Source organism: Akebia trifoliata, chromosome 11, assembly GCF_017979445.1.
Source record: "Akebia trifoliata isolate Shusen 1 chromosome 11, ASM1797944v1, whole genome shotgun sequence".
Classification (NCBI taxonomy): domain Eukaryota; kingdom Viridiplantae; phylum Streptophyta; class Magnoliopsida; order Ranunculales; family Lardizabalaceae; genus Akebia; species Akebia trifoliata.
In genome coordinates this window covers 14,004,464-14,076,552 of record NC_141385.1, presented here as the reverse complement: position 1 = coordinate 14,076,552, position 72,089 = coordinate 14,004,464, and the positions used below count along the sequence as shown (strand labels likewise).

The following is a 72,089-nucleotide window of genomic DNA, read 5'->3' as shown; positions in this document are numbered from 1 at the left end:
TGGATGATATTTTTTTGCATTTTTTTTTTTAGATTTTTTCTTCATCAGGGAATCTATTTTTTATTTTGATGTGGTCGGGCCTGAAGTAACTTCTCAGGTTGCCTACGTACCCCAAATTTTTGGGATCAGACCAAAATGTAGTTTAGATCTTCCCTCCCCTAGGTTAGGTGATCAGGCTAAGAAATAAAAGCACAATTTTTTTTTTGAAAAGACTGCAAAGGGCTGAGAAAGGAGATAATGAACTGGGTAGCAGGAAAATTGATTCGGCCAAAGATGGCCTCATTAAATGTAGTACCATTTGATCCGGTCAAGGTTAGTTGACTCTGGTAGTTCACTTCCATCATGATCTTGAAGTCTGACGACTTTTCCAGACAGTATTTCCTTAATGAATGAATTTCTCCAATTGGTTCAGACTTTCTCCTATAAGAGCGAGGAGGAGTGTTCAATTTTCTTTGAAGTCTGATAGTTAAATCCTTGACCTGTAAATGATGAGCTTTGACCTTTTTGTCAAATGCACGGGTGACTCTACTTAGATAAGCTTGCACATGGTACAGGGCTTTAACTCGTTTTCTTCGATCAAGTTTAATTCTTCATACTGCTGACGAACCTAATCTGTTTCTAGCAAATGATTTTTCAACAAGACCCTAAGAGACAAAATTTCCATTTCAACTGGAAAGACTGCTTCCATGCCATACACTAAAGAGTAGGGAGTAGCTCTAGTAGAGGATTGAATTGAAACTCGATATGTCCATAGCGTGAATGATAATTTTTCTGACCAATCTCGATGTGATTGACACAATTTTCCTGATGATAGTCTTGAGACTCTTACTAACTGCTTCAATCGTTCCATTGATCTGAGGACGGTATGGGATGATTTGTGCTTCCGGATCTTCAACTTTAAACATAGAGTAATGATTTATGCTTTGAAGTACGACCCATTATCAGAGATCAGTTCAAAAGGTACCCCTATATCGACTGATAATATGTGATTTGAAACTCAAGATGTAGTAAGGATAGTGCTGATACTTTTATAACATCTTCATCTTCTTTGATTCCATCGATATAGACGAGTATTTATTCCGTGTTGAACAACACCCAAGATTGTACCAAACATACCCTCATATGATCACACGAACAAGTCTTTTGAAATTTCTGAGTAAATTCATTATCCCCTCGTGTTCCTTTAGGGATAAGATGATTTCTATTTGAATCTCTTTAGGAATTATTTTTTGTTCGAGGTCAAACCTTTCCTTTCTCGATTAAAGGTTGAGCCCGACTCTTATCTTCTTGTTCAGAAACGAAATCTATCAAATTATTAGTTAATTCGTTAATGCGCTCGAGGTATTCAAAAATTTCTTTTATCCGATCAATTTCAGATGGGGCAACAGACACCTCTATAGACTCGATGAACTAACTTGACTCAATAGGAAATAGTAGACTCAATTTAAGGAAGACATGACCTTGTTGAAAAAAAGGACTCGAGCTAACCCAAATGACTCACGAAAACTCAAGACAAGTATCCACACGAGTTTGATTAGGACTGAGGACTTAGATATTGCTTACAACCGGTAGGATTGAAGCACTATAATCTTCAAAGAACAACTGGACGATGTTGAGAAATTTTGAGGTCATTTCTGACTGTTGACTTGATATTGACGTTTACTACTAACTGACCGGATTTACAACCCTAGATAGACAATGGACGATTGAGCTTAGATACAATGATAACCCTTAAACCTCTTTGAAGGTGAATTAATTTCCAATTCAGTGTCACCCCCTTGATAACATTTTAAATGAACCCTGAGATTTTATTGAATTTTGTGCACCAATCCATTAAAAAATTCGTCCATTCAATGATTATTCAGAAGAAAAATAATTATGTTGCACTCTTGAAAAATATTGGAAAATAATGTTTTTATTTCACAAATCTGATTATTTTTTGCAACATTTTTTGGTAGTTTTCCAAGGTCCATAAAAACTTTTCATGCAAAAATAGATCTTTTGCAAATTATTTTTCATTCTTTTTCTTTCTTTTGGAAAACATTTTCTTCTGGAAAATATTTTTTCTCTGAAAAATAGTTTTTTCTTTGGAAAGTATCTTCTCTTGGAAAATCTTGTTTTTATGGAAAATATTTTTTGGAAAACGTTTTTTCTTAGAAAATATTTTTTTTAAAGAATAACACTTTTTTGGAAAACACTTCTTTTGGAAAATATTTTCTTCTAGAAAATACTTTCCCTTTGTAAACTATTTTTCTTCTTTGAAAATTTGATTTCTATTTCGATTTAAATGGCCCGGTCCATCAGGATTGTTGGATCGAGTTGGGCTGGGTCATTTGCAAGAGATGGATTTTTTATTGGGTCGGTGCACCCATTTTGATTTTCAAAAACAACATTTTTTTATCCTTGAGAACAATCATATACTCTGATCTCATCATTCACATACATCTATTTTATCATTCACATGCATTTTGATCTCATCATTCACAACAATCACAAGATCTCATAATATTCCATTCACTAAACAACCCGGGAACACTCACGATAAGTTCGAGTCGTGACCTACTAGGAAGGTTTCTAAACTCTAAGCTTACTACGTGCAATGCATTTTTATCTGGCCACCCTTGTCCAAGCACACCTATATACATTTCGATACGTGGTGACTTGGTTTGATATACCGTATAGGTGATAATCTAAAATCTCAATTCACTTCTCTGAAGTCAAAAACAGCCAGTTTGATCTCCAGTTGAGAGGTGGTGCACAATGCTGAGCAAGGGCCCACTTAAATACCTCTCGTCTAGAATAGACGTAGTCTATCCCCCTCGTATAGTAGGGTACAGCGGGGCAAGATCTTACTTAGGCACCGATTTTGACCAAGAAGTGCAATTGATATACTTGGATTATCTTTTATACCTACGGGTACGAGTCAAGAGTTGTAGCTTTCATAAATGGTTTGGCATCCCACGAGAGGACCGACCACGTACTAGTACTACATTGGCAATCGGGACATGTGACTGTGTGGCTCACAATAGGTCAAAGGCTCAGGTCGCTCCAGCCTAAGTGCATCAATATACCTTTCAGAATCACCTGATCAGACGGTATTGATGCCCCCAGTTTGATATACCCTAAGGTACGTGACTGGAGTTGTGGTTTTCATGAATGACGTCGCATCTCCGAAGAGACCGGGTCACGCACTAGTGCCACGTTGGCTATATGGGACGTGTAAGTGGGTAAAACAGTAAACGTGCTTGTGGTGTGTGCAAAACAGGGTGGGGTGTGCCCGGGGCCTTTTTCAAACACGTGGGCCCATGGGCCAGATTATGTCATCACATATGGATATCAAATGAATATTGATCAAGAAAATAATCCAAAACCCATCACATCGAAATTAAGATGAAATCAAACACATCACAAATATATCTGTCAAGATCATGGTAAATCAATTAATGAGCATGGCATATAATAATTGATCAAACAAACATTACAATAGGCATAATTTTTATAATTTTTAAGGTCCAATCAATGATCACTTTTGGGTGATCCAAAATAAATCGAGATTCCAATAGGTGTTACATTGATGATAGAATGACAATGGTTGAGATGAGCTCACTCTCAAGAATATTAATTGTGCCAACATTAGATAAATTCAGATTTTCTGTGAATTAGGAAAATACAATCTGAACTTGCATCGATGATATCTAAGGCTCCCAGTAACGAAATCGAGTGAACTCAAGTTCTAAATTAATCTACTCGATGAGATCTACATTTTATTAATAGGTGTCCAGACTTAGTTCTCACCAGAATGTCCTGTAGAAACGTTTTAACGTTGCTGTCCCAACTTTCATTCAGAAATAATTCCAGATTTACAGATTGAACTTGCATCGACGATATCTAAGGCTTCCGATAACGAAATTGAGTGAACTCAAGTTCTAAATTAATCTACTCGATGAGATCTACGTTTTATTAAGAGGTTCCCAGACTTACTTCTCACTAGAATATTCTGTAAAAAAGTTTTAACGTTGCTGTCCCAACTTTCATTCAGAAATAATTCCAGATTTACAGATTGAACTTGCATCGATGATATCTAAGGCTTCCGATAACGAAATTGAGTGAACTCAGATTCTAAATTAATCTACTCGACGAGATCTATGTTTTATTAAGAGGTTCCCAGACTTAATTCTCATTAGAATATTCTCTAAAAATATTTTAATATTTCTGTCCAACCTTCATCATTCCATCATTTTCATAGGTCAATTTGAATCTTTCATTATTTAGGGGTCATCAAAAAGTGATCCTTAATTGGAGAAAAAAAATGCAATACCCAAAATCATTTACAATCAAGATAAAAAATAAATAAACAGAAAAACTAAATAAAATAAATCCAACTAAATAAAAAAAAAATTAGGTCATCTTGGCAATGCTCCCATACTTGGGGTTTTTCAAGTTTGATCCTCAATAGTCCCCAGTGGAGTCGCCACTGAAAGCGCCCTCGATCCGCGGGGTGCGCAGATCCGCTTTTAACCCTTGAGGTTTGGGAGTCGCCACCTAGTTATTACGGTCTAGGAACCAAATGTACCCTACAATGGATAAAAAGAACTAATCTACTATAGAAATCTGAATCTGGGAATCATGTTACGAGGTTGGAAGGTGTTATGCACCAACCCCGCCCGACCAATGCCGGTCTCTACTTATCCCAAATAGATCTACATTGCTAATGATAAACCTAGATTAAAAAAATAAAAAAAAAATTTACCTTTGATCTGCAAAAGTGTTATTCCCTCAGATCTGGTTAGAATGGCTCCTTGTACCGTATTCCTTACTTCGTTCTATCTCCGGATCTGATTCCTAATCTCCGAGGTAAGGTATCTCCTTCTTAGATCTGAGTGCTTCAAATTTGTTGTAGATTTTTGGGATGTTTTTAAGAGATTTTTGGGTGTTTTTTAGGCTAAAATCGGAGTAGGGGTGTTAGGGAAGGAGTTGGGGCTCCAAAATTAGGGTTTTGGGGAGGCTATGGAGGCTTCTTTACCTACTTTTCCTAGGGTTTTTTCTTTGATACGAAAATAGGGTGTGGAGGCTCCTATTTATAAGTTTTTTAGGAGAATTAGGGTTTCTTTTAGGGTTTCAATTAGGGTTTAGACTTTGGTCTCATGAGATGGATTTAGTCTTTAGGGTTTTAATTTAGGGTTTTGACTTTTAGTCTTATGAAATTGACTTGGTTAGTTTAGATTAGGATTTTGATTTAGGGTTTTGACTTTTAGTCTTATGAGATTGACTTGATTAGTGTTTTGATTTAGGGTTTTGACTTTAGTCTTATGATATTGACTTTAATACTTTGACTTTAGTCTTTCTTGGTTGACTTTAATGTTTTGACTTTAGCCTTACTTGACTTTAGTCTTACTTGATTGACTTTAATGTTTCTTTTTACATTTTTTAATGATTTATTTATTAATTTCGAAATTTTTAATTATTAAAGTTGTAAAATTACCGTTTTGCCCTCGGAGAGGATTTTTTACGTTTTAAGTCATTTTTCAATATTTCAGGATGTTTTGGAATTAGTTTTTCGTAAGGAATTCAATGGGAATGTTGGTTTTTTTCGTTTATAAAATTTTTTGTGTGAAATGATCGTGAATTTTATGAGGGGTATTTTCGTAATTTTGTCAAATTTTGTGAAAATTGGTGAAATGATTTATTTGGTTTCGATTTGTTGTTTTATGTGTTTGAATAGGTTTTCCTAAGCGTAATGTAGGCTTTAGGGTTGTTTTGATGTTAGGGGCATTTTGGTAATTTGGTCATTTTTAGTGATTTTTATCGTGAAGCTTCTTTTTGGTCTGCAAGATGATGATTTCTATGTTTCTGGGGTCGTATTTTCCTAGCGTAGCGTGGTTTCTAAGTTTTGTCAGTTCGAGATACCTCATCCGAATTTCTGAAACACATCTGGTAACAAAATAAAGCATTGGAATAGACATCCATCATTGGGAACTTTTGCGATCAGGTTGACGAGTTGATTAATCAGGCGGATGCAAAAATGGGGTGTCTACAGAAAGAGCCCTCGATCTGCGGGGTGCGCGGATTCGCTTTTGACCTTTGAGGTTTGGGAGTTGCCACCTAGTTATTACAGTCTAAGAACCGAACATTGACTCTAAAAGGAAAAAAAACTAATCTACGAAAAATAAGAAACTAAGTCCAGGGATCACATTACTAAGTTGGAAGGTGTTAGGCACCAACCCCGCCCGGCAAACGTCGGTCTCTACTAATTCCCAAATAGGACTACGTTGCTAAAAAGACCTAATCAATAATAAAAAATTTAATATTTACCTTTACGAAGACAACGGTTTTGTTCCCTCAGATCTAGTAGAATAATTCTTCGTACAACACTCATCGCTTCATTTTGTCATCGGATTTGTTTCGGATCTCCAAAAAAAAATATCTCCTTCTGAATTTTTCTAATTTTTTTTATGGATTTCTGAGGTGTTTTGGAAGGGTTTCTAGGTGTTTTTTGAGCTAAAGTTGGGATATGCATGTTAGGTAACAAGTTGGGGCTTCAAAATCAAATTTATGGGAGGTTAGGGAAGTTTTTTGACCTACCTTTTCTAGGATTTTCTCTTGGATAATAAAATAGGTTGTAGGGACCCTTATTTATAGATTTTTTTTTAGTGCTTGTTTGGATAGAGTTATTATTTAATTATAATTCTTTTAGAGAGAGTTATTGTTTATTTAGAATTGTTTTAGGTAGAGTTATATTTCAATTAGAATTGTTTTAGGTAGAGTTATTATTTAATTATGATTATTTTAAATAGAGTTATTATTTAATTAGAATTCTATTAGGATTTTGACTTTTAGTCTCACTTGATTGACTTTAAGATTGAATTTAGTCTTACTTGATTGACTTTAAGATTAACTTTAGTCTTACTTGATTGACTTTAGTCTTATTTGATTGACTTTAGTCTTACTTGATTGACTCTAAGATTAACTTTAGTCTTACTTTATTGACTTTAAGAATATATTTGTGGAGAACCCCCCTTTAGTATATCTTTAATTCTTTGGGCCCCTAGATGGAGGAGTCCTTTAATAAATATCTAGGCAACCATCAACAATTTTGTCCGAGAGCCTAATTGAACGATTTTTTGATTTAAAATTTAAAATTAATTTTATTAATATTTCACTTTACATTATTTAATATTTTATTTAGTAATTTTGAAATTTTTAATTATTAAAATTATAAAATTATCGTTTTACCCTCGGAGATGACTTTTTACTTTTTTCAGTCGATTTTCAATGTTCCTGAATGTTTTGGAATCAGTTTTTCGTAAGGAATTTAATGGGAATATTGGTTTTTATCATTTATGAAATTTTTTGTACGAAATGATCATGAACTTTATGAGGGGCATTTTCGTAATTTTGTCAAATTTTGTGAAAATTGGGAAAATAATTTATTTGGTTTTATTTTTTGTTTTATGCATTTGAATAGGTTTTCCTAAGCGTAATGTAGGCTTTAGGGTTGTTTTGATGTTAGGGGCATTTTGGTAATTTGGTCATTTTTAGTGATTTTTATCGTAAAGTTTGTTTTTGTCTGAAAAATGATGGTTTCTATGTTTTTGAAGTTATATTTTCCTAGAGTAGTGTGGTTTCTATAGTTTTATCAGTTTGAGATACCTCATCTGGATTTCTAAAACATATCTGGTAACAAAATAAAGCATTGGAATAAATATCTATCATTGGGAACCGTTGCAATCGGGTTGACGAGTTGATTAATCAGGCGAATGCAAAAATGGGGTGTCTACACAATAGTAGCTCTAAAAAAATTCAAAAATGATAGAGAGGGTTGGGGTTGGGGTTTCGATCATATTTGAGTTAGGGTTTAAAGGATAATACGAGAAGGAGAGACTTAGGGGAATGCTAGAAAGATACTTGTACAATGGAAAGCACAAGGGTTTCTCTAGAGCTTCGCACGAAGGAAATGCTTGCGAGAAAGACAGAGGTCCGACGTCGACCAGGTTTCGTTTGAGTGAGAGAGGGTAAAGAAGATGAAGGTTTTGTTCGAGATAAGGAGGGTGGAGAAGACGACGATTTCGTTCGAAAATCTTGACAAGACTTTAGTAGGGTGGTGAAAACAACGATTTTGTTCGAACCCCTGATTTTTTGCTGTAACTTGAGAAAGTGAGAGTGAGAGAGAGAGAGAGAGAGAGAGAATGTGTGTGTGTGTGTGTGTTAAGAGAAGGATATCTTAAAGAAAAAAAAGTTAACAAGGCCTCATCTTTTATTATGTAAAATTTATTCATGTTTTGAGACCATTGAATCTTGCAAGATCCAATGTCCCTAAAAACTTGGCAAAGGGCTTGGATCTCTTTAGGGCTTCCGAGCAGCTCCCTATATATATTGCAAAACTTTTTATTTTAAGAATTTTTTTGCAATATTTTACAAATTAGTGTTGTTTTATTGTAGGCAAAGCATTTGGTAAAGGATCATCCAGGAATGGAGGTGGTGGGGGCAATTGCCCCCACAGAACTTTGAGACACCCCTATATTTTCAACTAATTACATGTCCCATTTGTCTCCACTCCCTCACCTCTCTCCCCATTTACCCTCACACCCTCATTTCTCTCCAATTTTTGCCCCCACACCCTCACCTTCCTCCAATCGTATTTTCGATCAAATAATTTTCCCACCATTCAAGTTCTTCAACTATACAACTAACCATAATTTGTCCCCACTACAAGAAAATCTTGGCTGCACCCAATGCCTACCAGCCACCTTTTTGGATTTTTATTTCTATGTACCTTTGGAAGGTTTCGTACCTTCATGTGGACCGAGTCAATATATGAGGACTCGTTCAAATTACCAGGTCAACTCACCGAGTCCACATATTGAGGCGTCAGGATGTAGCTGAGGAAGATAAAAGGTGGAATTCTTCGTGGCACGTGTGCAAGCTACGCGTTTCCATTGACCTTGATTGATCCATAAGACTGCCCCCACATGTCCACAACATCCTATTTATAAATTTTAATTTTAATGTAAGACGTTGAGTGCTGTCATGGTCTTTGAGTTTACAAGTCATGAAGGTCGTCTGCATGGTTTAATGCCACGTGTAAACGCTACTAATCTTAGAAATTACGTGATTTTGATTCTTCGAAACTAAATAAAAGATCCCTTCCGTGTGGAATCTAATCTTTCAATAGTCGACTCGTACTTCATTAATTATCATCACCACAACTTTTAACTCCATTTCACTATCTCAAAAGCTATGTTTTATTATGAATGTTAATCAAAAACACTTTCATCACTAACTTTAAGGGAAAAAAAAAGTAAAAAAAAGACTTACTTACACTCGTCTACCATCACTACAAGACCTCGAGATGTGTTACGAATCTTGATGTTTTGTTTTGACATTGGATGAGTCTTGATAAGGCTTTTTTCCTTATTATCTTAGTCAGGCAAATCCTACTCAATGTTAATTAATAGGGTTCGTTGATGCGTTAACTTAATTTGGCACAATAAAAAAAATACAAGGATTACGATCTAACGGTATCCAAATTGACTTGATTTGTTACTATGTTATATATATTATAAATAGTTAAAAGCATGATTAATTTTATAATAAATATGATTAAAACACGTTATAAATTACAAATTTAAATTCATACCTAACCAATTTTTCTACTATATATGATGAATGTTGGAGCCTTATTTTTATTCGAAGTAAAATGTAAGATTTGGATCTTTCTCTTGTTCGTTTGTAATCGACTTTTTTCATCAACTACAAATAATGTATGAACTATGAATTAATTACATTGAAAATGTTCAAATAGAGTAAGTCACATGCATGACAAGGACTAAAGAACTATTTATGCTTTCTTCAATACATCAATTATTCAATCTATCCAAGAATCATCTAATCATGACCCTCTAACTAGGGTTTGCACGACGTGAAAACTAATAATTTTGACAAGAAAATTCAACGGGTCAAAACCCATAAATTTTAGAAATCAAATTTCGACAACCCATGGCCATTGAAAATTTTGATAATTCCCAATTCGACGGTTTAAAACCATCAAATTTCTCCCATCCTCCATTAATTTTTCAATTTCAATCCATCAAAAAAAAATTTTGACAATGAAAAATTTGATACCTCGATCCATCGAATTTTGTGAAATTCGACGGCCTTGAGCCATCAAATATAGGTTTTTTTCACATTGAGTTGGCGTATATTTGAGATATCACCGTATTTCGAAGATGATATACTTTCTTGACTATGGTTTTAAGGAAATTGATCTGGGAACAATTTAGAAAACATGTAATTTAGATACAAACAGCAAAGAAAACAGTGAGATTTATATGGTTCCCTCGAGCTTTAGTTATATTTATGGGTCCACACGGATTCCATCATGAAAAGAAAACTCTTTGATACAAATTACACACTTTCACCACCAAATAAAAATTAATATATACTCCCCAAGAAATGTAGTTAGGGCTTTACGTAATGTACAGGAAAAACCCTTAGGAAATTTTGGTTTTCGGACTCTACCTGTAAATCCCCCACCTTTGAGCAAGGGAGCCATTGACCATCACGAGATCCCTAAACAAGTTCAGCATCAAGTTCAACTAACAAAAAACTTTAGAATGATTTACAATAATTCCTTGTGGACCAATATCATCAGGCTACATAAATCATAACAATGGTATCGTTCGAGTCCCCTACAAAAAAATAAAAAAATTGTTTCTTCTTCAAAAAGTCACTATTTTTAATCTTTAGGCTAAAAACTTTAATTATTTATTCGAGAAATCTTGATTTCCTCTATAAACACTTGTATTTTTCCAAAAAATTATTTGTTTTTGCGTTAGATTTATTTGGGAAAGAATTAAGGGCAAAGATTTCTATTTTCTTTTCATTAATTTCTTCGATAATGCCGAATCCTTATTTATATACACCAAAACCTAGAGATGAATATCAAAATTACCCTAAATTTTGCGACTTTTTGTATAGAGCCAAAGTTTTAAAATTTTACTTGAACCACCGTTGAATTTATAAATTTTTAAAAATGATTTTTTAATCTTTATATATGACATTTTTTTCACAAATATATTACCGAATGACGAATTGACTCAATTATTTGCCAAGCAGACTATGAGTTGGTTCCATCGATTCTTTATTTGAAAGGTTGTTTTTTTCTTTTTTAGTGGCAAGTTGAGTTGAGTTGAGTCGACTCGAGGGATTTCAAAATTATGGGTATTGGGTAGAACTGTAAGATGCAGTCAAGATTAAGCCATCTTCGTCATAGGAGCCCATTCAGACCCACAATTTTGTCTCTGGGTATTGCAGCTTTTAGATTAAAGTGATTTAGAAAAGTAGAAGCAAGAGTTGGACTAATGTACTCAAGGGACTTATGTAGGTCACAAACTTCTCATCTCTTTTGAGTTTTGACCACATTTGAGATACTGTTGGGCCCAAAGTGGATCAATGTTTGACCCACAATTTACTTAACCTAAACACCAAAATTCAGATTTTTTATTTTATTTTTTTAGATAAAAGAGAATTCATAATTTTTCAGAACATGAATTCCTAGGGATATTGATAGCTGGAAAATGAATTCCAAAATTCCACGATTTGATTCCACCTAAGAAAATTTCGAAAATATTTTATTTTTAAATTTCGTCAACTTCAAATTTGGTCGAGTCACCTTGAATCAATTAGATTCCTCCCCCCCACAAATCGAATTTTTCCTCGGGATATACAACTACACATATTTATGGGGATGTGCACTTGTGTATCCCGAGAAAATCTATGGTTCTGACATATGCCATGTTGGGGTTGTATGTCAGAGGGGGTGTTAGAATATCACGACTCTAGATTTATACGTATCTTGACTCCAAAATTTGATAGAATCAACTCATTGAGTACACAAGCCACATTTATCAAGTCAAATTGGTTGAGTCAGCTCAAGTCGGGTTAGAAATTTGATTGAGTCATTGGCTATACATATTTGCTTTTGTGGTAAATAAAAATTAAATATTTTATTTTTTAAAATTATAAATTTAATGTATTTTTATTTGACTCGTGAGTTGTTGAATTTGATTCACCTAGATAGACACACTCGAGTTGAGTCAATTTTTTGAGTTTTAAAACTATAATTTTCAGATTTTAGGGGAGAAAAAATAATTTTCTTATTAAAATGGCATTTTGAAGAGAGTGACTGATTCATTCCTTAAGAAAAATAGTAGTATATAGTGTTAATGGGTTTGTGAGCCCAGAGAGCCATATGGCATTCAAGTAGACCGGGTGTCAGTGTAGCTAACTAACTCCTTGAACTACAGAAACAATGATTGGGGCGTCAATTGGTGGGGACCACAGTGGAGCGAATCATCAGAGTCGTCAGATTTAGATTCGCGTTCTTTCACATCTTTTCAGACAGGCCAAAACCAGGCTTTAGTAGTTGTCGTGGAAAAAGCATAAATCGCCGATTTGTTCTCAACGACTCCTTTCTTGTATTACCAGACAACTCTTCTGGAGCTACAATCCATAGGTCTTGTCTGTACTGGCTGGACTTAAATTACTCGTGACAGCCAGGTGGATGACAGAGAGAGCATTTTTTAAAATTTAGACTATGATGACTTGGGATCTCAGAGGCCACCTGGCAAGATAGTCAATGTGAATGGTTAGATATTTTAAAAATATTAGTTAAGATTATAAAAATTCGATCAAGTCGACTATTAATTTTAGAGTGGCGATCTAGATATGTCTCGTTTCTATAACAACATATGATGTCTACATTGCAGATATTTATTTGAAAATAAATAAATCAGGCTGGGTACTATATATAAAACGGCCTAATTAGGAGCATAGTGACAAAATTCTACGATTTTTTGAAAAAGTCACGATCTTAATAGTTATCGATTAAATTTAAATATTTTAAAAGAAAAAAACACGAAAATTTTCTAAAAACTCTTTGATTTTTCAAAATATCACGATTAATCGTGATAATTTAATCCCAATTTTTTTTAAAAAAAAAAATCAAGGATTATTTTTATTTTTAATATTATTTTAAGTGTTAATTTTTTAATTAATATATAAAATACATTTTTTTATATACTTAAAACGATTATTTTTACTTTTTAATTTATCTAATGTTTTCCTTACCTTATTGACTTTTGTCGACTTTTTCCAAAATTTTCTGTTGCCAAATTATTCCCGAACCCCGACTTTGTCACTATGATTAGGATTTTTGTGCATTTTTAAATTTAATCAAAACTTACCACATAGACACCCATCTTATTCTAGAGGAACGAGACATCATACCTGATCCTAATTCAATTTTTAGATGATTTGAATATTTATAATCTATATATAAAAAATATTATGACAACCTCTACTAATCCAACTTATAATTAAAAATCACTATAGATTTTAATATAAACATATATTAATAATTAATTTAAATGGTTTGACTCTTTCAAAAGAAAGACAAGGACAATGTGTTTTAAAAATATGCATGATTGAGAGTTGTGGGTTTCACTTCCTCAAAATTCTGGTGTTGTAAGTTTAAGACATGTTTATTTTTTTTATTTTTTGTATTTTCTATTTAAATTATTCAAAGAATACAAGAATATATGTGTCAAAAACAGAAGAAGTAGCACTCGAGGAAATGAGAGGAGAATATAATTTGTTTAGCTCACCTTGAATCCTTAGAACAAGGTTTCAATGAAATGATGAAACTTTTCAATTAAGACAATTGATACATCAATGATTGCTTAGATATTACCTTGAAGGGTTTATGTCGTATCGTGCACTTCTCATCATTGATCTAAGCATATCGAGCCATTATTAAATGATTTTTATATATAGATGGGATGTTAGAGAACCGGATGCAACATATCATGATACATGGGATACATTATATCATATAATGTATCGCATCTCAAAAGGAAGGGAATGTTGGAAAATAATATATGTAACAATATCAATTAGAATATTCTACATTAAAAAGTTCTAATAAATTTGAATATTTATGTTAGACCAATTTCCTTATCTTTCTTGATGTAATCCCTATAAATATCCTATTAGGATTCATGTAATATCCGTTCAAGAATTCTCAATAAAATCAGATTTCACATAATAATAATAATAATAATTAAGTAAACTATATATATATAGGTTCTGCGATGGCGCAACGGTGTCACCATCATCGAAGAACGGCGCACCAGGATCGTTATGCTCAGTAGAGCTTGATGTTTATTCTCCAATAAATATCTAGTAGACCTATTGAGCTCGAATATTTGTGTGTGATTGTTTACACAAACAAACAAATATGGATTCGTGAGTATTATATAAGAACAACAATAACAATCCAATTTAAGTCAATTCTACTTCTCTTTTCCTTTAAATATAGATGCTATAAACTACCCCAATTTAAGAAAATTCTGGTCTTTAAGAGAATCAATAAAATTTGAGGTTTATGAGAATCAAACCTTTTAAGTAGCATTTTGGATGACCGGACTGCACATTGAGTCCACAAAAAATCAATCATTCTAACTTCACTAATTGTATTACAAAGCTGAGTTAAACAAAGGGTAAATTATACTTTGATCTCCTCTGGTTTGGACTAATTCCATATTGACCCCCTAACATTTTGACAATTGTACTTACCTTGCTTTTCACGTATGGTGTTAAAATTCAGGTGTTATTTTACTATTTTACCTTCTTCTATTTATCCTTTTTTATATAAAAAATAATTAAATCATAAAACTATAAAATATTGCCATCTAAGTATTCATACTTTTACACGTGAATCCATTTTTTTCACATGGATATCTACGTTTATACAAAACAATAACATTTTGAAAAGGGTAAAATAGTCTTTATAAAACATAAAAAAAACAGCAAGTAGACAAACGCGAGGGGAGGGGAGGAGATGTAAGTGCAATTGTCAAAATGTTAAGGGGTTGACATAGAATTATGATAAATCACAGGGGGTTAAAATATAATTTACCCTTAAATAAATAGTGTTATTTCGAAGCTCAAGTTTACTTCTAATGAGCTGAAGAATGTTAGAACGAATTGATGATTTATTATAGGCTTGGATCATTAAAAGTGATGTTAATGCGTGCCCCCACGAGATCGAGCACATAAAAGGAGTGGGAATAAGAACTATAAGCTAGGTATATTTATGAAAACGTGATCAACTTTCGATGAATTTACGATTATTGCTCACATTTCATTTTAATTACCAAAACATGAACGATAACTGATATCGAAAGTTTTAAAGTGATAATTTTGTAGGTACAAAGTGACAATCTTGCAGGTTTCACTACTTTTAGCGAGCTCATCACTATACAAATCAGTGAGTTGTCACTTTAAACCTGTAATCTTGTCACTTGAAAAATCTGTGATTTCGCACTATCATGTGTTTGGTAATTAAAATGAACAGTAAGCTAGAATAGTAAATTCGTCAAATGTTGGTCACGAAATGATAATTTACCCTATAAACTATGTCACACACAAACACAATCATATTTACTTTAGGTCGATTCTTTTTTCTTCTCCAAAATAATATGTTATTTCCCTTGAAACCGAGCATCTTAGTCACTTTGCTTTCTTTGTTCTTAGAATTGCAAATCTGATCTCACCCTCATATTCTATTTCAAAGAAAATGCATTTATTATGTTGGCATAGGTTGACAAAGCATTTATTACACAACAAAAAAAAAAAAAATTTTAAATACTTAAATGCTCATAGTATTTATTATGTAAATAAACATTTAATGTGTAAAAGACCAATAGACCCTTGTCTTTTTCACTAAAAGACAAACGAGAAGAGGTAATATTGAAAAAAAAAAGTGTTGGACAATGTTAATATTCCCATGAAGTATTGGATGTTAGTATTCCCCATATATATATGGGACGCATTCAAGGGGCATAAGCAAAAACAATAATTTTTTAAAATATGGGTTAGAAGTTTCAGATTGAGCAGATCTTTTGTAAGGATGATCTCTACGATGAGAAGATTAGGACCATCGAATTTTTATTATTAAATTGTAAATCACTTTTGATGGGGTTAGAAATTTCAGATTGGGCAGGTTTTTTTATGAGAATAATTTTCTCATTTTAGAGATCATCCTCACAAAAAATAAGCTAAATCCGAAACTTCCAACCCATATTTTAAAAAATGATTGTGTTTTACATATGTTTTTACTTATGTCCTATGAACCACCCCTTGTATATGTATATATACAAGAAGGGGTTACTAGTCAACATGAAAATATATACTTTCACTAGCCTTTCTTAACTTGGCTAAGTTGGTATCTTCTATATACACTCCATATTCCTACTATTTGTTTGTACTCCCAATTGTAGGGTCTATGTAATATATTTTAGATTATTTTACCATCCATTATGCCTTGAGGACCATGCTTTCAAAAGTACAATCCATTTTGGCATTCTTTACTTTAATGAAACTAAACTTTTTTTATATCTTTTTATTTTTATATTTTTATGACGGGTGTATCCGAACTTACGTTCGACTAGGGGGACCTGAAGAACCAAGGCATATGGGTGCCTCCCTCGGCACGTGCAACACCCACGCATCACAGACACTGGGTAAGTGAGGGTGCACTCTCGCGGGTGGCCTCGAGGAAATATGGCTCATACTAGATATCGAACTCACAACCTACGCGCTCTCATTGCTTATTGGATCCAAAATTGCCATTAAGCCACCCCCTCGGAGTTTTAATGAAACTAGACTTGAATTGAAAAATATGGATTGTTGATTTAAATCGTTAATTTAACACAACTTTATATTTAGTAATGTTAGAATGTAAGATTTTTATGACATTGATCTTTCATGTTGTGAAAGACTAAATTTACGATTGGATTGTCCAAAATATTAAGTATAAGGATCACATGAGCAGGAGCCAAATAGGGAGTAAGGATATCTTGATTCTCTTTATCTCTCCATATTTTTATACGCACACATTTATTTTTATTTTTTTTAATAACAACAAGCATATTTTTAATGAGTTTAGTAACTTGGTGTTAGAGGGATCTAAACCCAAGTCTTTGTTATCATCAACCAAGGAATTCACCACCTAACCTAATTGATGCCTACAATTCATATACTTATATATATACAATCACGTAACGTACCTGCTTCCATTCCATGCTTTAGTTGCTTGCTCATGCATTAAGGCTTGCTGACGATAATAAAAACATTAATGATTTTTTGGCTCGAAAATTTTCATTGCATGTACTCGACTAATGTGGCAAAGGCACAAAACCGTTGATCTTTTCCTTGTGTATCCCGAAGAAAAAGATCTATAATTTTGTGCCCTTACCACGTCAATCCAGCACATATTGAATGAAAATTTTCGGGTTAGGAAATCACAACTCTAATAAAAAAAACCCCATAGCATTTATATTTGTTGTGTGGTCAGAGTAATCAAATACACGTTAACTACCATAATTTGACCTGGTATGAGCTTAAATTATAGATAGCAAGTAGTAATTAACTTAACATGAAAAAAAAAACAAATCCCTATGAGTCAATGTCTATGAAGCCTTGATGTGGTATATCAACTTTCAAAAATAAATAAAAAAAGAAAGTTAACCAAATATTCAATCAACATCAACTATAAGTCACTTAGTGCTTAAAGAAGATCAAGTGGTGATCAGGCCCACACTAATCGCTAGTTTATTTCTATATTAAAGTTGATCGTAAGATCAAGTCAAGTTTTAGAAATGATCTATCATTCCTATTACCTCAATCATAATCAACCCTTAAGTTGAATTTTCCATTTGATTATAATTTAATATTAATAATAATTTTTTATTCTAAGTCAAAAGACAACAACTCACTCACATTGATACCTTTAGAATATAATCAAGCTTTACCGAACTAATAATAGACAGCGATTTGTTGTCTTAATTCGCCTATTAATTCTGTTTAGAATAGTCTAATGTTGAACTTTCTTTTTCTTTTTCTTTTGATGACTATTTACTTTTTCCTCCTTTTTAACTTTGGAAATTGGAATGGATCCCACTTCTTGATGGAAGAGTCTGGAGCTGCACTCCAGAGTACTTCAAAAGAGCAGTGGACCATTTAATACGGCAGTTTGCTTTTTTGGATAACGAAGCCAAAGGGACTTGTTTTGACCACTTTCCATGTATCATCTCATCAGTCAATAAACCTCTTCCACGTGGCAAAATAACAATGCTTCATGTTTTTATTTATTATTATTATTTTTTAAATTAGGAAAAAAAAAACAATAAAATTTGGTAAATGTAGGGCTGATGTGGATTTGCAATATTCAACATGTCCAGCTAGGATGATTGTTTATAGAAAAATGCTGAAGTGAATTGAAATAATACTCTCAATAGCATTGAGAGTTTAGTTGGATGGGTAGAAAGTCATATATGTTGTTTCTCGATATACAATTCTCATATTCTGAATGAAAATTGATGATTTTTTGTGTACACAATACTAATTCAATTGTTATTTCAAGTTACTATAGTAATGTTTTTATTTAGAAGATGTAAAAGTGTCAATTGGTACTCGTTTAATAAGAATCGAATCAAAATTAGAGATGAAAGATTCTAAATATGGATTATTTTTTCATTGAAATTAATTAAAATCAAGTCTAAAAATTAAGAATGCGGATCATCTGCACCCGGGGGTGGAGGAGTGAAACCCTCCTTCCACACCCCAATACACGTCACGTAAGTCCTAATTCAAGAAATTTTTTAAAAAGAAATATTTTAGAGATTAATTGCTTAGCTTATGGCTTGTGGGCATGTATTGGTACGCAAGAGGTAAGGGTTTTAATCCTTCACATTGAGTGCATATGATCCGGACTCCAAAAATAAAAATAAAATTTAAAGAGTTTTTTTTTTTTGATAATTTTAATTCTGATTCCATTGGAACTGAAATCGATAGGGATCAGAATCGACTTTTGACACCCTTACGAAGATCATGAAGGGTCTGGATTGCTCACTTGATTTATATACGTGGCAAGGAAAGCTCATTCTACATTGAAGAACTCTGAACTGGAGCTCCAGACAACCTTTTCCCCATTCCCTCTATACTAACTTTTCCTTTTATCAGGAAGCCATGGGTTGATAAATCTCTCTCTCAAACTCGAAAATAAAATAAAAAATCGATTTTTTTTTCTTCTTCTAAAGCGAGTTAAACGTTGAAGCGTTTCAGAGCTCTGATTTCTCAGCAGAGCAGCTCGAAATGGAAGAACTTTGTCTATAATCTCCACTGCTTCGCCTTCGTTTCCCAAGTAGAATGTCGTGAGAACGATCTCTCTCTCTCTCTCTCTCTTACTTCCAGTTTTAATGGTGGCGTTTTCTTGGAGATTGGTTGAACTAAAACATAGAAATCAAAACCAGTTCTATTAAAAGCGATTTTCAAGGTTTTTTCTCTGTGAAAGTGGTGGGCTTTTAGTTTTATTTATTTTTTCTTAGAAAAAAGAATGGCAGAAGGAACGAAAGTTCGGGTTGTTCGTTGCCCCAAGTGTGAGAATCTTGTACCTGAGCTTCAAGATATCTCTGTCTATCAATGTGGTGGTTGTGGTACTGTTCTTCAAGGTAATCAAGCTTTAATTTTTCCTAATATTTTCTACCCATTTTCATGTTTTTCGATTTTTTTCTGTGTTTTATTCAGTAATTTTGACTTTAGGATTCTGGGTTTTATTATACAGTGAATAACAAATCAATTATAACAAATGGGTCATTTGAGAAATCTGATGAAGAAGAGAGGGTTAAATTTGGTTCAGAGAAATTGGAGAGTGTTAGGGAGATCGTTGGTGTCGAAATTAGGCAGAGAGGGGATAGGGCAGAGACTTCAAACGGTAGTTCTTCATCTAGGAGTGGAAACAAGGAGATTTTGACCGAAAACTCGGTGATGTCGAGGCACGATCAAAGGGGTGAACCCAATATTGGAATTAAAACAAAAAAGGATGAATTGGTTAGATTAAATTTGGACAAAGAAATTGGAGAAAGTGAACCCCATATTGGAATTGCAAGTGGGTCTCGGAGACCCGCGCAAATTCCTAATTGGTTTGCTCAGGATCGGGATAGAGATGGGACATCATCGTATAGGAGAACCCCAAGAGCTGTAGCAGAAGGGGTGAGATTTTCGACGCCTCCATACCCCGATGTAGGTCCCTCAAACTACAACCAGCACCCAAGTTCCAATTATGTCTACGGAGAATTGATGCAGAATCTGAACAATGGGCCAGATAGAGTTGAGTACCTCGAACAAGACCGGGCAGAGCTTCTAAGAAAGCTTGAAGAGTTGAAGGATCATTTGAGTAGATCTTGTGACGTAGAGGACAAATTGAAAGAAAAGGTTCCTCTTGATCCTTATGGTGGTCGTGATGCTCAAGAGGGCTTGAATGGGTCAAATAGAGCTTCGGTGCAGCCTTTTCTGCCGGATAAACATGTTCGGAGGTCTCCATACTTCAACAGTCATGAACCTGTTCCTTTGGTGAACAGGCACCATATGGATGTGCATCAGCATAACTTCTATCCTCCAATGTACACACCGAATGAGATTTCGGGATACAGGAGAGGTCCTAACCAACAACCCCACAATTACTCATCACGACCATCTCACGATTACTACTATGGACAGTGCATGGATACCGATCCTGAGCGCATTGCTTCATACCCACATAATACGATATTCCATCAGCCTTCATGCTCTTGTTTACAATGCTACAACAAACACTGGCAAGTGCCCGCACAAGTCCCACCTGCCGCTATGTGTAATCGAAGGTTCCTGGATGGCCCAACGAATCCCATGCTTTACAATGTTGGTCCACTGGGTTATAATCCTACTGGAGTCAAACCTCCTACTTTACGTTCCCGTGAGTCACAACTGCATTCAAGAAGGCCAAGTGATCTTGATTTAGATATGGATGGATTTGTCAGAGGCCGTGGACAAAGGACGTCACTAATGAAGAGGAATGGACGCCATTGTCATCCAATAGCCGGTGGTGCTCCATTTATAACATGTTGTAATTGCTTTGAATTGTTGAAACTACCAAAGAAAGTTTTTATGATGGAAAAGAATCAATGGAAGTTGCGATGTGGGGCTTGCTCTACTGTAATCTCATTTTCAGGTGAGAACGAGAAGCTTGTTGTGTCTATTCTAGCACAAACCAAGGAAATTCCTCAAGAGTGTGATGATGGTGATGTTGAGGTGGCAAAAGAGCATCCTTTACGTTCTCATGGTCATGCGAACCGAGGTAGCATGAATTCATTCTCTGATGATTATGATAACTCTAATTATAACTTTAAGTCTGTGGATGCTGAGCCTGTTTTGTCTTCAATGGACAAGAGGCCAAACTCAAGTGAGTCTGAGAAGATGCGGGGAGTTCTTTCTTCACGTTCGAGTATTTCTGAGGATGAGGTAAGCCCTGGCAGTATGATTGCTGGAGAGCTTCACTTGAAAGCCAATGTTACTCCACCGGGTCCAGGTTCACCCCTTCAAGAGCATTTTGAGTATTCTTCGTCTGACCAAGTAGTGAGCAAGTTTGGGTCGGGAAACAGGAGTAAACGCTCAAATCAAGAGGAAGTGATCCTGAAAACGGCCGCTTCAAGACAGAATTCTTTGAAAGAAGCATCAATGGCAACCGAGATGGAGGTCTCGTTCAACGAATATTCAAATACTGGGATCTCTCAGGATTCGGAAGAGGTGACTACTGAAGAAATTCGACCTAAGATGAACAAGGGTGGTGACTCCTTCTTTGCAGGTCTCATCAAGAAGGGCTTTAGAGACTTGTCTAGATCTAACCAAACAGAGGAAAGTGGTAGCTCCAATGTATCAATTAATGGGCAGCCTATACCAGAGCGGTTGATTAAGAAGGCTGAGAAGCAAGCCGGACCAATCCAGCCTGGAAAATACTGGTAAGCATTTCTAAAGATGAATGTGTTACATTTATTTTATAGATATACTTCAATGGTACTATATTGACGGTACAAGTGAACACACAGCACGTCTTGAACATCAATGCATTAAAAATAATGGGATGTCTTTCATACCTATGAAGGGTAGGCTGTTGTTCTCATAGAACTTTGTTGGACATAATGATTTCTTAGGACAATAGGTGTGAGTACTTAGGAAGGCTAAGCTGGTTTTCTACATAAATTCTTGTGTTCTATGAAAACATGTAGCTTTCTATGTGTGATTTTGTCGAAGTATACTTTTCAATCTTTAATATCACGTGTTCATCTATCTGACTTAACCAGGTATGATTCTCGAGCTGGATTCTGGGGTGTGATGGGACAGCCTTGTCTTGGCATAATTCCTGTGAGATCAATTAATCCTTCAAATAAATATTACTCTATCATTCTCTATTAGTTTAATTTCTTGAATTTATTGATGAAGCATTGCTGTTTGTCTTGTAGCCGTTTATTGAAGAATTTGATTATCCAATGCCCGATAGTTGTGCTGGTGGAAATACTGGTGTTTTTGTCAATGGAAGAGAGCTTCATCAGAAAGATTTGGATTTACTTGCTAACAGGGGTCTCCCAACTACAAGAGATAAATCTTATACTATCGAGATTTCTGGGAAGGTTTTCGATGACGACACTGATGAGGAGCTTGATGGCCTGGGAAAACTTGCCCCAACGTAAGTCCCTACACTCTCACCATGGATAATTTTATCTTTATTTTTTAGTTTTTACTAATGAATTAAGTAAAAGCTCTATCTATCAAGCTTACCCAATCAGATAAATATAATAATCTAATATCAAGTTGTTGATTATCAAAATGATTTAAAGTATTTCAACCACTTCATTCTTTTGTGTGAGAGTTAAAGATATAAATATCTGACTACTAGAATCATCTAATTGTGTCAATTTTTGACCTAGAGGAAGTTATGGCCTTGGTCATGTTTAATAATGGGTTGAAACCCCACATGTGTGCCATGCATGACTCTCCTATCCTGATTAAGATAGTCCTAGTTATATCCAGTGTTTTACTTATCTGCTATTCTTGCTATGTTTCTTTTTCTTTTCTTTTCTTATAAAATTAAAGACAGAAATTGGTATCCCTGAAAGGCCAGACTTTTCCATTTTTCTTCTTTGTGAATGTCAGAGATTGATATTGCCTTTATCTCAATAGGACAGGCTCATTGAATGCGTAAGAAAACCTAGCAGCATACTCTATTGACAAACATTGAGCCTCTCTCTCTACAGCTATCGCAAGCTATACATAATGTTGTACCATTGTCAGAGTCCTGCATGGGTATGGAGTGCCCATATTTGGTGAACCCCGGGAACTAGAATTCGCGGACTTGACGTTGTATGTGAATCATTTAAAACAAATTGATAATTATAAAGATTATAATGAATAAATGATTCTGTGATGTGATATCTTGTAATATATGTCGTGTATTATAGACAAGAATATGTAGTGTCACATTTGCAACATAGAGAAGTTCAATTGGAATATAGGGTAAATGCTGATCAATATCAAAGAAGAAATACTGGAGAACAGGCAAAAAGACCCAAACCAAACCCTACCCAGAGTCGATTTTACACACCTAGTCCCACCTACCGATGAAGAACTCAAGCATTACCCCTCTAAATTCTTCAAACACCTTACACCAAAAAAAAAAAAAAAACATAATGGAAACCACAATCTCATGCAACCGGAGTTCCTTATCCTAAAAAATCCGACCGTTCCTCTCCTTCCAAAGGTCCCCATGCCCCATCAGACAGTAAAGGAGAAAAGTGACCAAAAAATCCTCTTAGCAAGACGAAACACATAGACCAAGTGCATTCAAGATTTGAAAACCTCTCTCAATGAGGCCGGAGAACAAGGCACAAAAACAAAAAGATTAAAAAAACGAGACCACACCTCCTGGGCTACCTCACATTGAATAAGATGATTCATCTATTCATATCCTCTTTTGCAATAACAACATGGTCTCCATACAAATATCTCAACAAATAAGATGATTCATTGTGAGATATTTCCCCAGGGCCACCAGCCAAACAAAGAAAGAGATCCTTGAAAGCGCTTTCGCATCCCAAATTGCCACCGCTGGAAAGGACTCCCCCTGCACTAGAGATCTATAGAAGGATCTAACTGAAAACTCACTATCCCTAGCCCCTCCCACAGCCTCCCATCCACATGAAATGTTAGTCAATACCTTTCAGTAAGGAAAGAAAATAAAACCAGAAGTATTTCACTAGAGTTCGATAGTTCGTTGAGTGTCAGAATCCTACACCGGAGCATCGCCCTTTTAGAAGAGTCCATGTTACATAGATCAGTTTTTGAGGTCTCTACACAAATTCTAGGCATCTTAATCCAATAAAGTTACGTAGATAAAATCTGTCTGATTGCCAAACCCAAAGCAAATCCTGTTTTGTAGCTACTTCTCGGCTCCTTATTTACTTGGGAGAGGTTCTCTGGATTTTTTCTCTCTTCACAACTTTCTAGTTGTTGTTAAGACTTGTTCACTTTTGTTCGCTATCATACTTAATCCATGTTTACTTCTATATTTTATCATAATCCAAATTGATGTAATTATGTGGGCATTTCTTAATGTGAGACTTTGCTAAGAAACAAGCAGAGGACCTAACATGTTTATTGGTGCCAGGCACAAATATATGGGGTGTCTAACATGATGGTATTAACATACCTGTCTTTACAATTAGTAGCAATATAGTTAATGAAAGTGAAGCAATAGAAAAGCTAAGTTATCAATTAAATACAATATTTTCATTAAGACACTTCAATGTTGTTTTGTTATAATCTTGGGTTTTTTATTTCCCTTCCTCTCTATCTCGTAATTTAAATTTCATGATTTTTAAAAATAAGAATTTTCTTTTAGTATCTTGCTTGGTAAAACTTATTCTTTATTTATGGTTGTCATCGAAGTCTTATCCCAAACATGACCAAACCATCTCAATCAAGTCTGTTAGTTTATCACCTTTTTGGCACTATTCCTACATTTTAACAAACCCATTTATTTCTAATTTTATCTTTGTTAGTCTTTCCACTCTTCCATCTCTTATTTGAAATTTGATTCATTTTCTTAATTTTGTCGAATGGCTTGTGCATGATACTTAACTAATGATACACATGCATATTCATACTCAATACAGTCTATGGTACTCTTAGTGTCTGAAAGTAAATACATAAAAACCCATTTGTTCCATATCACTTTAATCGTTATTTATTGTTGAAAATTTTTAACAGAGTTGAGAGGGTAAAGCATGGGTTTGGCATGCGGGGTCCAAGAGTGACTGCATAATTGGCCTTGGCAGACTCGCAACTGCTTCAGCTACTGTTAACACGAGGGAGAACTTGCACCCAAGCCTTTTGGAGATGAAATGGGTTGTCTGGATGAATTTATTGAAGGGCGAGCTCAGCAAATTCCTTGTTTTGTAAACCACAGGTGTGACATCTTATATCCACAGTATGTGCCAGATATATTAAAGCTGTTGATGTTTATCGAGTTTAGTGTTTGATTCATTTGAAGTATTCTTACTGCGGGTGCAAATTCAAAAATGTTTTCTGCTTATGATGGCATCATATTATGTATCTTTGTATTGTAATGTATTTCTTTTCTTCTGAATTTGATTATTTGATTGTGCATCTTGTTGGACTTTCTTCTTTGTTTTTTTTTTTGTTTTTTTTTTTTTGGGGGGGGGAGGCGATACTCTACCAATTGTGCGGACATTCCATAATTTATTTGATTGGGTGGTCCTAACCATATGATGTATAGACTTTGGATTAGATTTTTCTCCAATTGGCCTCATGATATTGAGTTACCTTCGCTGCTATTGGTAGCCAAAATTCAAGGATGAGTTTTTTCATGAATCAGTGGCAAACATTTCTAGCCTGAGTTTGGAGTATACATCACTTTTGAAGATTCAACACAAGTGGCTTGGAGGAAAGACCTCAAAGGGAATTTTGGGAAAATTTGGTGGGAAAGTGATGCCTTTGAAAATAAAAATAAATAAATAAATTGATTTAGGCAATTTTAAAATTGTCAAAAATTGATGATTCAGAAAACTTTGGAAATTCACCGGGGCTTGGATTGCTCTAGTATTTTAGCGTTAATTTAGACTGCCATTGATCGTCTTTGTGAAATTTTTTTCTTTTAGAGAGGAGCTTTGAATTCACCTCCTTCTAAGGTCCTCTGATGATATAGTTGCCTTTCGAGTTTGAAGCTTTGGCCTTGCTCCCTCACCCATCATCTATACTTGTTCATACAACTTCCTGTCTAATCCGATTTGGCCATTGCTTGTATCGTCTGTCTTTTTCGCATAAATATAACTCAATATCACCACTATTTCTGTGTTATTCCTGGACATCGGATTTCTCATGTTTTCTTCCAATTTTTTTACCTTCTATCACTTTGGAAACAGGAGTTAATTACATCACCAGGAGAACCTCTCAAAGTTCTATTGAGAGAGAAAAAAATAAATAAATAAATAAGTGTATGGTAAGGATCACCATAATGATATATTTCATTTTTGTATAATGGAGGTTGAAAGAATGTTGAGGGTTTCAGATTGTAAGGAAGCAATTGCTGTATGGTCTGTTTATTATAGATTCCAGCTTTTGCTTCAGGATTCTGTGTTTGGAAGAAGCAAAAGCCCATAGTCTGGAAAGTTGTGTCCAGGAGACGTTGTTTGTTACAGGAGCCAACGAAGTGTCAAATTGATTATGTTGTTTGGCTGATGTTAAGAAGAATTATGGGTTTAATCCCATGCGTTTTTTGGGTTTTGGCTTCTCGTAGTGGCTCACCCACGAAAGCAATCCTAGGAAGGCTTCTCAAAAATGCAATTTTGGGTTTCTTGCAAAAGTTATTGAAGCAAAAGCTGTTACCAACAAACATGTTTTTTCGGCTTAAAGTGTAGAAAGCCGACGAAAAGAGTTGTAACAAACATACCCATAGGGTGCGTTTGGTTCAGATTCTAGATTCCAATGCGTCATTTGGTTTGGACTACTAGGAATCAAAATCATGGAGAATCAGACATAGTTCTCAGGCTGTTTTTCTTGATTCTCATAGACTATCCACTTATGACGTCTTGAGATACTACTCACAATAATAATAGTAATAACAATAATATAAATACAATTATTATTAATTATAATTACAAGTATAATTAATAATATTAATAGTAGTAATAACAAAAGCAACAACAATAATAACTAATAACTAATATTAATAATTATACTAATTTATAATTACTTATAATTATAGTTAATAACAACAACAACAGCTTTTGAATTAAAAATACAAAATCATCATAATATTTTGGGTAATCTTAACATACCCCTTAATGTATGACTCACTTGAAAACTAATAGAAAATGACCTAAATGTCCTATTTTTTCACTCTTTCCATAAATCACTTTCTATAATCTGATTTTGACAATTCATAATCAAAATTGAGAATCATGTTCTACAATCCAAACCAAATGCCCCCTTAGCTTCTTGGGAGTGGGTGTTAGCTTCCAGCCCCTTGAAAAAGCCGCTTTTGTGAGGAAGAATCAGGTTTGGTATGCACTCAGTTTCCAGATTCCTGCAAAAGCCAGGATTCATAAGTGGCCTAGAAGTTGAAGCTGACCAGCTTTTGGATTTTGGCTTTTCTATCCAAAGCAATCATCTTCATGTTCTACAAGTTAAGAGGTTGAAGATAGGTTGTTGAGAATTCGATCAAGGATTAGAGAATGTACAATACGTTGTGTTTTAGTTTGGATATCCATTTTGGTTTTGGGGTATTGAAAATATTTCATTCTAATAATGCAAATATATCATTTTCAAGAAATGTTGCAGAAATGTTAAGAGATTTTTTGTTGAAAGTAGGAAATGATAATAAATGCATGAAAACACATTCTGTCGAAGTTTACTGTTTATCCAAATATTTCTATTGAAATCTTCTATTTTTGTACAAAAAATAAAATAAACGTTGGTCACTATATGTCTCATAAATGAATATTAATTTCCATCGAAATATATACAAAATTGTATTTGTAAAATAAATTTCATGTCAAGCCTTGTGAAAAAATATATTTTGGTATATTTTATAAATAAATTAAAATATATTATTAAATAAGTCATTAAGAACAAAATAAATAAACAGTTTACTCTACAAGACTTTAACAAATAAAGCAAGGGCTTGAAAACAATGGATATTTGTTTTTATTAAAAAAAAATCCTTTAAGATTGAAGACATTGTATTTTTGGGGATAAAATCATTGGTTATTTGCTTTCAAAATCATGATTTTATAATAAGCAAAATGACATGGACAAGAATTATTACTGTAAAAGACTCCGACAAAGTTAATTAAGGGTTGAAGATGATGGCCTATAAACAAGAAAAATAAAAAAATAAAAATTCAAAGGTTGCCGAAGAAATCGATTGAAGACATCTGGTGCAGTTGAGAACTAAAACAATCAAAAGATTGGTTAACAATAGACCAATAAGAAAGAAAATAGTGACAATAGGTAAAAGAATGACTGCGAACGACAAGCCCAAAGATTGGTTTGATGGGTTAAAAGAAAATCCTAAAAAAAAAAAAAAAAAAAAAAAAAGAGTTTCTTTCTATTAGAAAAATGTCCAGCCAAATATCTTGTAAAAAAGATGAAAGATAAGTATTTATAATAAACCCAACTTAAGACAGATCTAGAACACCCAGGTTACATATAATCTAAACCACCAAAGAACTTCTAACCGCAATGAACAGAAATGATCCTTAGTGATCATATATGACGATTACATGACTCTTTTAGAACAATTAGGACATTATTAAGATCTTCCTATTAATAATAAAACACGGAGAAGAACAAAATTTGTTGTTTTTGGTTCCTCATTGCAATACCAATGCTCCGGCATCAATATTGTTAGAGTCATGATAATATGACGCCCTCCTCTGATACACGCCCCCATCACAGAACCATATATCATTTGCATCGGGATACACAAGAAGAAGATTTATGGTAAGGCATATTCTGAGGAAATGATCTAACAGGTCTGTGATGAAGGCATAGGGGGGGCATTAGAAAATCATTACACATGTTGTTACTATTCATTGTAATAGTCTTTTTTCTATATATCATTTCACATCAAACTCTTAACTGAAACAACATGATCCTCCAAGCTGGTTCTAATTTGAAATAATGTTGTGGTATTTGTCCAAAGAACCTCCAACGCCCAAATTAGTTCCTCTGATTAGGGTTTCAAGATCCATAAGTCCTTTTCCCATAAGGATCTCTTCTTTATTTATAGACATCCCCATTACTCTTCGTAGGATGTTTCAATATTCATTCCCCGGGATCCCGAGAAAAGTAAGAAATACAAGAAGCCAGCCTTGTAGGATTAACCCCCAACTAAAAGTAGCATGGTCTTGACGACCCTGAGGTCCCCTTCTGTGTGATCATCAAGATACATCCGTTATTGACAAATATAGGACTAGAATCCTTCATACATTCTTCTTCCATGGTTTATATTTTTATTTTTAGACTCCTCAACCATTCTAAAGTAGTCAAAATATGGGGCTGGCAATGATCAGAGTTGATTTAGGACAAATTAGATAAGAATTGGATTGGATCCAAATTTGATAAGATAAGCATTGGATCGGGTTCTTTTGGGCCTAATTGTTAGGATCCAAACCTCAAAAGATAATTATAAAATCTAAATAAACTTCATGCTTAAATAAAGTATATAATATAATTCTATACTCCTTACATTTTATTGGATCAGATCAGATCAGATCATTATTGAAATCCAAATCCTCCATCCATACCCGAAGTTATTGGATTTTCCGGGTCCGGTGACTGCCCTAGTCATAAAGACAAATTCATAGCTCCAGTCCGGTTAGTCTAACAGCTAGGCCAGATGGGGTAAATAGAAAAGTATTATATACAAACCTGGCCAAATCCAATTACTTTCGCACTTTTTTACGGGCCGGGCCATACCAACCCACAAATTTTCAAGACCAAGGACTACCATAATTTATAATCTACATTTCAAATACGTTCCCAGATCCCTTTCTCGTCATACATTTAAATAAAATCAGAGTCCTGCTGGAGTGACCACCTCAGCTGGGGGGACATCTTGACGTGGTGGTGCGCATGCCCATAGATGCATTTTACTCGTATCTTGGAGAAAACACTTCTATGGTGTGCAACCATGTCAAGATGTCCCCCACTGAGGTCACTCCAGCATTAATCATAAAATTATAATTTACATCATTGGGGCAGGTCTTTTCAACATTCCTGACCCTAAACATGAAAATTGGTTAATTACTGGATCAACTCATTTTGAAAGTATTTCTCAAAACGGTGAATTTCTTGTATTGAAAGATAAATCATTTTCAAAATCAGCAATTTTTCTTTCCAAAATAACCTTTATACAGCATTGCTCCTGAAAAATAACTTCAATGCCTCCATCTTCAACTTGTAACAAAAAAGCCCTCAAATTTTTTTACGTCAATCTCTTCCCAAAACAAGCAGATTTACCCGCCTCTTCGACCTTAATATTTTATCTACTTCGACATTGACACCCAACCACTTGTAAATAACACTAATTATAATCATCAAAGCATTACTATAAATAGCCTTTGTGTTCCCACCCGTAACAGTTGAAAGTCTAGGAGGAAGCGGTTTCAAGAACGGCTTGTTCGTGCCATACACCGTTCAAGTTAGACTGCCACAACCTTACCACCCCATCGCTTCCAGTTGTTGCCAGCGTCATTCCACCCATGTCCCATTCCATTTGCCACACCTAGCCATCACATAAAGCCCACTATCTTGTTATCGCAAAAACAACTAGACATTTTTCTACAGTTTCACTAGTCCTCTAATACAAGGATAATATATAATCTCTACTATACAAGGCAAGCCCCCGTCCCTATAGAATGGTTCCATTACCATAAAGAACATTTTTTCTGTGAGAAATTTTTGGCCCTTGGTTGGGACATTGCTGAAGGTGGCCCACTCAGCAATCATGACCAACAAGTTCGTGGCGCCAGGTACTAAATGTAGTTGAGACAGTCAGCAGCGCAATAAAATCTCCAAACTTAATAAATAAGGAGATGTTAGTGTTAACCAACCAACTACTCCAAATGTCCAATCTGTTGGAGAGGGGGGGGGGGGGGGGGGGGGGGAGAACTATGAATATAAGGTAGTCACAGGACTTAACTAGGTTATGACACACCAGTGTGTGGAGGAAAATACACACACACTCACCCATAAGAGTGGAAAGAATTGAATCCGTGACCTATAAGAACCTACAACTCTGATACCTTGTTAACCAACCAACTACTCCAAAAGACTGATCAGTTGGAGAGGATAACTATGAATATAAGAGGGTCACCGGGCTTAACTGGGGTATGACACACGAGAGGAGGGGAAAATATACGCTCAACAGTTAGTTTTAAGAATTCATACCTCGCCTTCATGGCCAGAGAGTAATGCAACCTTCTCCACTGAAAGTCTTCCATCTGAGTCGGGGTTCAGCCCAAGATGCCATATTCCAATCCCCTTGCAAGTTGCAATGGCTACTATCTCGTATGGCCTACAAGAACGTAAAGTTTTTTTTTTTTTTTTAAAGTTGAATCATTTTCATTGAACAACTAATGACAAATACCTGCACCAAGCACAAGCATAGGATGATCTATGTGGGTGGACTTGACACATAAAATTTCATTTACCAACATATCACATTACGGAGTTAAGATCCTTTAAATTTTTATGATAAAACTTATATTAGAATTTTCATTTTGGTAGGCAAGCAGGTTAGCAGTTAGTACTCAGTAAATGAGGACAGATTTTGATCCCGGAACTTTGTATCAATACTTGCAGGCATAGTATTAAATTTCGACATATTTCCACGAAATATATCGAAATATTTCCATTTCCACAAGTTCCAACATGAAATTTATCTGGCAGCTTCTTTTTGTACATATTTCGGGGGAAATCACCAATCATTTCGTGAAATATTTCAATGAATAGTGAATTTCGACTGAAATTATCAAATCTTAGGTATAAAAATGCAATATTTCGGTGGAAATATTCTGATGAATAGTAAATTTCGACAGAAATAATCTTTTTTGAAAAAAACTATAATTGCTTTTAAAAAGAACTTAAAAATTACACATAGTATTTACAAATAAAAAATTGTACATAACATTCATTTGTTAACATAAATGAATTATGATTAATTACTTATCTATATCATCTTATTTTCATATATTCTATGCATGCATACACTCAACCATGTTTCAATTAGTTGGATACATTAGCAATTTACTTATATGCTTATTCAAAAAATAAAAGAAATATAATAATGCATGAATGCAATACTTAATAGTTTCTTCATTTTAATGTCTTACATATTAAGTTGTATGTAGTTAATGCAACATTATTATTCTTATTTCCACTGCATTTGTGTAACAAAATGTTGTTGGTATTCAATCTCACACTCCATATGATAATTTATTGTATTTTGATGACTTTTAATGAGTATGTATTAATGCATATTTTATCATTTCCCACAGGTTCAACGAAAATTTCTTCAATATTTCAATCATTTCCAAAAAATTGTATTCATTTCCACACTGATCGAAATATTTCCACGAAATGTTTCCATTTCCAAACTAACCGAAATAGACACTGAAATCGAAATTTAATACCTAGCTTACAGGCTTTACTGATTTACCAGGATGGGATTTTTCTTTTTCTTAAGATTGCTCAAAAAGGGAAAAAGAATATAAAGAAAGATCACTAGAGAATATATATTCTTACCTGCCAATATTGGGTGCCCAAGCAACAGCATAAACCTGATCTCCCTTGTCTCCAGGTAAAGCCATTTCTGCAACTGGAAGCCAACGTTGATGAGCCTCATCGAATTCCCAAACCTGTAAAAGTTTTTTACTGTAAGAGCAGCAACTCTGCTGTTATCACAGCTCACCCTTTTGTCTTACAAATCAACATATGATGTATATGCTTCTATCAATGGAGACATGAACTAAGTACTAAAAAAAAAATTAATTTCGGGTGCTCTAAGAGGCTCAGATACCGTGGATACAAAAAAAAAAAAAAAAAAGACATTATGACAAACCAAATTTGATATAGTAAAATGATACACTCATGGGGTTAACATAGAGACCATACTGACAAGAAATCAGTTCTTTCTGAAACTTCTAAATAACTCACATGTGGAATTCAAATTAATGATGAAAAATGGATCACCTGTTTTCCCAACTTGCAATCCACTTTTGATAGAAGGCTAGAAATATCAAATTGAGCTAATTTTTTGTGAATATGATCTCAACGGTGGGGAGATTATTCTCACAAAAATCAACCCATGACTAATCTCCATGTGGGCCCTTGCATGTTACTTTACTACGCTGAATTAGGTGTTGCCAAGAAGGACCGGACCACATACATAATTATAAGAGGCTCAAGAATATTCAGTATTTATGGTAATTGAAGTTTTTTTTACCATCAACAATATTACTGAAAAGATTATTATTTTAGTAAATCATGCTTTTCTATATAATTTTGAATCCAATAGGGTGTCCTGTTTGCATAAAATAGGAACAGTGTCTATGTGGCATGCCTCAGTTGCAGTTCTAAACACCTTGGGCTCCTAATAAAGCCATGCACGCAGTCCCATGTGTATATTCTTCAATTGAAACATGCCACGTAGATACTGTTCCTATGTATAGGAACGAGAAACTGTTCTGGATCCCGACTCTTACTATATCTCATTGGTAACAAAGCTCTAGAAGATAGTCTAAGAAAGTTGAAAGTTGACTTGTCAAAAAAAAAAAAATTGTTGCCAGCACCAACCTTGTCATTGTTGTTCCTAATATTCTGTTTTATAAAGAATTGTGTCCGATGTTTTCCATTCTCGGGGAGACTCGACAAGTACTCCAGCCTTCACTTCCTTTCGGATATCAAGGGAGTGGAATTGCTGATTGAGTCTTCAGGTGGTAGTCGGTGTAGAACAGTGGTGGCAGTGCAAAACACTTTTCTCTTTGAGATTCAATGATGGAATGAGGGATTGATTGTTGTGAACATGGAGGAAGGGAAATGCTATCTTCTGAGAACATTTGATTTGGTGCACTTTGATTTTCCATACCACAGTGATCTTTCCCATGTTAGTGGCTACATCAATCCCTCCCGGATTAAAAAATTGATCCTCTAGTAATGCATAAAGGAGAAATGTATTGATGTTGTGATCATGGAGTGAGGGAAATGTATAGTAAAAAAATGAGTTTATTTTGTAAATACTAAAACATAAATTACAGCAAACAGTAAAGGTCTTAGCCTAATATTCTGGTGCATGAGATTTAGTGTTTTTTTATGCACCACGAGATAACTCTCCTTCCCCTGTTCATGAATGTATTAGGAATAAACCTCTTGTAACTTATTGAATGCTAGGTTCTATTGGGATTTTATTTTTTTCTTTATTTTTTTGTTCTTTATGTAAGGGCAATTATGTCCATTCACTTTTTACCCTCTTAGTATAACTATCCTAGCAAGCTCTCATTGAGACATGACTATTATTCATTCCATAATTCTTCTTGGTATAAAAGCCCTAGCGAACCCATCGACAGCCCCCCCTTGGGTTTTCTTCGACTTTTGTCTCTTGTGGAATCACCGCCATCTTCCTATCTTCTCCTTCCCTTCATCTCCTTGGATCTTTGAGATCTAAAGCCCTAGAGACAGCTTCGTTGAAGGCTTTCTCCTTTGGGGTTTTTTTTTTTCTTTTGATTTATTGGGCTGGGGCATCTGTCCCTTATTTGGATGATCTTTTTTTTGTCTTATGATGATCGCACACTACTATTGGAGTCGTGAGAGATCTCCCATCAAGCCAAAGTTTCAAATCTAGGCCTGTATATTTGTTTTTGTGGTAGAAATCTCATCGTTTATGATCTGTGGCCTTGGTAGAGAGCTATACTCATAATATTCTGAAAGATTTCAGTTCTACAACTGCTATGGCTTCAGTTTTATACCTCATTTTTTTACTTTGTTCCAGATTTCTAGCGATCTATTGATGTATTAAATCTTCTTTGTAGGTTTTCTATTTTATATATATATATATATATGGGTCGTGTTCCAAGTACACTTATATCCACTTATATCTCTACAACTCATTTGGAGTGTTGGATTAAACGCACATACACGGATGAGATCGATTGTAAACTTAAGAAATAAGATTTCTAAAAATTTGTTTTACCTCCCCAACTACACTCCGTCTTCTTTGTCTCTGCTGGAAGAAAGATTTCTCCCCAACTACAGGACACTAACCGACGAGAATTGAATTACAAATCATTGGTAGAGAAGCGTCAAAGGATCAAATTTGTGCAGTTTAGTTTCTATTTGCTTGGAAATTCATGTTGTTGGATCTTAAATCGGAAGATCTGTTCGTAATCTGGCTTATTGGGGAAGAAAATTATGGAGATAGTTTCTATTTGATCAAAGTTCAGATTTTTAGCTATTTTAGCTCCCATTCTTTTGGAGATTCGAGTTTGTAATATAATTATCGTTAAAATTCTCATTTGAAGTTCAAAAGAATGTATTTTTGTGGCTTATAATGCTTGTAGTTTGTGTTCTTAAATCTTAACTCGTAAAAAGTTGAGAAGGAATTGATGTCTTTCAAGAGCATTATTCAAGACATGAGGGGGTAAATCGGAAGCATTTTGAGGAAGGGATTTGAGGTGAAGCTTGGTTATGGTCTAAGATCAAAGTCGCATCGAGTGGTTCAAGATGGGTTTGTGCCAGTTGTTTTATCGAAGCAAAGTTGTTGGGCTAACATGCCGTTTGAGCTCCTGAGGGATGTGATTATGAGGGTAGAGGTGTCTGAGAGAATGTGACCTCCATCGATAGTCAAAAATACAAACGAAGAAGAGGGTGAGAAATGTTGGCAACTTTCACCTCATGGGGGTGAAAGTTGAAAATCATCTTTTTTGTGACTTTTTCTAGGGAGGTAATACCAATTATGAAAATTTGAATGCGTAAATTAAGCACGTGCTCACTTACACGATTGGCTTTAAATCTAAGTCAATGGATCTTCCTCTAATCCCACGGTTGAGCTTGTTTGTGGCTTTATGAGTAGATGTATTTGTACACGGAACACAACCCTATATATATATATATTGGTTGTAGCACTCTTAAGTGTATGATTTGATCTTAAACTATTATTTCATCAAATTGTAGTCTTCCTACATTTGATTGTTGTTACATCAATTTTCTCCATTATCTTTTGTGAGATATGACGTCGAACCAAGAGAATAAGTAATCAAATACTATTCTTGGGCAAAATTCATCAGCCCAACGTATTACTAGTGCCTTATTGGATGGTCGTAATTTTTAGTCTTGGTCTCGGTTTGTGAGACAATTTGGGAAGTGGAGGCAAATCTGAATGGCTTTTGAGCATTGTAAAAAAAAGCCACCTACTACTGATTCCAAATTTGAATAGTGGGAGATCGACAACTGTACTATCCTTGGATGGTTGTTTAATTCCATGGAGCAACGTATATATAATATGTTTATGTGTCATGAGACTATCTCATCTTTGTGCTCAACTCTCACTTAGACATACGTGCATGCTAGGAATGATTTGAGGATTTATGACCTCTATCGAGATATTGCCCAAGCTACTCAAGGGACTCAGAGTGTAGTCGATTATTTTTTATTCATTCGGTCTCAATGGGAGGAGCTTTCTCATTATGAGTCTATGGCTGAGTTGTCTATTGAAGCAATTGGGTATGTGGTTAAGAGGATAGCTCGACATTAAACATACCAATTTCTCATGGGCCTACGTCCTAAGTTTGAGGCACTATGGACCCATATTCTTAACACCTCTCCTCTGCCATCCTTATTTGAGACTTCTGTGACTATTGATAGTGATGAGCATTGTCGTCTCAAACCTAGACTCCAAGTATTTTTTTTTCTCCAGTGGCAGATCAAAAGGTTTTAGCAACCAATTCGAGTTTTTCTGACTCTTGTGCCCAAGGATTTGGAATTCGTGGCCGTGGTCGAGGGAGTGGTCTTATTTGCAATCATTGTGGAAAGACCGACCATGAGAAGGCTCGATGCTTTCAATTCTATCCTCATTTATTGAGATCTACTCATACTTCTTTTATGGGGTTTTCTACTCCCTATGTTGTTGTGATTCATCACCAGTTCCTACTAATGATCGTCCCATTTCTCCTAGATCTATTGATTTAGGACAGCCTCAGGCCCAAATTGCCATCATTGTTTGTGATCAGATACATGCTCATACTCGATCATCTTCTACTATGGCCTCAATTACCACGCCTCTAGGTACATCCTCTGCATTTCATGTCACCCAATCAGGTCATGCTCCCCTGACATGGGTTATTGATTTTGGTGCCTATGATCACATGATCGATAAATCTAACCATTTTACTTCATTTATTTTTCCTACTACTTGTACAAAGGTTCACCTTGCAGGTGATCCTCTGATATGTTTCTTGAATTTGTGTTTCATGTTCCTCACCTGTCCCTTAACCTTTTGTTTGTGAGTAATATTACTAAACCTCTAAATTACTCAGTGACCTTTCCTACTCATTGTATTTTTCAGGACTTGACTTCGAAGAGGAGTTTTGACAAAAGGTATGAACGGGATGGCTTGTACCTATTTGGAGCTTTGCATATTGTTGTATTACCTTCTTATGGGAGTCACACTTTTTCATCTGTCTTTAAACTTGTGGCATGCTCGCTTAAGACATGCTAATTTTCAACATTTTTGTTCTTTATTTCCTATTTTGAGAAATTCTTGTAATGGACATAAGTTTCAATGCTCTATGAGTGAGCTTTCTAAACACACATGTAATTCATATATTCCTCGCATGCATCGATTGAATACAATGTTTGATTTAGTTCATTCTGATGTGTAGAGGCATTTCCTTGTTACTGCTTTTACCAGTCATTAATATTATATTACCTTTATAGATGATTATTCTCGTTATACTTGAGTCTATTTGATGCGTTCTCATTTTGAAGTGCTTCATATTTTTGTTAATTTTCTTAAAATGATTCAAACACGATACAACATTACTATAAAAACTCTTTAGTCAGATGACAAAAGGGAATATATTTTTGATGGTCTTCATTTTCACCTTCATGAGTAGGGTATGCTTCACCAGTTGACTTGTCCTTACACTCCTGAGCAGAATGAAGTGGCAGAACACAATAATTGCCACCTTATGAACATTGTTTGCTACCTTCTTCAAGGAATGCATGTTCCTAAGTTATATTGAAACACAGCAGTCCTCACCGCAAATTTCTTTTTAACCGTGTTTCGAATCGCACCTTAGGGAGGCAATTGCCTCTTCATGTTCTTTGCCCTGATAGTATTTTTTTTCCTATTACACCCAGAGTATTTTGGTGCACATGTTTTGTTTAGGACTGGAGTCCTCATCGCATGAAATTGGATGACAAAACCATTCGGTGTGTTTACTTGGGATACTCAAGTATGTTGAAGGGGTATTCATGTTACGACCATGTTTCTCATCGTGTTATCTATTTTCTTAATGTCACCTTTTTCAAAATTTACCATATTTTTGTGCCCTATCTTCTTTGGAGGACCCCTCTTCTACTCCTACAGTGTTGCCTTCTCCGATCTTTTCTTCATCTTGCCAACGCTCCAAGTTTACTCTTGTCGCCTTTGTCCCTCTCCAGCCTTATCAACCTCCTCCTTGGACTCAGGTATCTCATCTCCTACCCATGTTCCCACCCCTCCTGTTTTTTACTCTGATTTACCTATTACACTTCGCAAAAGTAGGCGTAACTGTGTTACTGATCATCTTATTCCTAGTTTTTTTCTTATCAGGGTCTCTCTCCTTCTTATTAGGTCTACCTTGTTGCCATTCGAGTTCTTTGTTCTGTTATAGCAGCTCTACGAGTCCCTCAATGGATTGCAGCTATGACTACTAAAATAGATGTTTTGCAGAATAATCATACATGAGAGTTTGTTCCCATTCTTTCTAGGGAGCGGACTGTTGGGGGTAAATGGGTTTTCACTATTAAGTATCTCGCGGATAGCACCGTTGATCGATACAAGGCCCGCTTAGTTGCTATGGGATTTACGTGTGCAGATAGCGAAGAAGGATTTTGATGTTATATTTGCTATTGTAGCTAAGCGTACTCTCTTTTTTAGCTATGTCACTCTTGGTTTCTTCACCAACTAGATGTGAAGAATGCATTTCTGAATGACGATCTAACTGAGGTTATTTATATGGACCACTCTTCTGGATTTCGTTTTCAGAGGGAGTATTCTGAGAATGTATGTCGCCTTCTCAAATATCTGTATGGGTTGAAGCAGTCTCTGTGAATATGATTTCAGCATTTTTCTGAGGTCATTTTATCTATGGAATTCTCCAGATGCTACTCAGATTATACATCTTTTGTTCGTTAAGGATTAGATAGTCGTTGCATTACTGTTCTGATTTATGTAAATGATATTATCATTACAGGGGGATGATGCTTAATTGATTGAGAGGGTAAAGATGATATTGGATCATGTTTTTTAACTTAAAAACTTGGGTCCTCTTAAATACTTCTTGGGATAGAAGTGGCCCGCTCTTTTCGTGGTATTTCGCTATCTCAGCGCAATACACATTGGATCTTCTTCAAGACACTGGTATGCGTAGTTGTTATTTTGCTTCCTCTTCTATGGATCAAAATCGTCTTCATGCTGAATTTGACGATCTTTTGTCTGATCCTTCTTATCAAAGACTCATGGACCATCTTATTAATCTGACTAACACTAGATGAGATTTGACTTTTGTGGTTCGTGTGATCAGTCAATTTATGCATGCTCCACACACTTTTCTTCTTGATGTTTATCGCATTCTTTGCTACTTGAATTCACAGTCTGAACTTGGTATTTTTATTCGTCCACTACTCAACCCCATTTACCCTACTTCACCGACGTTGATTATGTTGGTTCTATCACGGATAGAAGATCTACATCTTATTTTTGTACTTTACATGACGATAACCTGATTTCGTGGAAAAGTAAGAAATAAAGTGTGATTTCTCTCTTTTGTTGAAACTGAATACCAAGCTATGGCTCTTGGCACATGTGAGCTTGTTTGGTTTCGATCTTTGCTAACTGAGCTAGGATTTCTTATTTCTAATTCCTCCACTTTGTTCTGCAACAACAAATCTGCTACTATGCTTGCTTCTGACTCTGTCCTTCACGACATAACCAAGCATATAGTTTGATAATAATGTTCACTTTCTCAATGAGAAAGTTTGATTTGGTGCTATTCAGACAGTATTCGTATCTTCTTCAGACCAGCTTGCTGACATGCTTATAAAATCTGTTGGTCCTTTGGTTACTAACTCTCATCTTGTCAAGCTGGGCTTAGTTGATATATTTGCACCAACTTGATGGGAAATATTGGGAAATGCCTTTTTTTTTTCTTTTTGTAAGGGCATTTATTTCCATTCACTTTTTATCCTTTCAGTATAAATATCCTGGCAAGCTCTCATTGAGACTTGACTATTATTCTTTCATAATTCTTTTGGTTCCACTACATGTAATCAAAATAGGCAAGTCACGCAAGGAGGACAATTTCTTCCAATCAGGAAGTAGGCATATTTTTTTTTATGGGACCTCGGCTATTTTGCAAAGTTTCAAACCAACTAAGCTATGGGTCCAAGCCTAGGAAGCAAGCATACTGTCAAATAAAATATCAAATATAGAGAAAATGATACACAAACAAGTATGGAACATTAAACATGGCCAATCTTTGGTTCATGACTCGACAAAAAAAACAAGAAATGGCCTTTTGAATTTGGAGATCATAAGGCAAATTGAAACTTGATATACCTTGGACGAATTAAACTGAGGAAGATCTGAATTAAAACCCAAAACAAAACTTGATGGCTGGCTTTCACTTCTTTGTGGATTCCAAGAGATTGATGCCGATAAGCATGAAGGCTTCCCTAATATTGGTACTGAATCAATCACATTTTGGAATTCAGCCTGAGAAAAAGGGAATCATTGTCTATAAATGAATGAAGTCAAACATTTTCAATCAAAGTATGAACACCAGCATCTCATAGCCTTTTTTTTTTTGTTAGCAGCATGTTGTGGGCCTTCTAATCTCACATAAAAACTAGACCAAATGTAGCAATTTAGAGGATGGGGGGGGGGGGGGGGGGGGGCACCAGATCAAACCAGGTACTTACCTGAAGTTGCCAATTTTTCAGATCCAATGGGTCCAAGAGGTCATACACTTGCACATGGCCATTTGAATATGCAACCACCTATAAAAATTCTTAAATAATAAGCCACAAAAAGTAAATGATAACCTGAATTTGAGCTTTAAGGTTTTAGAATTACAAAGTTATAGCATAAATTATGTAAAAGGAAAATAAAACAATCAGTCTCTTTAGTTGCACGAAGAGTTTAAAAAGGTAGCTCCCTCGAGGCTGTTGAGCATACACCTCAAGTTGAGGCACAAAAGTATAACCTCAATTTTACATAAACTATGGGCCCCCCAAATTTCAAACAATCAATTTCTTCAAAATGCCCCTAATTGTAGCATTCTATAGCAAGCCAACCTGAAAGGTCAAGTTTATAATTTATACTTCATTCCCTTCTTATTTATATATATATATATATATATATATATATATATATATATATATAGGTCAGGTTCGATTAACACTCTCACAAACCGAGATCTACACAAATTGTTAGAACCATTGGATCAGACTCAGATCGATGGCACATACCTAATCCATTTCGCAAACCACCCACATGTTCTTTATGTCACTTAAAACTTTACAAATTTTACAAACACCTCCCCATCCCTAAATCAATACACCAAACCTCTTCATTGACTTCTTCACAAAATCCTAAATCAAAACACCAAACCTCTTCATTTTGTTTTCCGCTTACCGGCAACGGATTCACGCGAATGAAACTAGCTCCTCATCTCTGCCATTCACCCATCTTCGGCAAAGGTTCAGGTAACTCCTCCTCTCAATTCTTTCCTTTTCTTCTTATTTCCAGATTTTATTTTTCAGATTTGTTCTTCTCCATTCTTTCTTTCTTTTTCTTCTTGTTTCCAGATTTTGTTTTTCAGATTTGTTCTTCTCCATTCTTTCTTATTAGATATTGTATTTTGAGGTGTGGGTCATTACAGAAGTAAAGAATGAATCCAACAATGGAAGATAGGTAGAGCTGTTCTTATTTGTAAATAAATCCAACAAAAACAAAATTGAACATAAATCTTATTTGTAAATGACTTCATGTGGTTCTAATGTGGGTCATCCAGACATAGAAATGAGTTTGCATTTAGTATCTACAAACTAATCCGTGAAATTCCAAATATCAAATGCAATTAAAGCAATTTCTTTAGAAGTGAGACGGAATGAAAGGAAAAAAAATTAAAAATTTAAACTGCATCTTCGTTTCTCTATTTCATCTCCTAAAAGAGCACAACCAAATTGGATAGACTGAAAATGGTGATTTATTCCAGTAAATGGGGCGAATGGCATCTCGTACTTATTTATCCGATAAGTTGTGTTAAATGACACCACATTACCGAAATATTCATATGACAATCTTGACTTAGCGTCCACCTAAAAAAAAATTACCGCCCTCCCATCGTCATTACACTGTATTGCATAGAAAAAATGCAGATTTTCATTTTGTTTTTTCGTGAAGTAGTTCAATACATATTGTTCATCTCCTTCTACCTTATCCTTATACCTAACGTTCCTCGGGTGGTTGTTACAATCTCTACCATTGAAACCGATCTTATCCCCACCAACAATTGTCAAAATCTTATTAATTTGCAAGTTTTCTCTTCAGAGTGTTTCTACTAGATATTTAGCTACATTCAACATACTTCAATTTATTCCCATTTTCATTCTCCTCGATGGCGTGACTATCTTGTGATTATGATCATCATTGAAAACCGACACTTTCCATTTTGCTATATATTTGTCTAAGACAATGCGCATGTATACCTCACATCTAAGTGGAACAACTTTTTCTAATTTTTTTTCCCTACTTCAGTCGCATTTGTCACTGCATCTTCTTTCGCCTTCGAGGTATGTTTGCCTTCGTGTATGCAAACATGCCATTACAATCACCTCATTTGAACCCCATAGTGTCTTCAAATTACTCCATACATAAATGCAAAACCCTTATTGATGACCGTAATCTTCATGGTACTTTTTTGCTTCTTCAAGCGAGTCGAATAACATCCCCACGTACCGTGTATTTAACTTCTTAACATCTTTGTTGGGACTCCGACAATCAATAAGTTCCACACTATTTACTTAGATTGAGAAGAATTATAGAAAAGTAATTCTCCTGCCTAATAATGAGAGCTTGGTATATATATATATATATATATGTGTGTGTGTGTGTGTGTGTGTATTATCTAAAAAGTGAATGGAAATAAATGCCCTTGCATAGAATAAAACAAGAATATAACTACTATTTCCCTATTTCCAATACACCCCTCAAGTTGGGGCAAATATGTCAACTAAGCCCAGCTTGACAAGATGAGAGTTAGTAACAAAAAGACCAATAAACTTCGTAAACATATCAGAAGTAGTTCTGAAGAGGATACAAAAATTATCTAAAAAGCACCAAATCGAACTTTCTCCCTGAGAAAGTAAACATCAACCTCTATATGCTTGGTTCTTTCGTGAAAAATTGAGTCAGAAACAAGTATGATGGCAAACTTGTTATCACAAAATAAAGTGAAAGAACCAGAGACCGTAAAACCTAGCTCCATCAACAATGATCTAAGCCAAATAAGCTCACAAGTGCCAAGAGCCATAACACAATACTCAATTTCAACAAAGGATCGAGAAACCACTCTGTTTCTTACTTTTCCACAAGGTCAAGTTACCACAATGGAAAGTACAAAAACCAGAGGTAAATCTCCTATCTGTAAGAACACCAGCATAATCAGCATCAGTGAAACAGGACGAATGTGGTTGAGCAGTGGAAGAGTAGAAAATCCCAAGACCAGGACGAGATTTCAAGTACCGAAGAATATAATAAACAACATCAAGATGAAAGGTGCACGGGACATGCATGAACTAACTAACCACATTAACCGCGAAGGTCAAATTTGGTCTTGTGTTAGTCAGATAAATGAAGCAGCATACGAGTCTCTGATAAGAAGGATCAGATAATAGATCACCAACTTTGGCATAGAGGCGATGATTCTGATCTATAGGAGAAGAGACAAGGCGACAACCAAGCACACTAGTATCTTGAAAAAGATCTAATGTGTATTTGCATTGAAATAGTGAAATACCACAGCAAAAGCAGGCCACTTCTATTCTCAAGAAGTATTTGATGGTACCAAGTCCTTAACCTCAAAAGCATGACCCAATAGCAACCTAACCCTATCAATCCACTGTGTATCATCTCCTGTCACTATATCATCCACATAAATCAGAACAATGGTGCAATGGCCATCCACTCCTCAACGAACAAAGCAAGTATGATCTGAGTGACATATGAAAAACCCCATAGATAAAATGACCTCAAAAAACCGTTGAAACCAGGCTCGCGGAGATTGCTACAGGCCATACAGAGATTTGAACAGACGGCAGACTTTCCCAAACGTACTGTTTAGGAGTGTAGGGACAAGTCAACTAGTGAAGCATATCATGCTTATGAAGGTGGGATCGAATCCCATCAAAAATATATTCCCCTATATTATTAGACCGAAAAAATTTAACAGTGATGTTGTATTGGGTCTGAATCATTTTAAGAAAATTAACAAAGATAGGGAGTACCTCAGAATGAGAATGCCTCAAGTAAACCTAAGTACAACAAGAATAGTCATCAATAAAAGTAACATAATATCTATGACCATTAAAAACAATAACATGAGGTCCCCACACATCAGAATGAACTAAATCAAATATTGTATTAAATCAATGCATGTGTGGAATATAAGTACATGTTCAGAAAACTCACGCAGAGGGCACTGAAACTTATGTCCACTACAAGAAATTTTTAAAGAAGGAAATAAAAGACATAAGTACTGGAATTAACATGTCCTAAGCGAGCATGCTATAAATCTAAAGTCTGACAAGAAAAGATATGACTACCGGAGAGAGGAAACACAAACGTCAGAACTGCAGTAGGTTGAGATCCAAACAAGTACAACCCATCTCTCTCATACCCCTTGTCAAAAATCATCATCGAAGTCAGTTCCTGAAAAATGCAGTGAACAGGAAAAAAAGTTACAGAGCAATTTAGAGATTTTGTAATACTACTCATAAACAAAAGACTAAGAGATAGATCAGAAATATGAAGAACAGATTCAAGAGAAAAACCAGAGAATAAGGGGATGGTACCCTTACTATGGATAAGAGTATAGGACCCATCAGCAAGACGAACATTTTTCTAAGTAGTAGAAAAAATAGAATAAGTAAAATGACTAGACTCACGATCATGTGATCAGAGGTACCAGAATCAATTACCCAAGTCAAAGGAGCAGAACTAGATTGAGTGGCATGAAATGCAGAAGATGTACCTGAGGGTGTGATAACTGAGGCCACAGTCGAAGAAAAGTGAGTATGAACATGAATCTGACCCGTACAATAGCCGCAATCTGAGTCTGAAGTTGTTGCAAATCAATAGTACCAAGGGAAACAGGAATATCAGTAGGAATTGATGATGACTCCACAGCAGCAACACGGGGAGCAGACTGTCCCAAAGAAGGGGTGGCAGAAGATCGCAACAGATGGGGATAGAACTGAAAACAATGAGCATTCTCATGACCAATCTTCCCACAATGACTGCAAGTAAGACAACTTCCTTTACCACCCATGGCCTTCACAACCTCGACTCCCAGATCCCTTAGTGCGAGAGTAAAAAAAAATCTAAATTGATTGCTAAAGCCATCTAATCTGTAGATGGAGCAGAGATAATGCTAGGAGCCTGAGCTTGAGAGGGAACTACACAACGACGACGCTCATCACTATCAATGATTGTAAATATCTCAAACAAAGAAGGTAAAGGAGTGGTGTTAAAAATCTAGGTACGAAGTGCCTCCAACTCAGGACATAACTTGTAAGTCTAATGTTGAGCAATCTTTGTACCCATATACTTGGCTGCCTCTGCAGACAACTCAGCCATAGACTCATAATGAGAAAACTCCTCCCAACAGTACTAAAGAAATCCAAAATAATCAACTACGTTCTGAGTCCCTTGGGTAGCCTAGGTAAGGTCTCGATAAAGCTCATAAATCTTTGAGTCATTCCTAGCATGAGCTTCTATCTAAGTAAGGGCTGATCACAAAGAGGAGACGATAATCTCATGATACATGAACATGATGTAGATACGCTGCTCCATAGAGTTAAAAAGCCATCTAAGAATGGTGCAATTATCGATCTCTCATTGCTCAATTTTGGGATTAATAAAGAGTGACTTATTAATGGTGTCTCGAAAGCCATCTAGATTTTTCTCTACTACCTAAATAAAGTCGAATAGATCGAGACCATGACTAAAAATTTTGACCATCTAATAAGGCCTTGGTGATTCGTTGGGCTGAGAAATTTTCTTCAAGAATGGTGTTGGAGTCCTTCGTCTCTTGATGCGATGTCATTGCTTACTACGAACAAGAGAGAAGAAACTTTGGTTTGAAGGGAAATCTCTTACTCTCAATCAAAGAAGGAATAAACCACGAGATACCAAACACACCACCAAAATAACAGCGGCACAAGTAGCCACCAAAAAGCTGATCCTAGGCCTCCAAACCTAGTCTGTTGTTGCAGTAAGTCCCTAAAAAAGGCAGTGATGCTGTCGTAGACCCCCAAACAGAACCAGTTTTGTTCTCGTTGACTACCATACCTGGTTGTGATGCTGTCGTAGGCGTAGGTCTCCAAACCTAGCTTGCCTGTTATCATAAAGCTTCAGAGATCCCTATATTAATTAAGTATCCACACAACAATCTGTTGTTGTAAGCCACCACAACTCTTCTAATTGCAGTAATAGGTCTCCTATAAACCTCTTGTTGTTGTCGTATGTCCCCAAACAAGGCTGGCTACTGTCTTGGATGTTAATACAGCAAGTTGTTGCTATAATAAACACAGTAGTCTGTTATTGTCGTGAGTTAACAACACCTCCTAGGTGATTACTCCTATCATGGATCCGAAGGGAATCTGCTAAGGTGCTGTTGCACTCACCTACACAGCACATTGCGACTGTCGTAGGTCACAAAAAGAACCCTATCAAATAGTAACTAAGGTAAGAGAAAGAACCCTATCGAATGGCACAAAGAATCGCAACATGTGAAAGAACCCCAGAAAAAATTTATCGCAACATGTGATAAAGGAGGTATGAATCAAAGATAAAAAGCTCCCAAAGGGAAGACTTTCTAATGAAGTTGCGGCTAGGTTAGTAAGTCTCAAGATCCAGGGATTTTGAGAAAGGAGGAAAAGATAAGAGAGAAGAGGAGATGAAAAGAAAATTCAAGGTCTTAAAGAAAATCGAAGAGGAGACCCCAAAGAGAGAGTGGGACATTCTTTAGAATACTTTGATACCAAGAAGAATTATAGAAAAGTAATTCTCCTACCTCATAATGAGAGCTTAACAGATAATATATATATATTATCTAAAAAGTGAATGGACAAAATGCCCTTACATAGAATAAAACAAGAAAAGAACTATCATTTCCCTATTTCCAATAGATTGTTGATGAAAATCCCAGATTTTCACCAGTAGACACATTTCCACAGTTGTCAATGTCCATTGGATCCATGAATATCACTCCTAGAAAAGTAATTGATGGACTACTACAACAAGAATATCACATAGAAGAATTTCAATACACAAATAGTGAAAAAGTAATAGATATAAAATTTTGATTCCCATCTCATTGTTTGAGATAAGGCATAGCTAATAATTTTAATGAAATCTAAAAGAAAAAAAAAAAAGTAGTAATATAAGTGTATGGTTTTTCGAACTCTATAACTTGCAACCGCTAAAAACATCTTATCTCTTTATCTTGCGTGTCCTCACCGCACACAATCACACACTACTTCACTTCCAACCATAAATTAATATAAGAAATAATTCAAACCATATATGTATATCAGTATAAAAAGATTAAGTAGAATTTGTTAAATATCCTTGAAGACTTGCTTGCAGGACCTCTTCTCTCTCTCTCTCTCTCTCTCTCTTTCTCTCTCTCTCTCTCACACACACACACACAAGTTAAGTGAAAAAATAGATAAAAAATATTTAATTTTGCATAAAATTGAGGTGGCAAATTTCTTAGGGCTTTGATCAAGTACATGTGTGGCCTACACAAAGAATGCAAGAGAAACATCTTTTTATGATGTTGTGTCTGCCCAACTCACTCCTAAGCTTGAATTTACTAATAATTTCAGTACTTTTCAATTTAATTTCATTAATTTTAATTCTCCTTTACAAATATTGGAAATTTCATTAATTTTAATTCTCCCAAACCTGATAAACCCAATCTTGAAAAAATAAACTGACCAAAAAGTTCCTCAAACAATGTTCTTAGAAGAATAAAACATTTGAGTTCATACCTTCCAAACAGAGAAATGAAGATGTAGTTTAAAATTTTATTTTTTTTCCTTACATTCTGACTGACTTATAAAGAAATTGCTTTAATTGCATTTGATATTTGGAATTTCACAGATTAGTTTGCAGATACTAAATGCAAGCTCATTTCTATGCCTGGATGGCCTACATCAAAACCACATGAAGTCATTAACAAATAAGACTTATCTTCAATTTTGTTTTGTTAGATTCATTTACAAATAAGAACAGCTCTACCTATCTTCCATTATTAGATTCATTCTTTACTTCTATAATGACCCACATCTCAAAATACAAAATGTAATAAGAAAGAAAGAATGGAGAAGAACAAATCTGAAAAACAAAATCTGGAAACAAGAAGAAGAAAAAGAAAGAAAGAATGGAGAGAAAAGGGGTTACCTGAACCTTCACCGAAGATGGGTGAATGGCAGAGATGAGGGGCTAGTTTCATTCGCCTGAATCCGTCACTGTCACCAGTAAGTGGAGAAGAAATTGAAGAGGTTTGGTGTTTTGATTTAGGGTTCTATGAAGAAGACAATGAAGAGGTTTGGTGTTTTGATTTAGGAACGGGGAGTTATCTACAAATTCATTGTCTTCGGGGAGGTCTTTGTAAAATTCATAAAGTTTTAAGTGAAATAAAGAGCACATGGGTGGTTTGCGAAATGGATTAGATTTGTGCCGTTGATCTGAATCTGATCCAATGGTTCTAACAGTTTATATAATATATAAACATTCAGCCTTAGTTAATACCCTGAAAAAGATATTATAATATTGCAAAAAAGGACCCAATTAGATTAGGTCGTATGCCTTCTCTTGCTAGTAAAGAAAACATAACATTTTTGTTATACTGTTCTTTGAAAGCCATGCGAAACTTACATGAACACTTAACTTGCTAGTATCTACAATAAACATGCAAATTTTCAAATAAAAACTTGTTTAATTGCATAAATTAACAAGATGATTCCCCTAGTATCTGCTTTACCCAGGACCTATAGTGAATGTCCTGAAATATTAATATGCTAAAAACGTAACAATAAAAATCAGGTACAACTATAATACCAGCAAAAATGACATTTATGCCACAAAGAAATTTACTGGTCATTATTCTTCCAGAATTTAGATAAATCGTACAGCAAGAACAGAGAGACCTTTCTTTTTTTTGTATCTGTTCCCACACTTGACATATTAAAGCACAGAATATATAAATATAATGGATCAAAAAGCCCTAGTATGAAACAAGCATCAATACTCACCATCTTCAAACTTGTTAAGAAAACACCAAATTGGAGATCCAACGCCCGAGTTGCATTGCTTACAAAGCGTTTGCACAGATTCCATTTGAGTGATTGTGCATCTAAGAAATGAAAACAAAAATGAGACCCTTTATACCTTTTTCTCAAAATGTGCAGATCAATGACCTATCAATATTGAAATTGAATAATCTGTAAGGTTACTAGTAAATAAAGTCACTAGTTACACAAGGGGATAAAAGAAATGAAAAAGAAAATTTGATGGTTTATTGAGATGTTCAACACCGCCGAAATACCAACTTGTGACAAAATGGACCTGCTTTGTTTTTATAAAGAGAAACTGACACTTTTCAAATATACTTACATGAAATTGGAATATGTAAGAACAACAGTAAATCATGACAATCTTCATTTATTTACAAGGAAATAGAACATCACTGACATTATCAGATGAAAAGGAGGTGACAGATAGCAAGTTCTTGGCATATAAATCTGACACATTCTAGAAGGCAGACTTAATTCCCATACCTTCTTCGACTTCTTCCCATATTGACAAACTCCCATCTACACAAATGCATGCAACTGCATCACCATACTCTGGAGGGACCCAAACAACCTTCACAATACTGGCATCATGTGCCTATAAGAAATTTTGTTAAGTAATAGTGAGGAATTGGTCATTAGAAAAGCAACTACTTCGAAGATCAAATCATGGAGTATCTAAGATATGAGTCTACATAATAAATACATGTACACACTACTATAATGCATACTCAAAAGGATGAACCACCATTATTCGGCCTAACTAGAAGATATTCTAGGCTATGATCAACTCAAACAGATAATTGTATACGTAAGATAAAAAACTCCAGTGTGTAGACATTCATAATCTAAAGAACTGACTATGCAAATCATCAACCATTGATATTGTTTTTTTTTTGGATCTGTGAATGGCAAAAAAACAGAACCCATGCAATTCTCTTCAAAGATGCCAACCAGGCAACCACGAACGCACCTTCCAACAACGGAGATTTTACGATTTCCATCTTCCTGAATGAAGTAAGTGGTGGCATTAATGGACTATTTTGCACATAGACAAGCCATCTCAAACATATTTCAGTTTATCTCATCATTTGTTGGAAGAGCTTACCCATAGGGTCCCTTTTTTTTTGCACGACAAGATATTTGTGGTCAGTAATTAGTATGAAGGTGGGGTTTTGAACTCAGGTCATGGTATCAACACTCAACAGACTTTAACCAACTTAGCAAGCTGGCACCTTCTCCTAGGGTCCCTTGAATGTGCTCATTTCTATTAGTGTCAATCCTAACCTTGTCACTCATTCATCTCAAAATCATTTCTTCCACACTCATCCTTAAATTTATGATAAATTTCAGTTCTTTTTATAAGTATTTTTCTGCAATTCACACAACAATGAAGCGTATTAGGCGGAAATTAACGTCCACAGATAATGGGTGTAACATGCCTGAGAAAGTATAACTGAATAGCGCTAGAACCTTTTTAGAAAGTGCACCTGTCTCACAAGAGCTTTGTTGATGGATTATGAAACTTGCAGGGCTAATCAGTAGGGAATAGGATAGAGGACAATCACAACCACTGACATGATGGAGTAATTCGTACATTCTCGGATTTATGCAAGAAAGTATAATTCAAGATTTCATCTCACATTTTTTTTTTTTTTTTTTTTGAGAAGTAGATTTCATCTCACATTAGATGAACATATATAAATATCACACTTCTCATCTCCCTCCCTGGATCAGTAAGGCCAAAAGAGTTCCACCATTGACCACACCATGGTCATCTTGTGTTCATTTGTGTTTCAATGACTGAAATGTCATCAAGGTGTTAGCATGGAGAGAACAAACATCAGGACTAGTGATAAACAAGCAACCAGTTCACTTATTAGACAACCACTTCCCCAATCCCCACTCATTCATCTCTCTTCAGTTTGGGTAGAACTCCCCTTGTTTTCCTGGCAGGTTGAAGATTTTATGGAAGTTCACACCCTTTGCGGTCTGTCTGGACATTTGGAAATAAAGGAATGGACGCACCTTTGACAGAAAGGAAAGCTTTTTACATAGAGTTAATTATTAGAATTATGAGGTGGTTATTTTTTTGGTGTAAGGAATTCAGAGGGTTGTATTTTGAAGAGTTCCTGTTTAGGAGGGATTTGGTGAGTGGAGAGAGAAGTTAGCTTGTATCCCTTCTTGAGGACTCCGCGTCCTCTTGTCAATAAATTTTATTTATCAAAAAAAAAAAAAAAGTGAGATCTCTTTGGAGATCTCTCCCATCATCTCACAAGATAACACAAACTCAAAAGGGGAAAGAGCTACATATCCATTAAGATCTTGTTCAGTGTAGCTGTTTGAGTTTGATTTTTTAGCATAAGATGAAAAGTACTAAAAAGAAACAATAAATTCGGCAAATCCATAGATATGAGTCATTTTTTTCATCATTTACATAAATTTCATGTGCATTTAATCCATACTCGGAGAAAGGGAAAAAAAAGAAGCCATTATCCCTCCCATTTCTAGCAGAATCCTCAAATTGAAACTAAAAAACTCAAATTTGCTTTCAGTTTTTTTCATCATTTGAATGGAAAAGATCTTCACTCGCATAAATTTCATCTTCATTTAATCCAAACTATAAAAAAAATAATAATAATAAAAAATCGTTACGTGCCTAATAGATCAGATCACAAAAAATAACACAAAGAGGAAGAAGATTGAGGAAGATCACATTCAAGGGAGATCGAACCTCCAAAATTAATCAAATGGTTAGTCTCCAAAATCACAAGGATTCTTAATTTTAAATTTCCCTCGATAATTTCATTAAGCACAAAAGAAATTTAAATACAAGAGAAAAACTATGCTAACTACACACTTCTCATAACCCATTCAAGGAACTACTCCAATTAAGTCCCATGACCATCTTATATTCATAGTTCTCCCCCTCTCCAACAAATTGGTCTTTTGGAGTAGTTAGTTGGTTAGCATGGTATCAGAGCGCTAGGTTCGTATAGGTCATGGGTTTGAATCTTTCCACCCTCATGAGTGAGGGGGAGTGTTGAGTGTATATTTTCCTCCAGTCTCGGGTATATCATACCCCAGTTAAGTCCCATGACCCTCTTATATTCATGGTTCTCTCCCTCTCCAACAGATCAATATTTTGGAGAAGTTGGTTGGGTACAATTAGTTCTAACATCATTTGGTATCTAGAAGGTTTCAAACTTGAGGACAAGGTCACTTTCAAGAGGGATGGAACGATACGTTCCTACACATATGGAGATGTTACATGCCTATTAGATCAAGTCGCAAAAAAAAATGGACAAAGATTGAAGAAGATCACATTCTAGGGAAATCTGACCTCCAAAATTAAGCAATTAAAGATGGTTAGTCTACAAAATCACAAGAATTCTTAATGTTAAATTTCTCTAGATAATTCTCAATTAATTAGATAGATAGTTTAAATTAGGGGTGCAACTTGGTTCGGGTTGGTTCAGATTAGAGCAAAATCAGAACCGAACCGATCAAGATCGGTTCCATCATATGAGAACCAGAATCGAACCGAATTGTTCTAAAATCGAACCAATCCAAACCGACCTTTATTCGGTTTGGTTCGGTTCGGTTCCATGGGTTGCGAAGAGACTTACGATTTGGTCGTGAATCGCAGCCGCAGCCGTAGCGTAACTGTAGAGAGAGAGAAATCAACCAGTGGCAGGCTGGCAGTAGGTCGCAGAGACGAGATCAGCCGATGGCAAGCTGGCAGCCGGTCGCAAGACGAGAGAAAGAAAGATTGATCGGCTGGTGGCAACCACTAGCAGCAGGTCACAGAAACGAGCGAGAGTGAGAAAGACGAGCGATCAGCTAGTGAAGGCTGGCAACCGCTGGCAGCAGGTCGCAGAGACCAACGAGAGTGATAAGAGAGAGAGAGAGAGATTGATTGATCGGCCGGTAGCAAGCCGGCAACCACTGGCAACGGGTCGTAGAAACGAGAGAGATAAGGGTTAGGTTAGTTTTTGTAAAAATTAAAAATTAAATATTTTATTTTAAATTAATAGGAATTCGATTTTCGGTTTGGTTTGGGTTTTTATATTACCTAAACCGAGAACCGAACCAAATTCATCGGTTTTTTATTTTCTAAACCCGAAACCAAACTGATATTAATTTAAACCGAACCAAACCAATCCAAATTTCACGGTTTGGTTCGGTTCTCGGTTTGAATCGAATTAAGTTGCACCCCTAGTTTAAATAGAATTATCATAATTCAACCTACCCAATAATTTCTCCTAAAATATTGAAAAACTACTCAAAACCGCCCATTCACTCAACCCATGTACAACTTGCACAATTAAATAACCACTTGGAAGAAGAGATATTATATATAGAATGCATGTTAACTAAATTACTCTCATCTCCATACGTGTAGGAACGAATCATTGCTACGTACGTAATATTTAAAGAATAAGAAAATAATAAAAAAGGGGACAAGAAAGGTAATGATCTCATTCTAGGGAGATCAAGCCTCCAAAACTAAATTCAAGATGGTTAGTCTCCAAATTCAAATAGGATTCTACAATATTTTCTCTGCATAATTTTTCATACAATTAGGAGACTTAAATGGAAAGAGTCCTAAATACCAAACAACTAACTTCCTACTAAATAGGAATTAATCCCTAATCTACCCACATTCCACATACAAAACACCATTTTTCCACCTTTCTTACTTAAACTCAACAACTCCTAAATAAGTACTCCATACTTCTGACTTATCCTAACTAAGTTACACCACCCATAATATGGGTACGTATCATTCCACCCATCTTAAAAAACAACATTGCCCTCAAGGTCGAAATTTAAAAATATTGTACAATTTTCAACTTTCTCATTGATTAAAGCTTGTTCTTCAAGTCTTGAAAAACAAGCTACACCACTCACATAGATACCTATCATTCCACCCATCTTGAAAAAACAACATTGTCCTCAAGTCGAAATTTAAAAATGTTGTAGAATCTTCAACTTTCTCATTAATTAAAGCTTGTTCAAGTCGCTACCTCTTCAAATCTTCACGTGAACTCCATGTAATTCGCAATCATAAGAAAAGCAAAGGTGATCGCTTCAAGGGGATCTTCCTCCTAATAACTACTTCAAGGGGGTTTTCACGACATTTTTGTCCACCATGGAACCCACAACCTTTAGCCCAAGAAACCGCTCTGATACAATTTATTACATACCTAATATTTAGAAAATAAAAATAATAAAAAAGAGGAAAAAAGACAGGTAATGATCTCATTCGAGGGGAGTCAGACCTCCAAAACCAAATTTCGATATGTTTAGTCTCCAAATCCAAATAAGATTCTGCAATATTTTCTCTACATAATTTTTCATACAATTAGAGGACTAAAATAGAAAGAGTCCTAAATACCCCCTACAACTAACTTTTTTTTTTATAGGTAAAAGAAATTATATTAATATAAAAGCGACAGGCGGTCGGGATGACCAACCAAGGATACAATAAAAGCTACAAGCACCACAGCCTCCAAAGAGCTCATGAAGAGCATAGAGCATCCCATCTAGAAATAAAATCCCCAAAGAACACACATTTAAAAGCTACATCCCTTTTACACCAATAAAATAGAAAGCCAAGAATAAAAAAAATTATGATGTAATCAACCCTTTCCAACCCCAAAAATATTCTCCTATTCCTTTCTACCCAAGTGCCCCAGCATATTGCAAAAGAAAGCAAGGCCCAAGCTTCTTTTTTTCTTGCCAAAGAAAAGGTTTGAGGACCAACTTTTGAAAAGAGACAAACAATCAATTGGAAAAACCAAGCTTATATTGAAGAGTTTCAACAAATGGTACCAAAACTATGAGACAAAAAAGACAGCAGATGAGGATAATGTCAATGGATTCGCAACTCTTAAAATGCAAGGCACAACAACTAGGCATTATGAACCCTCAATTAATAAGGAGATCAAGAGTAAGCACAATGACGAAACCGCAAACCAACAAAAAAAAAAGGATTTTTGAAGGAACCTTAGCCCACCAAATTGAACTCATTGGAAAGGAATCGTAGCAACAAGGTATAAGGTTATCTTTGAAAGAACTAACCGAAAAGCGTCCTTTGTTCAAGCAAGTCCATTCCCGACAGTCGTTCTAAGAAGGTACTATCCGAACATTGTCTAGCTTTGAAAACAGGTTTGCTAATTCCTGGATTTCCCAGGCGTTGAAGGCCCTCCTAAATCCCAAGTCCCAAGAAGTGTCATCCCCATTGCGACTCCAGATCACCGATGTGGGCATATCCTCTTTGGAGGATAACTCGTAAAGTGAAAGAAACTACACTAATAAAGAAGTTTCACCATCTCATTTATCTTCCCGGAAACGAATCCTTTTCCCCATTTTCCACCTTGAAACCTATCCATTTCCTAAACTCATGGCGCACCTTAAGTCACCGAAGTCGCCGATTTTTTCAAAAAATCGTGATTTAAACACACAAAAATGTGATTTTTTTTTTTTTTTAAGCTAAGCCAGCTATTTTAAAAGGGTTTTTTTCAAAGAAAATTTATTCTTAACTTTAAAATAGGATTTGATGATATAAATGATAACATCACTTAGTAGAAAAAAATATAGTCTCAACGCTATTTCAATTTTTTCCCGATTTTTTCGTTTTTTTCGACTTTTTCCCCTGTTGACTTATTCTCGAACCCCGACTTGGTGACTATGCTTGCAACAACAACAATAAAAATAATAATAATATTGTTATTATTATTTTAACAATAACGATATTAATAATATAATTAATAACTAATAATAATATTAATATAATTACAATTATAATTAATAACAGTAGTAGTAATAATAACAAAAGCAACAATCATGATAATAATAATAATAAACATTAATATATAATTGTATAAATAATTATAGTTATTAACAACAACAATAATAACAATATCAATAACAACAATAATAATAATAGTTTTTAAAATAAAAATACAAAATCATCATAATGTTTTGGGTAATCTTAATCTTAACATGCTCCTTAACATACAATTCACTTGAAAACTTATAGAAATGACCTAAATGTCATCCTTTTAAACTCTTTCAAAAAATCTTAGATTTTTTCTCTCAAAAGTCCATTATCTTCAATCTCTGAAACATGTATTTTTACTCACATTTTCAATCTCATGAAGTGTAATGGGTAATATTTTCCAAAAGATCAATTTTAGCCAAACGAGATTTTGGATTCTGGAAATCAGTTTCTATAATCCATAATCCAAATCAAGAATGAAAATCTACCATCCGAACCAAACGTCCTTATGGCCCACTGAACTTCCATTCACCATAATCGAAAAGGAGACTGAGGAGACACATTTCATTATCCACCCAACCCATCCTACCTAACACATACCTCAAAAACCCCAATTTACATTACATAAGCCTTGTACAAGTTAATTTTACAAACCAAGCCCGGAATCCCCTCTCAATCTCAAATTAATGCACTCATTTGCCATCAAAATTCCATCCAAGATTTGCCTCCCTTTAACAAACGCTCAATGTTCCAATCCTATCACCCTAGAGATCACTTCCTTAAACCTCAAAGCCGACACTTTTGAGAATATCTTGTAAGTGGAACTTACCAAGCTAATGGGTCTAAAATCCGTTAAATCTTCCGCCTCCTCTATCTTTGGAATCAATACCACAAAAGTATTGTTAAGCCCAAAAGTCCAAAAAATCTTTTCTTGAAGATCCCTGACCAAACTCAAAAGATTGATTCCAACTGTGTCCCAACAACTTTTAAAAACTCCTTTGAAAACCCATCTGGCCCTGGAGATTTCTCTCCATTCATTTCCATCACCGCTCTCCTGACTTCATCTCCATCAATTGTTCTTTTAAGCCAATCCCATTGAATAGGAGAAATAGACTTAGATTACAATAACTCTGAGAAAGGTCTTTGAAAATGAACTTCCTTATTAAAAAAATTCATAAAAATCCACTCTAACTTCCCTAATCCTATCTTCTCCCTCAAAAATCTCACCATTTATAGAAACGCTCCTTAAGGAATTGCATCTCCTCAAAGCATTTGCCACTCTGAAGAAGACCTCGGTATTATTATCCCCTTTTTCAACCATTTCACCTTTTTTTTTTCTTTTTGTTTTTTTTTTTTTTTTTTTTACTTCAGACAGACCTCTTCCAAAACAGAAACATTTTGAAATTCTTAGGAGATTTGTTCTGTTATACTTTTTCTTCCAACATCAGAATTTGACCTTCCCCATTTTTTATCCAAACTCACAATCTCCTCAAGAATAGTTTTTTTCTTTTTAAGATCAACTTTCCCAAAGACCTCCACATTCCAAACCTTTAATTTTTCTTTCAAGGCTTTAAGTTTACGTCTAAAAACTGAACCTGGGTCTCCCACAAACACAAACTCCTTCCACCACACATCTACTTTCTCCCTAAAATCCATGTGTAACAACCACATGTTCTCAAAATGAAAGTCTTGGTCTACTAGTTTGCAATCCTGACTATAAAAAAATCGATACGTGGCTCGAAGCCAGGTTTGCCTCTGAAAATTGAGATGAGACCCCAAAATTGATCCTCCCATTCCCCCGAAATTAAGAATGTATCCAACCTTGACATCTTTGAATCAACTGGATTATTTGACCAAGTGTATTCTATATCTTCAAAGGATAAATCCTCTAGAGAAAACCTATTCACAAAAGAGCCAAAATCTCTCATACCTTTGGAAATGGCCCTACCTCCTTTTTTTCTTGTGAGAAAATCTCACCACATTAAAATCACCAGCAAGACACCAAGGTTTATCCCAAAAAACGGCCACATCATTCAATTCTTCCCAAAATTGCTTCCTTTTCCTACTTCTATTACGACCATACACCCCCGAAAACACCTATTGGAAATCACTATCAATCGTCTCACAAAGAATCGACACAAAAAAAGCTCCTAGAAGAGAATCCAACACTTCACCCTTATCTTTTTGTCACATAATTAGAATCCCCCCAACACCAAACACTTGAATCCAACTCCAACCTATGTTTGGGCCCTACAACTCTATAATAACAAGCTTACTACAATCTTTTAGCTTTGTTTCCAGTAGCATGACAATTTGAGGATTATTCAGATGAATCATTGTTTTCACAACTGCCCTTTTCTTCTTACTACCCAAACCTCTGATATTCCAGGACATGATTTTAAAGATTGATCAACCTTTGACAAATTCCTTCCCCTTCCTCCTTGAACCTTCATTCATCAGGGGATGTTCGAATGTCTTTAACTAAACTTTCCACCTCTCTTTCAAGACTTATTCTATTCTTTCGAAGCAACCCAACTGAAAGAGTTTCTAACTAAACAGTACCCAGCTCTATCTTCTGGCCCACAACAATCTCCTTCACAATTTTTGTCTAAAAGGATAGGATGGTTCTTACTTGCCTCTAACAAAACTCCATTTTCCTCAGCTAGATAGGGATATCCTTTTTCAAACAACTCTTTTCCTCCTGATTGGCCTAGAATATTCCCATTTACACTAGGAACACCCAACCTCCATCCAAGCCTAGTCAAAGGAGCGTAATCTCCTCCCCCCGTTTTTCCAGGACTCAAGAAGAAGTAGCCAATGACTCCCTTTTATCAGAGCTTAAATCATCCACTGTTTTAGTCTAAGACCCCAATAGAGTTGACACCTTTGTTACTTTCAAAGGAGAACTCGAAATCTGGGAATCAACACCCCTAACTTCCTCTTCCAGACAAGCTCTAACCGAATCTTCTAGGAACACCAGTCGAGAATGGACTTTCTCTTGAGAAGAACCTTCCCTATAGTCTGAAAAATACAAAATGGACCAATGCAAGTTGGGTCTAAGAAAAAGATAAGAAAGAAACAAAAAAAAAAAATTAGACCAAGAATGAATCGCCTCAAGTAACAGAGAAAATGAGATTGAAGAACAAAAGCCATGTTCAAACCTTCTTATGGGTAAGAAAGCAAAACACCACTTTCCAACCTATCCTCCTTAAACTCAACTACTCCTAAATAATTATTGCATCCTTCTGACATATCCTAACTAAGTTACACCACTCATAACATAAGTACGTATCATTAGAAAGTTACATGCCTAACTCTATGATCTTGTATACATCTATATATGATGCCTTAATACGTATTTTTTTTTTAAGTTTCAGTTAGTTAGGGAGTTGTCTAAGATGGGATTGGGTGGTAGAAGTAGTTAAGAATCGTTGTTTAGATTGTGAGAGTGGTTGCTTACGTGTAGGAGTGGTTATTAAGTTATAGGAGAAAAGCAGTCGTGTATTTAAAACTTTGATTTCAATAGAAAAGCAAGTCGATTTCAAAAATTCAGAAATTATCAAAGGAGGTTGGTTACCCTTGAAGTAGCCTTGTGTCTCCAAAATTGCTAAAATGAAGAAATCACGTAACATTGATATTAGAGGCCGATTTTGGGATGGCAGAGGGAACACATAATTCTAAACTCGATGAGATGATGGGTTTGTGGAGGGAGACAACGAAAATGCATGGGAAGATGCTCAATGAATTGATGGTAAAAATTCCAGTCATGGATTCTAAAATTAAACAACTCCCCACCTACAGTTAGGAACCGGATAAAGCTTCGAATCCTTGAATAGCCATCCAGTCCCTCCGCTAACCAAAAAGAAGCTAGCTATGCCCCCGGTCGGGATAAAAAGACAGGGTGGAAGGTTCCCCAGGAGAGAGATCCGGAGCAGAGGAAAGAGATGGACTGGGCCTGTAGGGAAAAAAACACTTTTTGAAAGGATGGAATTGCATAATCAATCGATTGAGAGGCATCGGACCTCCATTGGTTGCTACGAGGTAGCGTTTGGAAGACACGAACAACCTGGACTGGAAAAGAAGCATTTTAACGAGCCTAGCGAAGGTCCTAGGAATCTAGCAAGGATGAACGAGAAAGCTTAAATCGAAGAACAATTAACAAACCAATTGACTACCAAGACCTTGATATTTATAAGGGAATCCATACTCGGATGGTTCACTTGGAGTTCCAGAGATTTGATGGAGTTGATCCTGATAGTTTGGAGCAAGTTTTGTGTACGAACAAACACCCACCACTCAAAAACTACTTATAGCCTCCTTCGACATGGAAGGTAAGGCACTCCCAATGGTTTCATTGGATGGAATGATCAAGTGCCATTTCAACTTGGGACTTTTTAACTACACTACAGATTAGATTTAATCCTTCATAATACGACGACCCAGCAAATATGCTCTCTAAGCTACGCCAAACCTCATCGATGGAGCAATATCAAACGCAATTTAAAGAGCTAGTTAACATGACTAAAAGGCTTGAATGAGGCCTTTATGTGAGTTGTTTCATAAGAGGGTTGAGAGAGATTAAACAACTCAGTATTCAGATGCTCAGGCCTACTTTTCTCTCTGACAGTATTCAACTTGCCAGAATGCAAGAAGAAAAAATATTGGCTTGAAGACGATTGAACAAACCCACAAACGACACCAACACAATCATTCCTTCAGTAGAAGTAAACAAACCTTTAACAGTTCCCCTCCATCGACTCTTGCCTGTATAGATAAAAGAGCATTGAGACAACGGGTTATGTTATAAATGCGACGAGAAATTTTCCCCAGGCCTTAAAGTTCAAAAACCGATCCTCTTGGAGGGAGGAAATAGGTAAAAACAACAAGCTAGCGATTGTTAATGAAATTGAAGATGAAGGGGAGAGGGAAAGATTTCTCAATCTAAACCTTGAGGAAATTTTTTTTACAAGGGGTAAAGAATGTTACGTGCCTAACTATATCATCTTAGATACATCAAGATCCGATGCCTTAAGATGTATTTTATTTATTTTATTTATTTTCGAGTTTCAAGTAGTTATGGAGTTGTGTAACATGGGATTGGATAGTAGATGTAGTTACGAATTGTTGTTTAGTTTGTGGGAGTGCTTGTTTACGTGAAGGAGTGGTTGTAGGAATGGTTAGTAAGTTGTAGGAGTGGTTCTTCAATTGTAGGAAAAGAGATGCGGTGTATTTAAAACATTGATTTCAATAGAAAAGCAAGTCAATTTCCAGAATTAAGAAATTATCAAAGGAGGTTGGTTGCCTCAAAGTAACCTTGTGTCTCTAAAATTACTAAAAAGAAGAAATCACATAACAAAAACCTAAATTCATCTCATTTCGAGTGGTATTCCCAAATTGAAACGAAAATTCTCAAACTTGCTTTCAGTTTTTTCATCATTTGAATGGAAAAGATCTTCACTTATATAAATTTTACGTTCATTTAATCCAAACTACAAAAGAAGAAACCTAAATGTCATGTTGATGTTGATAGGCTTGCCGACACTTATCTCAATGCCAATGATCGAGTTAAGATGCATCGAAGAAAGAAATTAACAGCATTGACTGAGTAAACTATGTTTGACCAAGTAAACTCAACCCAAGCTTTGACTGGTCCACAAGACCTAGTTCAACTTTTCTTAGGACTCTTTCTTTTATTGAGTTTCTATTTTTTAAATTGCTTAAATAGTCATAGTTAGTTTCTATTACAATTTTAAAAAGTTTCTTTTCCTAGTTAGTTTCTAATTTATTTTATATTTAAAATTCGTTTTTATTCTTTAAGTTATAATTAGAAGTCCTTTTAGATGTCCAAATTGAGATCTAATAGGATTAGAAGATTAGTAATATATTATAGATAGCTAAGGAAGTTATTTTTCAGTATTTTAGAAGGTTTCTAAGTTGTTATGGAGTTATCTATATAAGGAACTCCAATAAACAAATTCAGTGAAGTAAGTTCTTTTTTAAGATTGATTAATAAAAAATAAAAAAATAAAAGAGACTTCTTCCCTTTCTTTCTTTGTTTTTTTTTTTTTTTTTTTTGAGTATAAGAACTTGATATTGATTCTTAATTTTAGTGTTACAATTGATTTCCATCAATCTCAAACCTAGACTAAAGTTTCTAGTCTGTTTTGCTCGACATAGAGATTCTTCATTACTCTTAGTTCTTGGGATTTCACCCTAGAACCAGACTTTTAACATAAATTTCAGGTTTGTGTTCTCTATCCTACATCACACGCGCAAACTGATCAGGCAGGAGTATAGGTTAGATGAGTCCGTTATGTTCAGTTCTGTTTTGGGAGTCATGAGTTTCAGTTATTGTAAGTCTTTGAGTGGGTTTAGTGGGGTAGTTAATTAAAGGTTGGGAAGATGTGTAGGTCGTGGAATAGAGGTTTTTATCATGTAGAGTCAGTTATCTCAATTGTAGAGAGTTGGTTGTTAAGTTGTAGGAAGTTGTATTTAAGAAGTTGTATTAGTAAAAGGAGCAAAGAAGAATTATCCCATTTTCTTTAGTTAGTGGAGGCTAGGCTCCCTCGAAGAAGCCAATTTGTTTTCTATGACTTCTCATTTTTGTTATGTACCTCACAATTTGGTATCAAAGCCAATGCTCCTGTCATGGCTGAAGGTACCTGTACCTGTCTCTCCAAGTTGTCTAATTCTGTGGGCCAATTGAAAGAGACTAGAGAGTCCCAACAACATGTTACTGATGAACTAGTACAACAGCAAAGTGTCTTTACTTCCAGTTATGACATTTTGAGTCAAAACACATCAACGGGAACAGAAAAATTCAGCAGGTAGTTCTGTGAACCACCAAGACAATAACTCTCAAGTTAACACCCTAGAAGGGATTTAGACAAGAGCACCCTCCACAACAAAAGTTGTCAATAACCTAATTTCATACGGAAGGCAAGGCATTGGCTCTAGAGCTCGGACTAGTTGGGAAGCCTTTGCAAAGGCTCTAGAGACTTGGTTTGGTCCAACCGCGTATGACAACCCAATTGAGACATTCACCAAGTTTCGTCAGATGACCTCGGTGGAGGAGTACCAAACTCAGTTCAAGGTTCTTGCTAACCGCAAGGAAGGGCTGACTGAACCTTTCATGATCAATTGCTTCTTAAGTGGTCTCAAGGACATCCAACTTAGTGTTAAGATGTTCAAGCCAACAACTCTGTCTGCAGCTTTTGGCTTCGCTCAAATCCAAGAAGAGAAGGTAACCATTCAACGTCGACAAAATCGAGTGGATGGGAGTCGTTCCACCATTCCTAGTAGCTTGGGTATTACTTGAAAACCCACCTTGCCAATTCATCGAATTACACCAACAGAGATGAAGGAACGTCACCTTCGTGGATTTTGTTATAATTGCAATGACAAGTGGTCACCAAGCCACAAGTGCAGGGTGCAAAAATTGTAACTCCTTGACGGAATTGAACGTGTTGAGCAAACGACGGATAGCACCGAGAAAGATCTAACAGTGGAAGAGCCCGATCATGCATTAGCTAACGATGAAACTCTAGAAATATCACTTCATGCGATAGTTGGAGCGCCAACACCACAAGCCATGCGACTTCAAGGTTACACCAGGAATTAACTCGTTGTGGTCTCGGTAGATTCTGGAAGCACACATAACTTCCTCCACCCCTCCATTGTTCATAAGGCTTGCTTACCAGTTTGCTCGAGTGGCCGTTTTGAAGTGATGGTGGCGAATGGTGACAGACTTGCTAGCAAAGGACGTTATGTAAGCATCACCATCTCCTTACAAGGAAATCCCTTCCAAACTGATTTCTATGTTTTACCTTTTGGTGGGTGTGACGTTGTACTCAGAGCCCACTGGTTGCGGACACTAGGACCCATAGTTTGGGATTTCATTCATTTGCCAATGGCGTTTACTTTCAGCAGCAAACAACTTCAGCTCAAAGGGAAGTCATCCACAGATCTTTCTCTAGTAAATGAAATACAACTCCAAAGGATTTCAAGGGCTGATCAGAAAGGTGTTCTTTTGCAACTCTTCAATTTGAATGTAACTCAAAAACAATCAGAAATGGATCTAATGATCGACCAGTTGCTGGCTGAATTCAAAGATGTGTTCGAAGAGCCTAAGGGGTTGCCTCCTCTTGGTGCTCGAGATCATAGAATCCCTCTCAATGAAGGAATAAAGACAGTTTGTGTTCAACCCTATTGATACCCTTATTACAAAAGGGGGAAATTGAACAAATTGCGAAGGAGATGCTTCAATCTGGTACAGTGCAACCAAGCCAAAGTCCATTTTCTTCTCCAGTTTTGTTAGTTAGAAAAATATGACAGTAGTTGTTGTCTGTGTGTGGATAACAGCGCAATTAACCGTGAAATGGTGAAGGATAAATTTCCTATTCATGTGGTAGATAAGCTACTTGATGAATTGAGCGGTCCAACCATATTTTCTAAGCTAGACCTCAGATCGGGTTTATCATCAGATATGCGTTCACCCCACCGACGTGCCCAAGACAGTGTTCCACACACACGAAGGGCATTATGAATTCGTTGCCATGCCCTTTGGCCCTACAAATGCCCCATCCACCTTTCAAGGGCTAATGAACGACATCTTTAGGCCATAACTTCGTAAGTTTATCATTGTATTTTTTGATGATATCCTTATTTATAGTAGAAATTTGCATGATCATTTCAAGCACTTACAATTGGCGCTTGAGGTTTTAAGAGCTCATCAGCTCTTTGCCAAGAGTTCTAAATGCAGGTTCGGTTGCCATAAAATTGAGTACCTTGGACACATCATATCAATTGAGGGAGTGATGATGGACCCATAAAAGCTAGAATTTATGGTGAGATGGCCGATTCCCTCAACTCTCAAGTCACTGAGAGGTTTCCTAGGTCTCATTGGCTACTATCGGAAGTTCATATGAGATTATGGAAAGATTGCAGCACCCTTAACAGCAATGCTAAAAAGGGACTCTTTCCAATGGTCGAATGTCATCCAGGAAGCCTTCGAGAATCTCAAAAGTGCCATGGCTGAACCACCTGTCTTGGCACTCCCAGATTTTTCAAAACAATTCATTATAGAATGTGACACATCAGGTACTGGGGTCGGAGCCATTTTGATGCAAGATGCAAGACCGTTGGCTTTTCTAAGTCAAGCTCTTAAAGGTAAGTCTCTCTAACTACCAACTTACGAAAAAAGAATTATTAGCTTTGGTGCTGGCGGTGAAGAAATGGAGGCCATATTTGTTGGGTTGGCAATTCCAGATTAAGACCGACCAACCAAGCCACAAATTTCTGCTTGGGCAGCACATTGGCACACCAGGGCAGCAAAGGTGGGTAACCAAATTGCTGGGGTATGATTTAGTTGTGGAGTACGAGAGTAGCCGGGAAAACAAGTTGCTAACACTCTTTCACATCGAGAAGATGAGGTAGAGGGTGGACTGCTTGCCATCTCCAGCCCGATTGCTATTTGCGTTGATGAAATCAAGGCCGGTTATCGTACTGATCCAGAACATGCACTGATGGAGCGGTTCTCTCAGGGTGAATTAGGCTCTTCTAAGTACACTCTTCATAACAAGCTTCTTCCATACAAGGGTAGAATCTGTTTGGGGCCGCAAATGCCTATCAAATTTCAAGTGTGGCAGCACCTTCACAATGCCCCAACTGCTGGTCATTCCGGTTACCACAAGATGCTACAAAGAATCATAACAAACTTCTATTGGGCTGGTATGGGATCAGATGTTTGAAAGTTTATTAGGAAATGCAACGAGTGCCAATGCAACAAGTCAGATGGCACCAGCTAATTTATTGCAACCGTTGCCAATTCCAAACAAAGTTTGGACTGAAATCAGCATGGATTTCATAGACGGCCTTCCGCTCTCACAAGGACAAGATGTGATAATGGTGGTTGTTGATCGACTATCAAAGTATGCTCATTTTCTTGCCATTTCACACACTTGTATTGTTGTTGTTGTAGCTCATCTGTTCATGGATTCTATCTTTAAACTACATGGCATGCCTGTATTAATACTGAGTGATCGTAATACCACCTTTACCAATGCTTTCTGGAAGGAAATTTTTACACTCCAAGGGACTCAATTGCTTTCAGCTCTTCCTACCATCCCCACAAAGATGGGCAATCTGAAATTGTAAACAAGTGACTCAAAAATTACCTTCGTTACTTCATTGGAACAAGGCCTAAAGAGTGGACGAAATGATTGATTATAGCTGAGTGGTGTTACAACACCAATACTCATTCCTCTACCAAACAAACTCCCTATGAGGTTGTTTATGGTGTCCCCCCTCCACGCCTTATATCGTACATGCTTGGTACCACACGAGTACAAGCTGTAGAAGACGAGTTGAAGTGTTGAGACCTAATCATCAAAATCCTTAAGGAGAACCTTCAGAAGGCCCAAGATCAAACGAAGAAATTTGTTGATCTTCATCGAACTGGGCATGAATTCAATGTTGGAGATTGGGTATACTTGCATTTCCAGCCATACTGACTACATTCAGACTGATTCAGTTGGTTTAAGAAGAACCCTCAAGCTTTCTCCTAGGTTCTTTGGGCCATATCGGGTCATTCAACATGCGGGATCTGTTGCCTATAAGCTGGGCCTTCCATTTGAGGCACACATACATCCTATGTTCCATATTTCTTGCCTCAAAAAGAAGTTGGGAGCGAGTACAACAATGCAGTCCACATTACCTCCCATTACCAAAGAAGGTGTTCTTCGACCAGAGCCCGAAGCTATACTCGAGAGGCGAATGGTTAAAAAAGGGAATCAAACTGTCACTGACGTGCTAATAAAGTGGCAAGACACTGAAGTTGAGGATGCTACTTGGGAAAACTACTACAAGCTGAAGGAGCGATTTCCTGACCTTAACGACAAGGTTAATTGAAGGGGGAGGAGACATCATGTGCAAACTGATTGGGCAGGAGTATAGGTTAGAAGAACCCCTCTAACCTATATTTAACTTTTCTATTTTTTCTCTCTTCTACTTCTTCTTCCTCTACAGCTGTGCTGTCAAGGTCTCTCCACTTTTCCTTTTGATTAGGTAGTTCACATCTCAATCCACTTTTCCTTTTGATTTTGTTTGTTAAATTTGTAGGTAGTTCACATCACTTTACGTGATCAGATTGCAATTGAACTAGAAAATGCATGATTGTTTATTGTTTAAGTATTACCTTGTTAGAATATAATTTTTCAAGTATGAAATCAATTTGAGAATAATACTTTTGGGGTCTTTGATTTATTAGAAATTGAAATTAAATGTGTGGATGGTTTCATTATGCATAACATGTTATGTTTTTCGGTTAACAATTTATTAGAATTACAAAAGGGTAATATTGTCAAAATGACCATTATGTTTTAAAATTCTGTTTGTAATCAGAAGCTTTTAAAAATGATAGACAAACAACTTTTCCAGAACAAGACTTCAGATTCCAGATTTCAGAAAACAGAAATTAGACTTCAAACTTCAGACTTCAGACTTCAGAAATATGACCAAACATACCCTAAGTCTTTGAGTGGGTTTAGTGGGGTAGTTAATTAAAGTTTGGGACGATGTGTAGGTCGTGGAGTAGGGGTTTTCATCATTTAGAGTCAGTTATCTCAGTTGTAGAGAGTCGGTTGTTAAGTTGTAGGAAGTTGTATTTAAGAAGTTGCTGTATTAGTAAAAGGAGCAGAGAAGAATTATCCCATTTTCTTTAGTTAATGGAGGCTAGGCTCCCTCGAAGAAGCCAATCTGTTTTCTATTAATTCTCATTTCTAGCAGAATACTCCCAAATTGAAAACAAAATCCTCCATTTGAGAACCAAACATCAATCATATGGATTTAAATTCTGATACTAAAAAAACTTATTAGAAACCTAGAACTTTCCAAATCGACAACTACATTAATCGAAGAAAGAAACAAATAAGAACATACGAACCCTAGATCTCCGAGTGCAGGTGAATGAAGAGGAACTTGGATTGAGAGAATCGAAGATAGCTAGGGTTCCATCGTTCAACCCAGTCGCGAGTCTCTGTCCGCAGTAGTTCCAAGCAGAGCAGTTCGTGCCCTTATCAAGATTTACCAGAGATTTCTCCATGGCCGTCTCTTCTAAGTTCAAACCTCAAGGGTTGAACTGAAGAACAGAGGTGTGAACTGTGAAATGACTGAAAACCCCCTCACATTATATCATTTGGCCAAATAGATCTTATGGCCAACCAAAACAGTCACCAGAAATTTTTCCATTTGAACCCAATATTCTTTTTTAATTTCACGAAATTAATTTGATCAAACACGAAAATTCACAGTTGAATATAAAAAAATATCCTTCTAAAATTATGATGTTTAATGATGCTAGTGGACACTCCACCTGCGATGCACGTGCAAGATTTATGATTATATATGATATGTGTGTCGAATTTTTTTTTTCAAATTGTAACTTATATCGATTATAATACAAATAGGTTTTTCTATAATGGTTTCAGTTAAAGATTAAATTAATAATTTTTGTATTCATAAATCAAGTTATAGATAGATAAGTTGTTAAATATAGTCAACTTTAGAAGTCATCGAATCGATAGAAAGACACTATGATACATTGCTTATACATTGTTTATACAATGTTTTGTAATATTTGCACTATTGTCATTTAAGGTGAGTGTCGATCTAGAATAGAAATATAAAAAGAATTAATAAGAATCATTATTATATATGATTGAAAATATATCAAACTAGATAAAAAACTGCCAATAATTTTATTATGTAAAAATATGTATGCAACTTCAACAACTCTTGATGAACGTAATTTAAAAAATAGAATCACATATTCCTCCATATTTCATATGGGTTTTATAATTCTAGGAATTAGTTCCCTAATATTAGTACATTCAACTATATGATTGATCAAACAAATATACCACAATAATTTTCTAAATCGAACAAGACCACTGAGCTAATAGTATTCTTTTTTGTTAAAATATACTTGATATGAGACTAACAAGATATTTAATTCAATATAGAGGGGCTAGTTATAAAGACTTTTTAAAATAAAGTAAGAAAAAGAAAACCCATGATTGTTAAATATCATAGAATTAAATTCATTGTGTCGACCCAAAATTCATCCTAGTCAACTTTAAAATGTACCAAACTATATCAGAAACTCACAATAATTTTATAATTTTTGTTTATTATGCAACTTCAACATCTCTCGATGAACACAAGTTAAAAAAGAGAATTGCTTATTTCTCCATATCTCATATTGGTTTTATAATTTTAAGAATTGATTTCCTAAATGATGCAGGAGTTAATGGAGTCATTTTACAAATAATATCTCATGGATTTATTGATGTTATTCTTTTTTTCTTGTTATGAACGAGTTATGATAGAATATGTCTTGTTCATTTCTACAAAATAAAAGGAATAATTATGCCAATGCCAAAAATCTTTACAGTGTTAAGTAGTTTCTTTGTGACTTCTCCTGTATTTTTCGGAATGAATGGTTATATTATAGAATTGATAATATTTTTTGAAATTATTGCTAGTTCAAGTATCTTTTAATTAGAAAAAATAGCAATTAATTTTGTAACTAACAATTCAAAAGAAAAAACGATATTTATTTATTTATTATAGAGATTGTGTGATTTGATATGTAAGAGTTTAAGTACAATAACAAAAGGTTATTGTGACATTTATTAGTTTTTACCATAATCCTATGTTTTTAGTAAAATATCCATATATAATAAGTCAACATATCTTTTAACAAAAATAAATAATTTATAGAGGAATTAAATAGCTATGAGTTAAATAGTTTCGCAGTTTGAGAGATGCTTGTACAGATAGTTCACACTATCTATGCAAGCATCTCTCAAACTACGAAATCATGTAACTCATAGCTATTTAATTCTTTTAAAAATTCCTTATTTTCGTTAAAAGATATGTTGACTTTTATATATATATATAAAATGTCTTAGAAAACTATGCATGTCAGTCGTTAGATCTACGTCATTCAATGGCTAGATCTTGTTTGAGGGAGAGAAAAGATGAGCCAGCTGGATCCCATTGTTGGCTTTAAAACAAACGAGGTATTTTCAAATATCTCCCTCCATTTCTTTTATTAAAATTAAAACCCTCTCTTTTCTCTCTCAAATCTAACATAGACTCTTTGTCTTCTCTCTCAAAAGTATCTTTTCTCAAGAGAAATCATAGATTCAAAAACCTTTCCTTCTCACAAGTGTCTCTCAATGGAAAATCCTAAAAAAAATATCCATCAAAACTGCTTCAAAGTTTTTTCTACTATAAATTGTAAAGTTTTTACTAAGTAGACCAAAGCAAGCTTGACATGATACAAACCAGGCAAAGAAGGTTGCATTAAAAGTCAATTTAGGCTCTGCAATAAAATAGACTATCTCTTTAAGGACACAACAATGGTAGCCCAAAACTCGAGTTAGTACAAAATCAAAGTTAGAAGAGCTACAAAGATATATAAATCCATATGAGTTTTTGATGAGTAAGAGAATCTGACATCGAATGTAATGAGTCCGAGTTTGTATTCACAGAACCCAATTAAATGAGGTAAAATTGTTACCTTTGCATGACTAATTCCTTTCAAATCAAGAAATTAAGTCAAATTACAACTCTAAAGAACAATTTTATTTTAATTCTGAGCCTGTGTTGCACTCAAATAAATGAATTTTGCAAGAACATGGAGACAAAACAATATCATCATGGAGTATTATTTCAAATCTCATATGTGCACCAAAAAAATCCCTGTTTCTGTGCATTTAAGACCAATCAGTATATAAGAAAACCCAATTGATAGGCCATACTCTTTCAAATCCATTTTTTTAAGAGAAAAATCATTTTTTTTTGTTTTGTTTTGCTGCAAAACACCAACTCTTATAAATTTGAATAATTGCTCTCACACACAAACTTTGTACCTAATTCTTCAACCTTAAGATCCATCTCCTTCAACCTTCTTTTTTCATGAATAAGATGTGGTTTTTGAGGAAATAGAAGGGGATGGATATTCTGGACTAAAAAATATCTATTGAAGCTACTTCAATGTTGTTGTGGCCTTAAAAACTTCCATATCTAGGAGTCTTTCCAATGTTGGGCAAGCAGCATAGACTGTTTTTTGTTAGAAATACTTCCTTTAACACAACATAAAATTTGATGTCTTACGCATTTCTGTACAAACAACATAACACAACAAGATTCATGAGATTCTTCCATTTTCACGATAATCTCCAATCACAATTTATAGTAGAAAAAACTTTAAAGCAGCTTCAATGGATATTTATTTATGATTTTCTATTGAGAGACACTTGTGAGATGAAAGAGTTTTTGAATCTGTGATTTCTATGAGAGAAGAGACTTTTTAGAGAGAAAACAGAGTCTGCGTTAGATTTGAGAGAAAAGAGAGAGGGTTTTAATTTTAATAAAA

General features: G+C 35.4%; 2 protein-coding genes across 3 annotated transcripts; one reads left to right on the top strand and one right to left on the bottom strand.

Moving 5' to 3' along the window:
• Positions 1-19,078: 19,078 nt before the first annotated feature.
• On the top strand, positions 19,079-25,545 carry LOC147391009 (uncharacterized). Its single transcript, XM_086458709.1, has 5 exons — positions 19,079-19,571; positions 19,685-21,896; positions 22,239-22,299; positions 22,398-22,621; positions 25,201-25,545. Exons 1-5 carry the CDS (start codon positions 19,457-19,459, stop codon positions 25,253-25,255), a joined length of 2,667 nt encoding a protein of 888 aa, XP_086314835.1. The 5' UTR covers positions 19,079-19,456; the 3' UTR covers positions 25,256-25,545.
• Positions 25,546-30,275: 4,730 nt separating this feature from the next.
• On the bottom strand, positions 30,276-68,857 carry SEH1H (Transducin/WD40 repeat-like superfamily protein). Of its 2 annotated transcripts, XM_086459876.1 has the most exons (8): positions 68,589-68,851; positions 50,347-50,458; positions 49,822-49,922; positions 41,197-41,274; positions 40,835-40,990; positions 32,764-32,876; positions 31,408-31,534; positions 30,281-30,742 (listed from the first exon to the last, which is right to left on the bottom strand). In XM_086459876.1, exons 1-8 carry the CDS (start codon positions 68,745-68,747, stop codon positions 30,608-30,610), a joined length of 981 nt encoding a protein of 326 aa, XP_086316002.1. In that variant the 5' UTR covers positions 68,748-68,851; the 3' UTR covers positions 30,281-30,607. The 2 variants fall into 2 exon arrangements, with proteins under 2 accessions (XP_086316003.1, XP_086316002.1); XM_086459877.1 differs by lacking the exon at positions 40,835-40,990 and having other exon boundaries at positions 30,276-30,742; positions 68,589-68,857.
• Between the last annotated feature and the right edge of the window lie 3,232 nt (positions 68,858-72,089).

What these genes read in the sequence shown, in the direction of transcription:
- LOC147391009 (XM_086458709.1), top strand. Translation starts at nt 19,457, where the DNA reads ATGGCAGAAGGAACGAAAGTTCGGGTTGTTCGTTGCCCCAAGTGTGAG. An exon ending in ATCCAGCCTGGAAAATACTG is followed by an intron (nt 21,897 to 22,238) that starts GTAAGCATTTCT and finishes TGACTTAACCAG; the next exon opens with GTATGATTCTCGAGCTGGAT. An exon ending in CTGGGAAAACTTGCCCCAAC is followed by an intron (nt 22,622 to 25,200) that starts GTAAGTCCCTAC and finishes AATTTTTAACAG; the next exon opens with AGTTGAGAGGGTAAAGCATG.
- SEH1H (XM_086459876.1), bottom strand. Translation starts at nt 68,747, where the DNA reads ATGGAGAAATCTCTGGTAAATCTTGATAAGGGCACGAACTGCTCTGCT. An exon ending in CCTGCACTCGGAGATCTAGG is followed by an intron (nt 50,459 to 68,588) that starts GTTCGTATGTTC and finishes AATTTCTTATAG; the next exon opens with GCACATGATGCCAGTATTGT. An exon ending in ATGGGAAGAAGTCGAAGAAG is followed by an intron (nt 49,923 to 50,346) that starts GTATGGGAATTA and finishes TTCATTTCTTAG; the next exon opens with ATGCACAATCACTCAAATGG.